General features: G+C 35.2%; 6 protein-coding genes across 8 annotated transcripts in view; 3 read left to right on the plus strand and 3 right to left on the minus strand.

The window, feature by feature from the left end:
* Window positions 1-2,672, minus strand: part of LOC113493823 (cytochrome P450 6k1-like) — a 6,477-nt gene extending 3,805 nt beyond the window's left edge. The window contains exons 1-5 of the mRNA XM_026871849.1: window positions 2,450-2,672; window positions 1,645-1,845; window positions 1,118-1,270; window positions 516-700; window positions 128-285 (exon numbers count right to left, since the gene is read on the minus strand). Of these exons, the coding sequence (XP_026727650.1) occupies window positions 128-285; window positions 516-700; window positions 1,118-1,270; window positions 1,645-1,845; window positions 2,450-2,608 (856 nt within the window). The 5' untranslated portion in view covers window positions 2,609-2,672. The remainder of the gene's footprint in view (window positions 1-127; window positions 286-515; window positions 701-1,117; window positions 1,271-1,644; window positions 1,846-2,449) is intronic.
* A 7,426-nt stretch (window positions 2,673-10,098) lies between these two features.
* On the plus strand, window positions 10,099-13,758 carry LOC113493825 (survival motor neuron protein). Of its 2 annotated transcripts, none has more exons than XM_026871853.1 (7): window positions 10,099-10,266; window positions 10,348-10,489; window positions 10,956-11,183; window positions 11,503-11,682; window positions 12,383-12,510; window positions 13,090-13,241; window positions 13,679-13,758. In XM_026871853.1, the coding sequence occupies exons 1-7, from the start codon at window positions 10,225-10,227 to the stop codon at window positions 13,704-13,706; spliced, it is 900 nt and encodes a 299-aa protein (XP_026727654.1). In that variant the 5' UTR covers window positions 10,099-10,224; the 3' UTR covers window positions 13,707-13,758. The 2 variants fall into 2 exon arrangements, with proteins under 2 accessions (XP_026727654.1, XP_026727655.1); XM_026871854.1 differs by having other exon boundaries at window positions 13,093-13,241.
* Window positions 13,755-55,882, minus strand: LOC113493824. Of its 2 annotated transcripts, XM_026871852.1 has the most exons (5): window positions 55,659-55,882; window positions 51,861-52,547; window positions 17,941-18,026; window positions 16,891-17,218; window positions 13,755-16,244 (listed from the first exon to the last, which is right to left on the minus strand). In XM_026871852.1, exons 2-5 carry the CDS (start codon window positions 52,415-52,417, stop codon window positions 16,139-16,141), a joined length of 1,077 nt encoding a protein of 358 aa, XP_026727653.1. In that variant the 5' UTR covers window positions 52,418-52,547; window positions 55,659-55,882; the 3' UTR covers window positions 13,755-16,138. The 2 variants fall into 2 exon arrangements, with proteins under 2 accessions (XP_026727653.1, XP_026727652.1); XM_026871851.1 differs by lacking the exon at window positions 55,659-55,882 and having other exon boundaries at window positions 51,861-52,837.
* Window positions 55,883-58,914: 3,032 nt separating this feature from the next.
* On the plus strand, window positions 58,915-63,635 carry LOC113493827 (peroxisomal N(1)-acetyl-spermine/spermidine oxidase-like). Its single transcript, XM_026871856.1, has 7 exons — window positions 58,915-59,019; window positions 59,577-59,750; window positions 60,062-60,274; window positions 60,567-60,774; window positions 61,178-61,374; window positions 62,489-62,860; window positions 63,153-63,635. The coding sequence occupies exons 2-7, from the start codon at window positions 59,584-59,586 to the stop codon at window positions 63,448-63,450; spliced, it is 1,455 nt and encodes a 484-aa protein (XP_026727657.1). The 5' UTR covers window positions 58,915-59,019; window positions 59,577-59,583; the 3' UTR covers window positions 63,451-63,635.
* A 98-nt stretch (window positions 63,636-63,733) lies between these two features.
* Window positions 63,734-68,370, minus strand: LOC113493826 (histone H4 transcription factor). The gene is made up of 7 exons (XM_026871855.1): window positions 67,938-68,370; window positions 67,321-67,465; window positions 66,526-66,767; window positions 65,994-66,197; window positions 65,422-65,642; window positions 64,751-65,014; window positions 63,734-64,193 (listed from the first exon to the last, which is right to left on the minus strand). Exons 1-7 carry the CDS (start codon window positions 68,178-68,180, stop codon window positions 63,848-63,850), a joined length of 1,665 nt encoding a protein of 554 aa, XP_026727656.1. The 5' UTR covers window positions 68,181-68,370; the 3' UTR covers window positions 63,734-63,847.
* A 420-nt stretch (window positions 68,371-68,790) lies between these two features.
* Window positions 68,791-71,291, plus strand: LOC113493828 (ribose-phosphate pyrophosphokinase 2). Its single transcript, XM_026871857.1, has one exon. It carries the CDS (start codon window positions 69,113-69,115, stop codon window positions 70,139-70,141), a length of 1,029 nt encoding a protein of 342 aa, XP_026727658.1. The 5' UTR covers window positions 68,791-69,112; the 3' UTR covers window positions 70,142-71,291.
* Window positions 71,292-71,868: the final 577 nt, after the last annotated feature.

Consider the following 71,868-nt stretch of genomic DNA (forward strand, 5'->3'; position numbering starts at 1 on the left):
CTTGTCAGTAACAATTGCAGCTCCCAATATGAAAGAGAATGTTCCTTATAAGGTTTTCGCTTGGTGGCCAAAAACCTTGGTGTCATTATTTCACAGGTTTTTGAATTATGAAAGTTTTGGACATTACCTTCATTGTCTGCAGCTGCCTCTTGCTTTAACTTTAACAGAGCATCAAGGAGGTCTCTACACTCCTTTACCTCTTTTTCGTAACCTCCTCTCTGTTCTATTATCGTACGGAATATATGCCGCAGCACTTCCACTGTGTCTTTGGGAAACAGTGAAAACCTGAAAAAAAAAATACAAATCTTAAAAACAAGGTGGTTCAGAAAGTCTGGACCGCATCGAAAAGATATATTTTTTCCCTGTTTGCCATGAAATTCTCTTGATTTACATGCAATCGAAAAGAATATGTTTCTCTTAAAAGCAAAACAAAAAGAAGGTCGAGTTCTGCTGAAAACAAAACAGCAACTCTCTGATCTAAGGATAAAATCATGATACCTATGTCTCACACTTACCTAAACACATCAACCAACTCAGGGTAAAAGAAAATACTAGACCAACACAAGCCTCTGTGAAGGTCGAAACTAGCGAACTCCTTTGTGATACGCCTCATCAGACTGTCACCAGTTTTCACAGTTTCACTGGTCACACCGAATGCAGCTTCGCCTATCACGTCCGTTGTGAAGTCTGAGCAAAGAGTCTGCGAAGATCATAATAGATGCAGTAACTTTAATGATTTTATGTAACTTAAGTCATTACATAAAAATAAGTAGGTAATAGTTTCTGATTTTATCTTTAAAATGTACAGCATTAAACTTGGATGCTTACAGAAATAATTACGCAAAATATGCGTGATATTATAGTTCGTTAAGTTAAAGATCTCGGTCCATTTGGATAATTCCACCATGTTTCTTGATCTATCTCCTGTCAGAGATCAAGTGCAGGAACCACACTTAATGTGCCTCCCGAAATACGAAATCTCATAGACTTCCATTTCCAAGACTTTTCGTCTGCATTCGTTGTGAAAGCGATTCGTCGCTTTACGAAGTGTGTATTTCAAAAGCAACAATAGGCCGCAAGGTTTAGTAAACAGTAACATCTTCAATTAGATTCGTACCCTTAAATTAATAGTATCTTCATTATACATGTCCTCTTTAATCCTCATGACTAAGTCGTTGCATTTCGTCGTCAGAAGACCGTGTAGACTTCGCAACTTCGCTGCTGTGAATAATGTCGTTAATCGTCGCCTTAAAAATGACCAAAGAGGATCCTAGAAAGAAGAATTTAAATTGTATAGCAATTGGATAAATGTGTCAAACTGTTTAAATATGAAAAGAAAAGATCTAAATCGAACACATAAGTTCACACAAAAGAGTCGAGGATACATATTAACACCCAAAAGTTAATTATAGTAAATTGACTCTTATTTCAACAACGCAAAGAACATATTTCTTTAATATTTCTGATAGAGACATTGTTATCTCTTTATATCCTAAGTACTCATGGTTTCCTTATGGTAATTACACATAGACATCAACTTAAATGCTAATTGAATAACATAAATATTTAACACAAATACTAATCACTAACTCACATGGCTCAACACACATCTGCCTACATTTGTAACTAAACAAACGCACTTACATTTACAGTGAATATATTAAGTGCACCAATAGGATCAGTTTTGCCAGAACTCAGGAATCTGTTCCTGAAGATATCATGGTCCTTCACCAGTACTCTCCTCGCTATGTCCGGACAGTTGATCACGAGAGCTTGTCTCCAGAATACCCACATGCCGACGTAAGGGGACTTGAACTCATTGTACACTTGTTTCATCCAAACTGCCTGGTGAGTAAGAGAGGTAAAGGTTTACGACAAAGTTAAGATTAGGTACTAAGTCTCTTATAATTTGTGAAGTTTATATGTTTAACTTTCTAATCCTTTCATTGACTTTAATAAACTCGTAAAAAAAACGTGTAAAAACCTAATAGATTTGAAAAAATCTTAAGACCCATTTTTTAAACGTCACTCCATTAAAATTTTATCAAAATCGTTCCAGACGTTTTTATAGTTGCAAATTGCATTGTCATCGGGTATGAAACTGCACTGAAAATTATAAGCTTATTGGGAAGTGCCTCAAAATTGAGTTGCAAAAATCCTACCGGCATGACAAACAAAGCAAGAATAGTGAGTGTATAAAAACGTGGGAAAAATTTATCAGCTGATGAGCACAGGTCTCTTCCCGTATAAAAAATGTTTGAGAACTGATCACCACGCTAACTCCCTGCGGGCGTGATGGGATATAATTATTAAAACATACATATAGCTTTGAAAAAGTCACATTGTAACCCTGCCTACGTTTTAATCGAACCTGCACCTCGTTCATACCATTCCATGCAACCGCAAGGCCACAACGTCGTAAAAATAAATATGCAACAAAATTACTTACAGGGTTTTGACGTTGCAAAAACGTGAGACTTCCCATTATAAAATGTGGGGGGTTATGGGGAACTTTCCTGTCCCGCCAAAATTTCCTCACTCGGTTCCATTTCACCAAAAACCAAGACAATAAGAACAAGAACACTACACAAATTAATATGAACAACATTGTTCGAGATCTTCACCTACGAGATGAATTAATATACTGATTGCTTGCGACTGTTGATAAATTATTTATACTGTATTTAATGTTTGAGTATATAATAGTAGGTACGGAGGTAGGAAAATCTCAATTGCAAATACGGTACTAGTAGGAACGGGATTCCGCAACAGACTTTGTAATATAAGAAAACATGTAATAACTATTTGCTTACCTATGTACCACAATAAAGAATTTTGTATTTGTATTTGTAAGTCCGTCTGTCGAATGCCTGTATCTCAAAATCCGTTGCAGCTAGAAAACTGAAATTTTCACGGAATATTATTTCTATTGGTGCTATAACAACAAATAAAAAAAACATAATAGAAGCAACGATGTGTCGACATAAATTTGATTGGTAGCCATTTTCTTTTGAAAACTGTTTTTTTATTATTTTTTGTATATATTCATGCAGACGCATGTTTTGCCTGATTCACCCGACTATATGTTGTTTAAATTCATAGATTAGGCATGTCTGTCTATAATATTTTAACTCGTGGACGGTCCACGGGAACTCGGGGCTAAACTACGACCGCATAAGTTGATCGATCACAGCTATGATTAAAAACGTTTGGTTTTGAGGGCTAATATGGGCGGAAAGCGTGAGACTTTAACTTTCTCACCCAGAGGTGAAAACCACCGGTTAAAGATTGAAAATGACAGTCCATCAGTCATAGGGTACCATCTGTGACAAAACGAGGGCCTCCGTGTTTTAGAAGACACGGTAATTTATGGGTCCTGTCTATTATTTACACATCTTCACAGTCATTATGGGCAGTCAGAAGATAGAAATACTGACAACCATTCTGAGTACGGGGTATCGTGTTGCCCAGGTCATTGGGTGTAGGAGGTCATATAGGCAGTCGCTCCTTGTAAAACACTGGGACTTAACTGCATCTGGTTAGACTAGAAGCCGACCCTAACATAGTTGGGAAATGGCTGAGATGATTATGATGTTTTCAGAGCTCGTTTTTTAATAAGTTACTTTATGTTGGATAAATGTAATATTCCACCAATTTGAGAACTAGTAATGTTTTGGAAATTACATCACAATTTTGATTATTATTTTCATAATATGCACTATCGATAACTTTAGTAATTATCAACAAGTGTCAAGGTTAACATGACTTGTCTTTTTACTTATGATCTGAGTTAAAAATAGTCACAAGCATTTAATCAAACTAAGTTAGGTAAAAAGATAAAACTCATTCTAATTAACCGACTTTCAGGTATCGTGATAGCTAGGAAGATGAAATTTTCACAATCTTTGGCATTACTATAAGATCGATTGTAAAGGTGGATGACAATTTAATTTGTAACCCAACAGAATTGTTCGTCCTTAGCCTATTTTTGAGGAAACCGCAGTTTCTTGAATCCGACTCTCACTTCTTTTATTTTATTTGGAGTACATACTTCGTGTAGTACTTGTTATTTATTACTAGCCTGGAATGTCCCACTGCTGGGCAAAGGCCTCCTCACTCTTCTTTCACTTGTCTCTGTCACGAGCCGCGAGTGACCAGTTCGGAAAGAACGAATCCAGGTCATCCCGCCATCTCCGTCTGGGTCTGCCTCGCTGACGTCGGTTTTGTGTCGGTGTAGTACTTATTGTAGCAAAATCTTCTATCTTTTCTTTTAAGATAATAATCACATTCGCGTAGTTTAATTGAAAAAACGTAACAAAACCACTCACATTTGCATTTAAAATATTCCTTAAGGATCACGCAAGCTAATTTGAAAATGCATTTATTCCTCTACCTCACCTATATCAAAAATATCGTGATATCCCAAAATTATTGAACCCTAATCAAGTTATTAGTTAATTTGTTGAAACCACATACCGAGGCTATCGAATAGCGAGTGTGCTGTGATCAGAAGCCGCATTCCAAATTTAATTAACCGTGTACTACATAATCCAGTTATCTTGGTATATAATGTGTCTGTGTGTGCCGTGTATGTATATCATCCTACTAATATCCCTCCTACTTATAAACGTGAAAGTTTGTATGTGTGCGTGTATGGATATTTGTTCCTCTTCCAAAAACCAGCACGAATTAAGACGAAACTTTCGACACAGATAGTTTCAATAAGGAATAACACATAAAGTTCTATACCGATTTTATGTTCCCTTGGAAATTTAGGATCATTTTCGATTTAATAGGCAGTAGACTGCATCTAGTAGGATCATATTTATGATGTGGTTAACATCTGATTGCGTTTTCTGCCAATGATCCAGCTGTTGCTTAAAGATACACATACAAATATTTTTTTTTCTGATAATAGGGATGATGAAATTTTTGTTTTCAGTGTCTCTCTTGTAGTGTTATGCATATCTAATAATGGATACGTATTTTTCTTTTGTCCCGCAAACAAATTGTGTCTAACATTTTTAATTATCCAACTGAGAGACTTAATTGATTTTAACTTTATGTACTCAGTTCATTCAGGAAATTGCTCAGAGGTTTAACGGAGAGTTCGGGTTGTTTTTCATAAACAGCGTTCCTAATCTGTGCTAATTGTTACCAAGGAAGTGATTTTGGTAAAGTAATCATTTGTCGTGATCGTTATCATCCGTTTAGCCTTTTCCCAATGCGTGCCCCTAAGTACCAGCTTACCTGAACCCTCAACTCAGTTACTACAGACTTTCTGGCATCTAAGTACCCTTAGCGACTGTCAAAGATGTTTTTATTAAATGACAACCGGGACTCACACTCTAACGTGCCTTCCGGAACACAGACTAACTTGTTTTGACATAGATGGTACCCTATCTACGGACCAACCGTATCAAACTTAGCCCAGTAGAAGGAAGAAGTAAAATTCTCACCTTTTCAAACGTTAAATGTTTCCCATACAAAAAGACATAACTCAATACACTACAATCTGATCCAAACTCCTTTCTCGTACTCAACTACCTACATCTAAATTCCAATCTAGATGACCAAGCTCTTGCAATCTAAACTGTTATTACTGGTAATTCAGTGCACAGCTAAACCAATTAGTTCAGCTATTCGCCGTCAATTACAACACTAGTGGCGCTAGTTTCGCGGTACCAATATGCACAAATCAATTTAACGGCTATTGACTTGGTATTCGAGGTGAATATCTTAACATATTATAGTGTTTTTTAGGGATTTTTTTAAACATAATATTAGGTACGTTTATGCTGTTGTCAGCTTGGTGAGTGGAATTAAAAGAGTTGATAGCCCCTGAATTTTCTCCGACGTTTCTTTCCAGGGTACTTAATCAGAAATGTAAAACTGATGACGACTATCTATACTATAATTGCAGATTTTTTTTTTCAATGTCTTTCAGCTGAGATACTACATAACACAATTTAGAATACTGTTTCCTAAATTGTAGTTTTATGTAGAAAAACGTATTTAGCTAAATTCTTAAGCTTAGATGCTAAAATTTAAATACTATATTGTAAAATAGTTGTAAATGAAATGTGACATATATGATATTGTATTTTTTTTTTGTCATATCATACTCGGTAGGAAGCAATAATTTCTAGATGTATTTAATACCAGCTGTTGCCCGTCTGCTACAGATCGAAAATGATCCCACGGGAAATTTAAACCGGGATAAAAACTATCCTATGTGTCTATCCTGGTTTTAAACTATCTGAGTACAAAGTTTCGTCTAAATCAGTCGTTGGTTTTTGCGTTAAAGAGGAACAAACATCCATACATACAAACTATCGCGTGTATAATATTAAATAAGATTATAGTATTAATAAATTCAATTATGATTAGGACCTAATCATTGGCAACATTTGAACCGGCTTCCCTCAAATTACCAACGTCACTCAAATCAAATTGGCGCGAAATTGCTGCGCAAATGCTCCGGCCACCATTAACCTCTTGATTGTTAAGCTTTAATCTAACACAGTACCACTGTTGATACCCACCAATTAGATGAAACTTATTTAATAAATAATTTGGCATGTTAACTTTCGTGATTTTTTCGTGCGTCCGGTAAAGTATAATCTATACTCTATACTAATATATAAAGCTGAAGACTTTGTTTGTTTGTTTGTTTGAACGCGCTAATCTCAGGAACTACTCGTCCAAATTTAAAAATTATTTTTGTGTTGAATAGACCCTTCATCGAGGAAGGCTTTAGGCTATAAACCATCACGCTGCGACTAATAGGAGCGAAGATACAATGGAAAATGTGAAAAAAACAGGGCAGGTATAACTCATAACTTACGAGTATATCTTCTACCACGGGGACGAAGTCGCGGGCAACAGCTAGTTTATTATAAACTGAACACTTTTAAGAAGAACAATACGTCTTCTTAAAAGTGTGTGTGTGTGTGTGCGTGTTTGTTTGTTACCTCTTCATGCCCAAAGAGCTGGATCGCTTTTCATGAAAAACGTAATGGATGTAACTGACAGGCTGAACAAATAGATAGGCTAATTTAATAAGACTTTGTTGGAAGGTGTTTTTGCAGCTATAATTTTCGACTATTTTATTCGTCCTGGAAAAATCAACCACATAATCCAGCTGAGACCTGCCTAGGTAGATGTCTTTCTGTTTTATAAGAATTGCAATTCTGTCAATATTATTCTGAATACTGTACTTGTGTATACTATGTAATACATACGTACGTCGTACCTACATGTAACTGTAATGAAATATCTATTACCGGGTTAAAGGGATGTGATTTACCGAACTCGACTGTTACAAACAACCATTAATCAATCCTTTCAAAAGTATCTTATACATGAAAATGTTAGGTCTTGTATTATTTTCTCCGAGCAACAAAGAGCGCATTGTTTGTCATCCGACAAGTCCTTAGCCACCTAATCTAGACACGCTGACACATAAATAAATTGAAATGTCTGCCTGTGATTTTAAAATAAATCGTTGTACCGGATACGTTTGTGTAATACTTGTTCTCTGGTTGTGTGAAAACCAACGGAACTGAAGAATTAATGTCTGATGACAAAATACTGATCTGATGACTTTTTACACGACTGCATTAATGGTTGTGATGTCATAATTCAGTCATTTATTTCTTAAGAAAAAAAAACCCCGTATTTTGACCACATTGAGTAACATAGACTAAATTTTATAACAATAAATAAACAATTGTAGCCTTTTTCACACATGGTCACAATAAAATTCCAGTGCTTATTTTCTCATTATTTTTGTCCTTTTTTCAATTTGTAGGTAGGAATTGTGAATAACATTATTTATTATACTCAATGAAACTACCAAATATTAAAAGAAGAATGCGGCAAGTGAATATCAAAGGATAATATTTGCATCAAAATGAAGTTCAAAAGTATATTGAAATACAAAACGCTTTCAATAAGGATCACACCTGAGCGAGCCAGAATTTTAATAATGTCGTGTCGACGAAACCGTTGCGACAGTGACATTTTAGACTATACCTAGATATTCAAAATATTCTATCGAAGTAGGTAACTGCGTCTAGATGCATTTGTTAAAGTATAGCTAAATAGGCAATTCATGTAATTGCCTACCCACTTAATTAAGTAAAAAATGTGTCCTCGGGTTATTTGGAATTGTAGCATTGCGTTGTATTTTTCCATCTATCCAGCGGACGATTCTAGTTTCTCATAATTGACCATTTCAATACAAATAATATTTGTATTGACATGGACCAATTACTCACCTTTAAATTTAAAGCAGACCAGCATTCGCAACAACCTACAGGAATTACCATCTCTGATTATAACTACCTTACTTAAGATAAGAGGGTATAGAATAAACGCCCAGACCTTCGTTTAGAAACGAACACACCAAAAAATTTCAGAGCGTCTTCCAACGAGGAAATATGCTGGGACATGATGCGAAGAGCAGTTTTCGCCTCTATCTATGACCATGGCCAAATTTACAAGACTGCAAAAATGAGAAGACGACAAAAATCTATGTTACTTTCTCGTATATCGATCACAAAAAAACTGTGTATGTATGCGATTCCCTTACAAATAAACAGACTAAATCTGTAAGATAGTTTGTTAACATTCATGTCAAGACACTAAAGGCTTAGCATAAGCTGATTATTTTTCCCGCATTCTTCCCAAGAAAATTCTAATTCTATAAAATGAAAAGCTGGAGTCATTACTTATGCAACGTCGCAATATTTCATTCTTTATTTTAGCTGCTTTTTATTTATGTCATGAAGAAAGCTGATTTTCTTGAGTTTACTGCGTTTTTTTTTATCTTGAAGTGAATAAATAATTTATTTTCTTAGAATATTTATTCTACACGTCTCTGAAAGGTGTTGAATATGTTAGTTTACTTTAGCTACACATTTTTATAAGTATATACCCCTACACACTAACACATTAACATTTTTAAGTTACCTATCCAAAGGGTAAAAAGTGAACCTTATTATAGTCAATTTAAATTTAAGTTAGAGTACCTACCTAAATATATTTTTTATCCTATTCGAAGAAAAATCCTAAACAAGAACAAAACTCTTTCATTATAAAGGTTTGATAAAACTCCAAATCCAAAGAGTTAAATTATATTTTGTCGTGATCTGTCTCTCAGGAAATTAATTTCCTTTGTAACAGACAAAGCGCAATATTGTAACGCACACCCAGTGTTTCAATTTTGGATTAAATTGTATAATGTTGAGTGAAGGTTCTTTTCTTATTATTTTTTAAACCTTTGGCGAATGTACCTACTGTTTGATTGATTTATTTGGCAATCTCAGCAAAGGCTAAAACCATTTAACTGTGATTTTTTTATTAATGAATTGAAATAGCAATCTAGCGTCTTCTTTTTTATATTATGCCCAGAAGTTCGGTAGGCACTACTAATATTCAATACTTTTTTGAAAAAGACAAATAAATTGTATTCATATAAAAACTTCAACAATACCAATACGAAATGTCTGTCGTACAATGGTAATAATATACTCCCAAAAATAATTTTGATAAAAGCTTCCGCACTATTCAAAGTTTGGCGTTATTTCATATCATTATGACCCAAATTGGACAAGCGAATGTCGTAAATACATAGTTCTTCTTCATATTAATATATACTATGTTATCTATTATATATGTCAGATTTTGCACAATACATTTAACATCAATGTCGTCAATAACCAATTATAATTATTATATTTATACGAAAATAAACATATTTAATGTATTATTATGGTAGGTAGATGAAAGCTAAATAATTAAACATAATAGGGAATTATAATTTGCAATGAGGTAGATTAATTTATTTAAGTGTACTAGTTATGCAAACACGTTTTTATTACATTCCACAAGTGGGCACTCACGTGGTAAAACTCATAAATAACGTAAACAAATGTGAACTTGGCCAGCCTGGGCCTGAGGGCTTGGTCTACTATTATTTATTAACTTTATTGAATACTTTTCCTAATTGAATTTACTTCTTAAGTGATTTTTGGTAAGATCAATCAGCATGTCCACCAACACAGATTAAAAATCACGTGAAAAGAAACGTCAAAAACGAAACTGTCAAATAAAAACAAAATTTGCTTTGTTTGAGTTGTTACAAATTGTTTGAATAAAAAATTTAAAGTGTTACAAAAACATAACCAATAAATAAAAACAAGGGAACACAAGTTTGCCATGTCCAAAAGTGAAATCCTCTACGTGAAGGGGATGAATATTGTGGGTGGTTGAATAAAACCTTCGTGGTTAAAACTGAAAGAGATTTCGCTAGTTATTTTATAGCTTTTTTTATTGTTTTAGTCTGAATCTGAGGGGGATGATGATGATCCATGGGACGACAAGAAGCTTAACGATGCGTATGACAAAGCTGTGAGGATCGCTAATGTCGAAGTAGCCAAACGCGTGGCTATGTCCACAAATACCCCTAGTACGACTACTGAACGTGAGTTGAAAAAATGCTCTGAAATTACCTATTTTCCCTTATGTTTACAATAATCCAGGTTCAAAACCAAGCTTAATTTGAAGTCTGATTTACGAAGTGACAAGATTTTTTGTTCCTGAAAATCATTCAACATAATTTATTTTCTTTCTGGGACTAATCAGGTGTTACCCTTACATAATAAACTTACTTAGATGGTAGGCTGCTATGAGTTCATTTTCTTATATCTATATATTTTAATGGCTACATGTAGGTACACATTTACATAAACTTGTTTTCAATTTATGATTATATAAACCATAAATATAATAACAAATCTCTATTTCAAGTCATATCCTACACGAACACATCACAATTTTCCATGGTTTGGGTCCTGGGAACATCCCACGTCATAGGCAATAGTCAGGAAATCCCCATACCCTATCAATGTTACACACAATTCTAACTGCCGACTATGAACTCTCCACAGCTGTGTTTTTTTCCAAAAAAGACAAATCCTCTACCAAATCGTATTCTGCAAAGAAGAAGGAATCAGCTCAAAACATGAACCACAACGTGAAAACAAATGAAACTCTGAAGGAAATAAAATGGAAGCCTGGCATGCCTTGCCGATTGGTGTACATGGAGGATGGAATGGAGTATGAAGCAGTATTCATAAGAAGTATTGAAAATGACGAGTGCATAGTCAAATATCTAGGTGAGGTCTTTTTTGTAACATTTCCTGTTAAGTAAAGATAGAATTTACAGAATTTTTTCTGTGTATAGATTCAGTAGTAACTAAGATACACTATGAGTAAAATTTGCATTGTTGATGTTTCCTTGTAACTTGATGTTCCTTTTTGATTATTAAATAGATGCACACTGACTTTGACACATACAACATCATAATGCTTAATTACTTCCATTTTATTCTATAACTTACTCAGCTCTCTTTCTCTTCATTAATCTCCAATATAATTAACTTTTAATGATATTTGCCAATACAGAATTACAACCTATGTATTTCCTAATTTCAGGTTATGAAACCCAAGAGATAGTCCAAATTGATGTTTTAAAGCCTTCAATGGGCAAGGAAGCCAGGACTCGCCAGATTAAGGAAGCAAGACGTGAACAGACTGAAGATAGCTTTGACAGTCAGTCACCTAACTTGGAAGCGATGGAGACCAGTGATAGAGTCATGAGTCCTGATAGCGTGGGTAGGTAATTTTATAACTAAGATAGATATAGTATTGTATAACCAGCCTTGCCCCAATGTTGGGCAGTACTTTCTTCAGTAATTCAAAGGTTAGAGGCATAGTACACCATGCTAGTACACTTTGGTACAAGGGCTGTGCTTGTACCATCTAGTATCTGGGGTTCTTTTAGATTCTAGGTTTCCTTCTGACCCTGCCTGGGTAGTGGGATTGTTTGGATGGGTTACCATGGCCCCGGTACACAAAGGGCAAATGAAGGCACATGGTCAGGTTTTAGCCAACAGAAATCTGATATACCTCAACTCAAGCTCGGCCCAAAGCAGGTGTCATTTGGTGATTTCTCATAAAAAAAAAGGTTTCCTTCCAATGTTTTTCTGCATGATTTGTCAATTATTTGAATAATATTTAGTATTTGAATAAAGGAAATCTTATAAATGGTACATTGTGGCACTTTTTGCAATGATTCAAGACAGAAATAGACTAAATTATTGGAAACTTGTAAGTGAGTCATTAAGACAAATATTACAGTTATTTTGTAATTTTTATATTTGGTAAGTTTTTTATGAAGCAAAAAAAGTTGATTGTGACAAGTTGTGACAAGAAGTGACGAAATCCCTTCATAACATGGTGACTTCGACTATAAGTGAATACATAATTAATGTACAATTTAATAGATGTTAATTACCAATGTTACTAATTACAGATAGATCATCGCAGAGACGAAAGAAATCGTCAAAGAAGAAGAAGAATCAGTCGCGACATTTCCATGTGACTGGCGGTTTTGATCTGCCAGAGATGCCTCCAATGCCGAATTTATCGATGTTGAGAAATGTATGTACTTTATTTATTTTACTGCCCTCTCAAGCTTTAAATTCCACTAGATGATGTAAGTATTAGTCGTACAGAGTTCCACACTAATATGTTAATTATGTTATTCTAATTTATTGTGGTTATAGCAGTAACAGAGCAGAGGACTTTCTGGCTAAGCTGTAAATGGGTTGAGGTCAGATAGGCAGTTGGTCCTTGTATAAAACTGGTACTTAGCTGAATCCAGCTAGACTGGGAGACGACCCCAACATAGTTGGGAAAAGTCTAGGATGATGTTGAGCATTATCTTCTATATTTATATAAAAATGAATTGCTATTCGTTAGTCTCGCTATAACTTGAAAACGGCTGAACCTATTTGGCTTATTTTAGACTTGAAATATTCTTGGAAGTTCAGGGAAGGTTAAAATTAAACTATGATAAAATACGGATAGTTTAGACCGCTCCATATTATCGACTGTTAGGCGGTATATAGTTCGCCGGGACAGCCAGTACCCTATAAAAGTTCTAACAAAAGTCTTTTCTTGAGAGCATGTCGAAAATAATATTCATTACGATTTCTGACATCTTTCTTAACATTCCAGCAGCTAGGCACCGGGGAGATGCCGATGCCGCCTCCCCCGATGAACTTCTCGTCTCTCGACAGATCGGACTCTGAGGAGCAAGCGATCTCCTCCATGCTGCTCAGCTGGTACATGAGCGGGTATTATACTGGACTCTATCAAGGACTTAAAAGGTAACTCTTAAGTGAGATATTTCCCTCCTACTAATTTGATTTTTGGTTGTTGGCACATCTTCATGTAAGTCAACCTAATGAAAACTGATCACTTTTATAATTACTTTCTCGAGCAAGATTCATATAGAAAAGATGCATCGGTAACTCTTGATCCGTTGCATGCTTGTTAGCGCATGTTTTCGGGCTAACCGGAGCCCGGCTACGAAACTAGTAGGTAATCATTGAGGAAACCATTTCATCTCTTAAGACTGATCACGATTGCTTATATGGTCACTATATTTAACAATTACACATTTAATTGGTTGTAGTTTCACCTCTGTCCCCTTGTCTGCCTGTTTGTTGGTGTGTAATTAACCTTGCAAGTTGAAATTAGTAGACTTCACGATTTTCGAGTGAGTGAATATTAACACTCATTTTTCTTACTCTTTCTGTTCCAGGGCTAAAGAAAGTCGCAGGAACATCTAGTAACATAAGTGTGAGTTGATGAATGAGATATTAAATAAAAAGGTTACATTTATTTTATTTTATTTTTATTTTTTAGTCTCACATAAAATGAACTACAGTAAAAATAGCAAATGTTACCAGTTAAAAGAAAAGATAATAAATAAATTTATGCCTCCTGATTTATATGTAAACACTATGTACAAATATACATTTTGTTACGCTTTTTATTTTCGGTTTGTTTTTTTTTATTTATTTTAGTACTAATATCAGATTGGTGGGTTTAATTTTAACTTAACTTACTCATTTGTAATCCAATTGTATGTTTCGTATGTGCGAGTTTTTTATTTATATCGGATTTTGTCGAAAAATTAAAGAAAAATAATTTATAAATAACAATTATAAAAAATACAGATCTTTTAGACTTTTCACGTTAAATATTTCGAAAATGTATACAGTAGAGCTTTAATAAAATTTGAAGTTGTTTAATAAAGGCGATGTAGCGAAGTTATAATCTCTTTTAATATATTTGACTGCAGAAAAAGAAGATATCTCGTCAAAAAAAATTCGTCGTCAATTCTTGACTTTATAATCGATTTTTCTTTTCTATACCTAATCGATTATTCGTGTATCTCTTATGTAACCTTGCGAGTGATTTTCAATCAATTTAATATTTCTGTTCAGTGAGTATTTTAAATATTTATTATGTTGACAAACCACTTGCAATTTTGATAGTTTAAACTGCTAATTTACGTCTCCACAGCTTAGTAATTATTCTAATTAACGCTTGAGAAACAAGCAACTTTTAGAGCTCATGAAAATAAAAACTTTTTGACTAAGTATTTTAGTAAAATCTAATTGGGATTGTTTTATCATTTTTGAATAACAAATCGCTTCTTACAATCAAAATAACATATTAACTGATTTAATACGATTTTAAGATAATGCCGATAGTAACTACAAGTCACATACTGATAATAATCGATTCATAACAACACTAGAATCGACTAATTAAACACTTACTAAGCAATGGAAACGTAAATTAATACATTCTATTTCACCCGCGAAAAAAAGGCAAGAAAAATTTCTAGATCTCTTAAATAAACTAATTAAAATAAAAACATGGCAATTTAAACATAAACTAAAGAAACAATATTTACAGTTACCACAATATACAAAAAGAACAAGTATGTTATAGGCTTATTATGGCCTTTGAGTTAAAGATAACAGCGTAAGCTGAATGCCGGCGATGTCTTCGTCTTGAGACGAAAAAACAAAAACAAATCTTGATAAAATTATTTAAATGTCGAAATATGGTCGTAAGCTGAAATGTACCTTATTTCAGACGGTATAAAGTTGATTGTCGCTGTTAGTTGTTGCATTGGTACAAATGTTTGACAAACTAAGGTTAGGCTTACGAATTCCAAATTCCTCAGTATCTCAAGACGAATACATCGCTACTATAAATTAATTCATAAATCTCATACGTTTCAATCACTCACACAAACTCCCACCCTTTGGGACAAACATTTGCGATAACATTCGTGTTACAATGACGTCACAATTTGACATCTTACTGTGTAATATTTGTACGTCACGTACATGTTACGTCATAGAAGAAAAACTATAAAGCAAGGAATATACTTAAGATTTTTTTCATTCATATGAAAACGAGTCCACTGAATTCTCTGCGTGTGATCAATGAATTTTTAGTTTTACTACTGAGTGGCAATCATAATCGTCTAAACTATGGTATAAAATTTGTAACTCTTCTCATCTATGTTGCGATTTTTCATTCGATGTAGCTAGGTGACAGCTCCAACCATTCTTTTAATGTTGTAAGGGGTTAACTAAACTTTTTAGTTGCGAAATTATATTTTAGTCTATCTGTAAAAAATCACAGTACCGAAAAAAGGCCTCATCCAAAAGCAGGTTTTATCTCGGTTAATAAAATGCCTTTTGGTTATATTAGACCGCGTTTAAACCAAACGTATGTCACGTACGGCAGTGAGCTGGGAGTTACCCATAACGCAGTTTACACATATTCACTTTTTCTTTCACACCTAACCGATACGCCATACTTAGTCTTTACGCCACACGTAATGACTAGATCAAAGCTGATGAGCGATTTTTAATATCATAACTGTTTTAAACGTCATGACTAAGAGACTCAGTCTAGTACAAGCCTGTCCCCTTGAAATTATACCTCTGTAATAAAAAAAACTCATGATTTAGAGCCTCGGTCGTTCAAATACAAAACTTGTCTCGCATAATTTCCATTCAACTCAATTTTAAAAAGCCCCTAATACTTAGCTCTGTATCATTCAAAGCCTAACCCCAAGCTGACTGCTTAGATCTATATAGACATAAACCGTCTTTTCTTGTATAGGTATATATATCCCTTGTTTTATAGTTCCTTCTATAATTTCTTGACTCGAGATCCTAGCACGGTGTGTTCACACAAGCGTGCTGAGTTCGTGTGTATCGTGACTCAGGTCGATGGTGGCGGGCGGCACGCCCGGCGTGGCCGCGCCCTCACCCGGCGGCGTGCTCGTAGGCGGCCTGAAGACAATACAACATAGATTTAAATTAAAGTATAAAAGTAATATCGTCCACATCTTGTGGATAGTTTCCAGCAACTGGTAGATTTTCGTTATTATTTGGGGACGAAGGAGTTACGAACCGTGGTCAGCATATTCATGTGTTTTTAAAGACTCCCGCAGTAAGGTAATTTAATGCTTGTGTCGCGGGGTGTTTCACGAACATTCGAGTCACATGCACGATGACACCCAGAGTCTGGACATGGATTCGTTGATCACACAAACTCTAGTCCTACTCGGGGATCGAACGCGAGAATTTCCGCGCATCGGATTTGGTTTAGTAACCTCCATCACTCAGCTATCTGTCTCTGGCTCTCTCATCTCTGGCTTTTTACTGAATAGTCTGACGATCCCGAGTAATAAACGTGGATCTTCTTTTTGTATCCACGTTTGATCTATCTGATCTAGCCGAGAAACGGGAAACTAGTCAAATTGTTTGCACTTTGAACCTAAAAAAATGTCGTCCTCAATAATATTAGGATACCCAGAGTATGGGACATCCTAATACTATTATTAAGACTGGCACAGGACCGTAGAAATTGGCAAGAGAAAGGGGACTGCTTTGCCCAGCAATGGGAGGACAAAGAATGTGGATGATGATACCTTACCTTATAATATAAGGCCCTCCTTGCTGCAACAACGTAATAGGATGAGTATAAGGGGCTCCAGCCTGCATGCTATGAAAACTCAAGTTTCCCATCCCCGTATTATTTAAATGGCCGTTCCCCATTATGACTCCGTTCGAAGTATTTAAGTTCGGCGTTGCGGCCACTTCTTGGGTTCGAAATGCCTTGACGAGGTTCGTTTTTTCTTTTTGCCATACGAAGACGTTATGGACCATAGCGCAGCCGCAGAAGATGATGCCGACGCCGATGAATACTGACGTCACTATTGCTGGCGTTGAGTGGAACTGGATGAAGGTATAGAGTATTATGCCTGGAAATAGAAATGCTTTGTGTTATAAATTACTTTTATTGTTGTCGTCAATTGGTTGCAGTCTATACTACATATACGGCGTGACGCTACAATGGTGACGTTAATGATGTCTAATTATTATTGAAAACGTATCTTTTGAGTGACTAAGGGCCGATTTTTCAATCGCCAGATAACTTTTATCTGACGAATAAATATGGCCGTTTGACACATTTTCTATACAAAAACTGACAAAACGACAAACATATTCGCCAGATAAAAGTTATCTGACGATTGACAAATCGGCCCTAAATAAAATATATGTTGGTTTTCAATTCACCCTTTTTCGTAAGTATCAGATGACTTGGGGAGATTTTCTCCAGCTGAGGAACAGTATGAGCACTATGAGCTAATATAGCTATGTACCCTGTAGTTTTTAGTTTCTTACTAGTGAATAACATTTTTTTTCTAGATATGAAAATGAAACACCATTGCCAAAAAAAGGAATAAGCAAAAGCTGAAGTCTAGATGTTTTGAATGAAACGTAGTAAATTTATTTTACTCTAAATAAAACATGGCAATTTCACATAGAAATAAAACTAACTAGAAAATTAATCAAACACATACCTATCGATACTAAACTAATACGATTTAATTCGCTCTGACACCGTGGGAAATACTGTCCTTCTTTTTCAAGAGCGCCCTACACACGGTTTAATTAAATGAACATAATGGTTTGTACTAACCTGTTAAAAATACCGGTATTGATATAAAGAACCCGCCGACAGCGCATACCCTTGTGATGGCCGACTTCTGCAGGTATTTATTTGATCTGAAATCAAAGGATGTGGTGTTTAGAATGGAAAATTATATTAATAATATTGTTCTGGAGATATGTCAGTAGAATTGTGAATGGTTGCCAAAGTCCTGAGGAAAAACATGAAAATCTCCTTTTCAAAATCGGTTGTAAAACGTGATTATTCAAACTGATTATTTTCCTATATTTGAACGTTTAGTAATAGACAGACTAACAATACGTTAACAATGTGCGATGTTACGTAGGATCAATTTGTCCCCACCTAAATTCGATAGATTTCAGTTTTGGTACGTAAACGTGCAGAAAAAAGGAACCTGTGGCCAACGCTGGACCTTGAAGGATTATGTTCAATATGATTGCAAAAGTTGCAGTACAATTTGCTCTTAAGCAAACTGACGAAATTGTTTCTCAAAGTAAAGCAGTCCTCACCTTTTAAGGACTACCCTACTTTCCCGACCCATGTCAATCAAGTAGGAAAAGACGACGAAATAATTTCATTTAAATCCAAAACAAAATCATTATGTTAAAACAAAAATAATTTTAATCGATTCTATATTGAAACAACTCGATATTAATCGGAACTCGTTTAAAAGCGAACGACGTAACGGGCCAGCACCTGCCGATTGACTATAACCTTGCTGAATTAAGAAGGTACAACATGCACACGAAGTGTAAAGTCTTGTAATACCTTTGTATTTGGTCGTCTTATAATATTTGCCACATGCCAGTGACACTGGCATATTCTGATGGATATTATGATCATTGATTACAACATCGGTGTGTTATCGAGAGACTTAGAACTTGTTTCGTATCGAATAATTTCTCGAGTGCATTTCGTTTAAAATGGAATGTGTAGTTTTTATGAGAGCAATCTTCATTTAAATGAACATACCTATATGTATTATTTTATTCTCACCTGCTTACCTATATTAAAGAAGCTATTGCCTTGGTCTTCAATAATCTTTCTTTAAGTGTTGAGTAAGTTGTGAGTAATGAAATTAATTATGATTGAAATTATTGGCAATTTGTGTTGTCTACGAATTCCAATCAGTTAATAAGAAACTTTTTTGACAAATCGTTGCTTTGATGATCAACGTTATTCATATCCAAGATCATGAAGCGGTGTTTTAAAACACAGGTCCATTCAAACACGTTATATGGCATAAAGAGCACTTGTATTGATATAATACAGTTGTCAGGTTGACCCACAGTTACAAGTTGGCGGTTATTTTATCAATGACAGATGGGAAGCAACGGTTTTGCATCGCAACGACAACGGTGCGTTTCGCTCTACTGATTCTGGGGTAGTTACAAACAGGGTTCTTGTGTCGTTGCTATGGTAACTGCTTAAAGGGTGCTTACAAATAGTGAGGTTTTGTTTACCCTTATAAATTGATGTATCATGTTATGATGATTGATTATATTGTATTACAGAGTTTTTATACAAAAAGTTACATCTGGTGTTTTCTATTTTGTTGGTCTGTAAGTTTCGTATTAATATTGGAGACTTGAATACGGGTAAAAGCAATGATGGTCATCCCATATGTATAAGAATTTAAAGAGGAAACGCTGTAATAATGCTCTAAAGGCTAAATGAGCCAAATACATTCGTTGAATAATAAAGAGACCATTTTCAAAAACTTTTCGCTCATATACACTTACGGCCGCTTTCTATATTCGATCTCAATCCCTAATTTACGGATCGAGATTGACATTTGAATCCATTTCCAACTTTTAGTGTTTCTATAACCGATCCATAGATCGTTTTCTCGATCTTTATCTTCAATCTATCTTTGGAAGGGTGGATCGAGATTTTAGATTGGTATTTGAATGAAAGTGACAGTTATGCGTTTTCTATAACCGATCTCTGGTTTTGACCAATCGATTTTTGACGTTTTTGATCTATAATTGCGATCCCCAATTTTTTACGGATTGTACTGAGAAATCTGTGAAAATGGAAATATTTTCAAGTGATAGTGATAGCGATCTTGAAGTATTAGCTCATTCGGACTACTATCGGACTAGGATAGTAGTGACAGCGACGAAGAACAAACTCTGTCCTCAAAATTTGTAATTGTGATTGTGATGTATCGAGTGGCTGTTTTTTTTTTTCTGTACTTTACTTGTAAACGGGGGTCAAGGATTTAAGCTGAAGACCAGCGCAAATTCTTTTGGATTGCTAAGCATAAGCTGACGCTTAAAATATTTTGCTTTCGGTATTATAGTTTTTGTGTACTAAGTACACTTTTACCAATATCTGTAATACTGGAATCAATAGATAACGATTATAATATTCTCGTTTTGATTTATTTATTTAAAACCATGAAGTATCATCACAGGGTTTACCCTAATGCGACAGCTAAGAACTTAAACTAAACAAAAATTGCAACACATTACTTTATTAAAAACACATAAACACGTCAGTCTGATTTTGAAAAAGTTGGTGGTGTGGAGAGCTCTTGTAACAGGTGCTTTGGCGAGCAAATTTGTTCTCGCTGTAGGTACCAGCAGTAGGGTCGGGGTTCGCCGCCGCCACACGTAGCGGTCCGGTACACACACTCAAGCGCTGCAATACTTCCGGGTGATTCTCCACTCCACGAAGCACCTTCACCAAGTAGACGACCAGTGCAAACTCCCGTCTCATATACAGTTGATTATTGCCAACCATGCCCAGAACAAACAGAGTGGGATCAGAGTGGGAGTAGGTAGAACGGATACACCCCATAAAGTTCCTTGTACAGATGGCGCGTGAACTTATTCTGAACGCGCTCGAATATTACCGCTGTATTCTATTCTATAACTGAGACGATGGATTTCGAGACGAGATCGATTAATGAAATGCAGATTCAAGCTCAATCGAGGGATTGAGTAAAATCTGGATTGATCGGAATCTTAGATTCGGGATCGAATATAGAAAGCGGCCGTTAGTCGCCTGCGCAGATTGCCAATTTTCCGCCCCCTGAGAAAATAATCCGCACTGTATGTCAGTGCAGACAAGTTCTTTAGTAAATTATTTTTTGTTATTGCTTAAGTTAAATATTCGTTTCCAAAATTAGGCCACACTGTTAAATGAATGATGTAACTGCATTTTAACTGTCATATCATAACCTAACCTAGAAAAAAACATGAAATCCTCAAATGATTTATTACCAAAATATTTACGTTACCTACATTCTTACCGCTTTACCGCCATTACAGTTTGTTTACATTACCTAATGCTTCCGTCTCGGTAACGGTAAAAAGTAATGAAAAGATTGTCAGAAAGCATTTTACATTCTAATTTGTGAGATAAGATTGGATTTACTGTGACTATATTCATTAGAATAAACGTCAATATTGATAGGTAAGTAAGTAGTCAGTCTAGAAAATTCTTTCCAAATTGGTTTTGATACTTATCTGCTAGAGTGAATAGATGTCTTTTAATTTCCTAATAAACACAAATTCAAACTCTACTAAGGTGATTCAGAATCGAACCCATACTTGCCAAAGTGCCACAAACTGTTAGCAAAAGGAATTTAAATAAAGGTACCGTCAAACAAGCCAACTTTGCCAATCAAGGTATTTTTGCCCCAAAAGCAATTTATAAACAAATCCTCTTACATAAGAATCCATTTTAGTTTTATGGTAACATTTATAATCAACTTTCCACCCAAATAATAAATATTGCCATAAAACTAAAATTGTTTCTTACATTAGAGGATTTGCTTATACATTGCTTTTGGGGCAAAGATACCTTGATTGGCAAAATTGGCTTGTTTGACCGGTATTTTGAAAATTCAGCAATGCATTTGAAGCAGATGTAATTGATTAGAACATATATAATATTTGAGTAATCATTAGATGTAAATGAGTTCTTTACTTCGTCCTACATTTTTTGAAAAATAACGTCTGCGTAAAAAGGAATAGCATCCTTGTGCCGCTCTTTCACCAGCATTCAATAAGCATTCACTTAAATGCTTATTCTAAGGATCGAATTCGCGACACATTACTTCAGAGGGTTTAAGCATCATCATCACTGCATCATGTCCTGGGAGAAGACTGATGCACTCTGACACTATCCACTTCCTGTAATAAGGAGGCGGGTGTACATGAGGTTTCCCCGAAATTAACAAAAAGATTGTGCTAGACCTCTTCCCTAAAAGTTTAAAGCAAATGGCCGCACCTTTAGACCTTGTTAGCTATCAGCGCAAGTCCAAAAAAAAACTAACACGGCTGCTGTTTCAACCATATGCCATAGATGTTGGAGGCCACTGGTTATGATAGCAAATGAGAAAAAACGCAGCAAGCTCTTAGCACCAACAAAATTTGTCACATAGGAACACAACAGCGTTATGTAAGTCGCAATTCTTGGCATATAGGCCACTACCTTATAAGTTAATGTGGGTAGACACATAAAGTAGTATGGGCAGATTTAGAAATGCATAAAAAATAGATTATCATATGTGTCTCAGTCATTCAACTAGAAGTATTTCTAATTTTGGACTGCTAAAGATACAAGGTTGTATTTTAATTTGTTTTTTATCATTCTGTGTTTTTTTTTAAATGCGTGTCTTATATCTATTGGGATGATAACTATAAAACTTTATTGGTCGACTTGTTGAGGCTTTAGACAAACGGACCGCAATTCAACTGCAATCCAACAGCATTTCAATTACCTAATCAAAATCTTACCAGATATAAATTACCAAAGAAAACTTTTATCAGACATGGAACCTAAAATCGATAGACAGGTGGGACAAGCCGCGAGCAACAGCTTGTTCATGTATAAAAATGTTTGAAACCATATAAACATTCTAACTTTGGGGGATGCTAAAAATTTACGATAACTTATCTTTTAACCCACCCTTAACGCATTTTTGGTAGTATCGTGAACAGTTTACTCTGACTAATCTGTTATGTGCTAAACTATGCAACGGATACCCCATTTAACTCGTTATCTAATTAGCTACTGCATGTCTGTCTGTCTGCATCCGTTTTCGATGCGTGTCTACATTTTTCCTTCCCTTTTTTGTAACGCGAACCTTTTTAAGATAACTGTATGCCGAATTTGTGTGAGGAGTTTGTGTATCATTTTAACAGAATATTTGTTATGTATCTGTTAAGGCTCATGCAAACAACGTTGTGATTGGTCTTAAATCTTTTGGAGACTTAATCGTAGATGGGAGTACTAAGTAGTAAGTAGAAGTGAATAATTTGATTATGCTTTACAATAACTATCATTTGTTTTGCAGTTCGCAGTAAGTGATATGTCTTATTTAGGCTGTCGGACAGACGCACTGCATTTCATCCTCAATCCAACCGCTAATTGCAGTTTGAATGGAGTTCTGCAGTAGACTGCAGATCTATGCAGTCGTATCAACTGTATTTGAGGTATTTATTGCAGTGAAATAGTGAACGTAAGGTAACTAACAAATTAAACATCTTTTTTTATTTAATGGTACTTTTATTACACCAATTATATACTATAGTTTAGGGCTAAAAACAAATTAAATTTCTCATTAAAACTGTACGTTTGCTATGAAATATCTGTAACAGACATAAGATGAACGATTGAATGGGTTGTGCTAAATTTTTGAACTCACAAGAGGCCAATTTTGTGTAATTTGAGCCGAACCTTTAAAAATAATGTGAGTTTTATTGCAGAGATAGAAGTATACTTTTTAGGGTACCGTTTCCGTATCCAAGGGTAAAAACGAAATCAAAGCTTTGCTATCCGTCTGTCCGTCACTAGGCTGTATCTCCTGAATTATAATAACAAGTCAGTTTAAATTTTCCCAGATCATGTATTTTATTCATATTTTTAAACTAAAAATAATGAAAATAAAAATCATCTTCGGAACCCCTTATTGTCACGAGTCCAACTTGCCATTGATTTTTCGAAAAATTTGAACAAAATGGAGCTTAATATATTTGAGCATAATGGAGATTAAATTATGGCAGTAAATTCATTGACATTTATCATAATAACAGTGTTTGTCTGAGCAATGTAATGTTCACTTGTTTACCTCGTATTTTACTTTTGAACTTCGTTTCGCAGCTTTTTCTTTCAAAGACGAAGTCGATTTTGGAATTTGCTGCATTGGTAGGTAATCGATGAGTATGTACACGTCTAGGTCTTAAATTTATGCCAACCTTTTCTGTAATTCCTAACTCAAATTGCAGTAAAAGTAAAAATAAAACAATAAAATAAGAATTAAAAGAGTTACACTGCGTGACCCTATATCAGGATCGCGTGACTTCCCTAATTGCTTCTGTCTGGGAACATGATCTGGCAATCTGTGATGGAATGCATATCTCTTTGATCATTCTCCAAGATGCAAATGGCCTCCTGGAAGGCCTACATCCAAGTTTTATAGTAACGGCCCATTTAGACGTAGTAATACATTGCTTGCGATCATTTATGATGTTAGATGTTCGAGCTACACGGCTGCACAATGTATTGCTACTTGAGTGGGATCTTTCGCATCGTCTAAATGGGCCCTAAGACTCTCGGTTGTAGGAGCAAGATGGCGCTCTACGTCATGAAGTGCGCTGTCTTGCTTCAACAACTGTACCAGTCTGACTGTTGAACACTCATTATGCTACGCTTTTGTTATTATCCTACTAATATTATAAATCGAAAGTTTGTAAGGATGGATGGAGGTTTGTTGCTTTAAAAAAAAACTATTACCGCAGAACGCAATTTAACCCTTGTGTCGCGGGGGGACTCGCACCCAGTGGGTTTGGCGTGGTAACCTATACCACTCACCTATTAGGGTAGGCTCTCAATTGCTTTTCAGTATATATGATAATGTTATTATTAGAAAGAAATAGATTGCTATGACGATAAAACTGATTAAATATCAAGCAAAAAAAAACAATATATAATAAAGGATATAATAACTTCTGTTCATAAATAAAACTTAGTTAATAGATCCTTTCTCTTGGCTATGAGCTTTTTTATTACTCGATATTGTGAACCATAAATAGAAGTAATAAAAAATATAATTCAACCACAAAAGCAACATATACCTAATTAAAAAAGCTAAAGAAAGTTTACGTCCATTAAAAGACGAATAAGGCGCGAATTGGTTTTGTTGTTGGATTTAACACCGTATTTAAGAGGCAATAACGATTATTGTTAGTTATTAACGCCAAGAGTCAAGTATGTAATTGATTCGAAAAAGGTTTTAGAAATAAAACTTTAATCGGTTTTATTAATTATTTTTTATCTGTGCAATTTGTTGTGACGTTGCTTTTTCACAACTTAGGAACAGGACTTAGGAAGCGGTGAAAAGTGATAGAATCGAAGCTTTCGCGTTGTCCGTTTAATTCGGATGTTTAAAAAACGGTACTAGTAGCAGTTAAATTGGAATAATTATGTGTTGAATTTGAATTGAATTCCTGAATAATTGGTAGTTAATAGTTTGTTTTTATAATTTGTGTCTTAGCTTAAGCCTAGCTTAATTTATAGAATGTTTTTGTTGCCCCACGACAAAAAGAGTAATTTTTTTACAAAAAAAAACATCATACAAAATACTACAACTGAAAACGACAATTTTTTGATATTTTTTTGAAATTTGAAATGAAATTAGATTCATCCAGACTGAAGTTCTGTGGTAACACAAAAAAATACAGACGAAATGAGAACCTCATTTTTGAAGTCGTTAGAAAAGCGGTCTGATCACTGAAAACTGAGTAGATATACAGGCATTGGTATAAATGACAAATGTGTAATGTTTCATACTAATCTATACTAAAAGCTGAAGAGTTTGTTTGTTTGAACGCGCTAATCTCAGGAACTACTGGTCCAAATCGAAAAATTCTTTTTGTGTTGAATAGATCATTCATGGAGGAAAACCATCACGCTGCGACTAATAGGAGCGAAGGTACAATGGAAAATGTGAAAAAAACAGGGCAGGTATAAATCATAACTTATATCTTCTACCCACGGGGACGAAGTCGCGGGCAACAGCTAGTTTTTGATAAAATGTTAACAAGTTGTCCTAACAGCGATATATTACTAAAGCCCCCCGCTAAGAAGTTATTAGGTGTTTGTAGTTATATTCATTTATGTATTTATAAATGGCAACTAACGGTTGAACGTGTGAGGTAGTATTTGCTATTAAATTTAATGACACGTTTGTTTCAAACTTCGTAAGTTTTATCATTCTGCGCTATAATAAATGGATAGTTTTAGTTTAAGCATAAGAAATACTGTGCTGTAAGTACTACTACGCTTCTAATTACTAAAATAAAAACGAAAACTATAGAAATATCGGAAAACTAAAAAGCTCATAAAATAACTTTACCCATTAAGGACTACAATAAAATAAACATCACACAACAATTATATCGATTAAATAATCGATATCAAATCGCATGTGAATCGATTACAAACTGGATAAGATTAGGTTATCAATCTTCGTTCGCTTGCCGCCATTTTCTCGCGTCAGCTGACGAAACCGGTATACTGTCTACAACGAAATTCCAAGCAACAGGTAAGTACAACCCGCTTTAAACGTTCGCTTGGACCAATCATTGGGCCAACACTCAAGCTTTGACTAAGGCACGACAAATTTATTTATGCCGGTGACGAAAATCGGAACTAAAATGAGACTGAACAAATTTGGCAGCTTTTGATGTAATGACAGCGCTGCTAGCGCCATTGACGTCGGTAATAATAAGTTTGTAGTAACTGATTTGATAATCTGTTTATTTGACAAGTTGAAAAGAAGAATCATTCATTCAGGTCATTCATGGGTTTATTCATTTCTTTTTATTTGTTTTTTATTCACACTGAGTCGATAACAATTCCCTATTCTGCCGCAACTAGAGATGGTAAAAAACTGTTATACAAAGAAATATCAACGTCGAATTAGATTGCTATACGCCGTTTGAATTACTTAATTCTTTAACATTAACACTATCAGTGCCAAATACCTATGTACGTTTTGGAGAAGAGCAGAATTTTGAAACTTTTATACTTCTATTTTTCATTTACTTACCTTCCTTAAACATTATTTCATCCGATATATCAAGGTTTGGTATCAACAACACCAATCCGTCATACCATTTTGTTGGTCCACATGTCAAGGCAAATGTTTGCCCAACATTGGCACCAACAGCCAAGCCGTACAGTATGCAGTATTACTAGCATTCGTGAACATTCCCCGAGTGTTTCGTGAAAGTTTACTTTGTTTTATTTACCGCAATAAAGCCTACAGACGCCTTATATTTGGCACCAAAGTCGATGACAACTTGACTAACTGAACTATAAAATACTTAATTTATAGTTAACAGTCTCGAGTAGAATATTAATAGGTACTGGTATTGATTAATTAACTTTTGAAAAACGTTTTCTTCTTTGACGTATTAGCGAATTTGGCATAAATGAAACGTAAATAACCGTTATTATTTTTGTTAAGGTCTTGCAATCACTTAGCTGAATATCCACTATTTCCCACGACTTCGCAAAGGCCTCACCAAACTGAAAGGTGTAAGTCTCTAAGTCACTTACCCTCCGGTCTCTCAACAAGTACAAAATTGCTTAAGTATGTGTTAAGGACTTCGATTGTTTCTGATACTAAATGCTGACATTGATATATTAAACAATGCAGGAGTCTTACCTTAAAGTAACAGAATAGCAACTGTGTAAGCAAGACAGGGCACTACACGGGTAAAGCAGCATCCCTTTCCCACAACTGTATGAGAAGTGGTGGTACACCCTCTGACTGAGGTTTTATTTCTCTTTATATGATTGTATGTCATACGAGTACATAATTATGTCATGTTATCAAACAATACAGTTCCTTATCTCTGTCCTTGTTCTAGATTCATGTCAATAAATCTAGATTTTACGGTGTTTATAACACAATGAAGCACATTTGCATACGCTGTAGTTTCGGTCGACTTTAGTACTGACTTAGGTAGGTACTTGAAACGTAAGTAATTGAAAATAATACAAGCAGAGACTTTTTTGAGTAAACTAGTACAGCTAGAAGAAATAACAGTTTTCATTACACGTAAAAACCCTACATCCAAAAAAATAAGACTTCTAAAATAATAAAGAGAAAAATAACCTTTATTTTCACAAGTAAAAAACGTGAAGAGAAAAAATCTTTTTTTTTAAATACGTAGAGTGTGGAGACCCACTTATGTTAGTTCCTTCATATAGTACCTGATTTAAAGGAACGAATCGTTCACATCACAATTATCGAATGCACGTGCCATACATACTAATCGATTTTCCCGTATGAAATTATCGATACAATCGATTCTTCACGGGACTAAACGCATATAGTTCTGTCTACGAGCACAGGAAATACCTGTATGGTATTTCGATTTTACAGTTATATTAATTTGTAATCGATTATTCCGAATATTTTTTCGGAAACACGGCTTTTATTTTTTTGGAACACATCTAGTGTCGCTTTGCTTAGTATTGACATGCAACGACACCAAAACGCGGTTGACGTTGCATTTTCAGAAAGAGTCAGCTGTCTGACACTAGGTACCCGTTTACTCCCCCAAGGAATGAGGCCATAAGGACTACAAACTTTTTTATCAGTTAGTAGTTTGGTAGTACTATTCCAGAAGAGAACTTGAGAAGATCAAACGTGTTTAATTGTAATTGTTAGCTTTTAGTTTGATTCAAACATGCTTATATCGTATATGCAGCTAATTTTAAAGTTTTGTCAATAAATCACTTGTTAAAAACTCTTCTTGCACTCTTGCGAAGATAATTTCAGTAAATAGTGAATTATTGAAGATCCTTCAAACGAGTCCAAAACGCACGTAACCTTTTAAAAAAATATATCATTACTTTGACCCAAGTACGTACTTTAAATGTAAATATAAAAAAAAACCGTTACAAATTGAGGCGTCGCAGCACTAGTGCCTACCTGCCCCTTTCATTCAAGGTCAGCTCAGGTAAACGCTTTAGTTAAACCTCGTTATTTTTAATGTTGATTTAACTTGTTATGTAGTTATTGCACTTGTTGAGTTGAAGAGGAAGTTGCTTTTTTTTGTATATTATTATTGTCGTATTTAATATTTTTTTTTGCTGTTACGAGATTTGCTTTTGGAATATTTTTTTTTATGGTTTGTCTCTCGGTGGGTTTCCCTGATAGTAAATATGGTTTTCTGTTCTAGGAATTTAAATTTATACGCATATTTTTTTGTAGATTTCTTCATTAATATTTTTTTCTGTTACATATTAATGAAGATATATTTTTTCTCAATAAATATTATAGTAGGTATGTAGCTTACACTTAACATATTAAGGACTATTTCTAGTTGGTTACAGGTTGTTATTAGATTAGGAAATAAAAGGTCACATAAAAATATATTTATTTTATATTTAGTTTTTAAGTCAAGTTCCCTTTTTTCAGTGTTAAGTGGAGATTTTAGTGTTTATTTAGTCACTAGACGTCAAGTACTATCACTTTCAAAAGCCAGGTAAAAAGTTTAGCAACAACATGGCACTTACACCTGCAATAACATCTTAATAGCGTCTAGTTTGAAAAGACATAAAAAATTACTTTTTTTGTGTATAAAAATGTTCAGACGTGTTTAGTGTTTCAATTATAATAAGTAAAATCACTCGCAAAGCAATATTAACCAGAAAACCAATGTAAAGAAGACAGTATCAATTAGGTACTAACTATTTAATCCAGTAAACAAGATAATAATAAACCAATGATACGCATTCAAAGGCTGCACTTGAGCAATGGAAAAATGAATAAAATGATAAAGAAACCAGCAATTGAAATATTTATGTAATATCCAGTACTTTATTCTCAATATAATAAATATCTTAATGACAAGTGAACAAGTCTGTTGAGTGCAGTTGAAATGATCGCTAAGTACTTAATAATGTAATTGTGTTAAGTATGGTATTACTTCGAAGCTTGCTTTTATGTAATAAGCCGTACATGGACAACAAACTTTTAAAGATCATGTTTTGCAGTTTTAAAAAGCAAGTATTATAGAAAAATGTAGGTTTAAAAGATTTTTATGATGTGAATTGTGTAACTGATTCTTTTGATTTGATTTTCACTTTTTATTTAGTCTGATAGGGGCGGGTGATAGGGATAAGACTCCTACAATTAAAAAAGAAAAGCACTTAGGTATGACTATGAAATTTATTTTAACAGCCTATAACCATACTCAAATCTTACTTGAAGTCAAATACATACTTGATATCAAGAAAGCAATCATAAAACAAGGACATAAATATATTAAATCGGTATCGCCTCAGGCTGGTATGTGACTTTGAACTTTAAATAGTAGTGGACCATAAACTCATTCATGTTTGTAATTAAAATACCTCTGATTAAAAACCCATTTAAGGTGAGAACTAGCTTGAGGGGCTAACCATTTCTAAGTCTATGGAATTGTAAAATAAAACACTATGTAAAGGATAACCTAGAACAATATAACATACCTAGTGAATTAAACAGGTGTGAATCAGAATCAGAATCAGATATTTATTTGTATTTGTGTTCATGACTTGTCAAATGTTATGGCCCCCGACGAGAAAATTTAAAGAAGGTGAATTATTTTCCTTTCCTAAATAATTTAGTGCCCTTATTTACATTTGAAATATAACTAGGTTTTCCATAATTGCGATTAAAAACCCAGTTAAAAATTTTTTTACACGGCATCTAATTACAGAACCAGATGACTGTGAAATAATAAAGAAAGATGCGAAGTGAATCAAAAGAAAGTCGTAAAGAACGTAAAGTTATGAAATAGCTTTAAAAGAGTTTTGTACAAACAGTTGAATTCAAATGTAACATACAATAAACTATGTCAGAGTAAAAAAAGAGAATATCGACCTTATATCATTGAAGTTAAGTTGCACATTCTAATGCAATTAACATTAGACCATATCGGAGGAAGAAAAGGGAAAATCTTCTTTATCACATTAAAGTAAAGACTCAAAATTGATTGTGCCACTGATGTAACTATGTTTTGTGTAAGACTAAGTATAATATAAGAAAATTAAGTGCAGTACTAAAGTATATGTAAAAAAATATGCAAAAATCGACCTTCTCTAAAGACGATAAGGTGCAGAATTAATTGTAACTCTGAAGCCAGTGTTGTAATATTTGAAGGAAGAAAATGTTGAAATCTGTTAAAGAGGACAGTGATAAGAAACGATCTATTTAGGTAATTGCCTTTGTGTACGTTAAGCTTTAGGGTGTTAAGATTAAAAGTTAAGTAATGGTCCATTTTCTTAATGACCTAAGCTGATAAAACGAAATACATCCTGTTAAAAAATATCGCTAAGAGCTACTTAAAAACACATTGCCTGTAAGTAGTGGATTCCATTTGTTTAGGGTTTAAAAAAAGGTTACAATCTTGGTCTCATCTCTTGGTTGTCTCTTACACCAATACGTATTAAATAAATAAATACTGATCTTAAATGTATTTAGTGGTAAATTTCATGTGGTAATCTTTATCGTTGTTGAAATTGGTTTTTAACCGCGTTTTATTTATACACTGATTTTTTACACAAAAATTCAAGTCACATTTAAGTCTCATAGCGTCATACAAATATTAATGACATCATTCGTCGTGCTCTTGTCACTGCTGGTGTACCTGCCGTTTTAGAACCCAATGGTTTGGTACGCAACGATGGTAAGAGACCTGACGGAATGTCATTGCTGCCTTGGAAATTGGGTCGGCCTTTGGTGTGGGACGCGACATGCGTCGACACCCTCGCGCCATCCCATGTTCTAAGTTCAGCGGTCTCGCCGGGCGCTGCTGCTGGAGCCGCGGAAGCCCTAAAACGGCGGAAATATAATAACCTTGTTGGTAATTATATTTTTGAGCCGTTTGGGGTCGAAACGTTCGGGACATGGGGACCAGGTGCACGAGTTCTTTATAAAGAACTCGCAAAGCGTTTGGTCGACTCTACACGTGATCAGAAGGCTGGTCTATATTTTGCCCAAAGAATTAGCATTGCCATACAACGTGGCAATGCAGCCAGCCTTCTGGGCACGTTTCCCAACTTTGGCAGGGATGAGGATATCTTTTTTGACGCTTTGTAAATAAAGCATATTTTTCTTTTTATATTATATAGCTTTCAAAATGTAAATATAAGTTTAGTTTAGTTCCTAGATATTACCATCCTTAATTAGACAGATTATTATATAAGACAATTTATTGAAGTCTCATAACCGAATATTAAACGGTTTTAAATCTTATTCGGTTTCTAATCTATCGTATTTTAAAAACCGCCTGAAAATTAATTAATTACTTCATATTAACTATTTCGTAAAGCCTTCCAAGATATGTTTAAAAACGTATAACGAAATCGAAGTTCATTTAATGTGCATTTATATTTGATTCTCTAACATTAGACAATAAAGAGCCGCCAACTTTAAAATAATAATTTTAATATTCCCTAAACAGTACACCTCACACGTTTATTGCCCAAATAGTGAAATAAACCCAGCAAGCATCCATCTCTTTCGTTCACTCCCAAATGAAAAGGACGAAAGACTTCCATTTTTAAATAGTCCTCATTTATTCGGAATGCTACACTGGTTTTGTATAAGTGCAAAAAAGCATTGGAATGCTATTGTAGGTGACGTAAAAGAATTTTTGCAATGCATTTTATCTTGTAAATAAACGGATTGGGTTTCAGTGTGATCGGAATTTAAAATAGATTTGAAGATTACGGTATTTCTTCTTTTGGTATCTTAGTGAAGATGTCAAATGTATGCATTTTAATAACTCCTTAGTCGTTAACCTCTTTTTTTAGATAGTATTATACGCTAGAGAGATTGTTATACGGCAATACTTGGACCTTTTTAAAGATCCATATTATGGGTAACAGACAAAAAAAACAGTATTTCCTCAATAATCTAATTAGGCACTCTAGATTAGCGGAGTTTTGTTTTATAAAAAAACCCGGATGATACAACAATTTGGAGGAGAAGTAGAAGAGAAAACGTAGTCAGTAGAAATAGTGGTAAAGAAACGATGGATGGATTGTGTGAAAGACGATATGGCTGTAAAGAGTGTTTCTTGTGAGATGACGGCCGATAGGAAGGTATGGAAGAAGATGACATGTTGCGCCGACCCCAAATAAAATAATTGGGATAAGGGCAGGGGAATGATGATGATGATGATAGAAATAGTGGTAAAGCAAACCTCTTTTTGGGTTCTATAAGCCTTTAATAAGATAATAACTCTTCCTATAAGTGAGTTTCGTTTTTCAGTTTTTAAAAGAGATACGTCGTAGCTTTAAAGAGGCTATATATGTATAGCCTAAGCTTGAATTACAAAATCGAAACACTTACACGCAAATTAGAGTTTCTAGAATTATTTACCTGAACTAGTTTTATACAATTTTGTATTTCAATTAAATTCCTTGCTTTCGACACATGCTATACAATTTTGTCGGGTACCTTAGTCTGTCACTTGCAAAACACAGCATTCTAAGAAACTAAGTTTGATTGCAAAATTTTCTTGGTAAAACTAGTGAATAGTAGAAAATTGGTATTAATTAGGTATATTAGGAAATGCTAGTGACTGGATATTCACACATATCTAATGAATCTCTGTCTATACATATCTTAATGGTAAAAAATGCTAATGAAATGTTTTTTTTTTATCTAATCCTTACAACTTGGTCTGCAAGGCAAAACGAAGCCAAATTTAAGACATTTGTCTATTTCTCACCCTTAAGCGTTTCCGTACGCTAATATATAACTAAAAATACGAAATCCTTCAATATTTGGCTACAGATAATGAATTAATGGAAATTAGATTTATTCATTGGCCATTGTAAATAGCAGAATTGGGACCCAGGAACGTTTCGAAAGCTGAATATGTAGAATATCCTCAAATCATCAGCCTAGTACTATACGCCCAGAACTGCACTATCCCAGGCAATAAAGACAGGTTTATCAACGTCTTAGTTAGCTCAAACGGTACTCAGGTAGCTAGAAAACTGTTGACATACCATCATTTATGACGCTAAGTAGCGGTAATGTAACAAGGTTGTTTGCTAGACGTAATTATACTTAGGTTAACTTGGTAATCCTACTTATAAACGCAAGTTTCTTTGGATTTATGGATGGTTCCTTTTCCACGCAAAGTAAGGAAGAAATTTGTTATAGAAATAGTTTAAATAATCTAGATTAGCACTATAAGAGAAGTTTTTATGTTGATCATCTGTTCCTGTAGGATCATTTTCGTTTTTAGCGGGTGGGGCCGCTGGAAAAAGCTCATACGATGTTAGTCTGCAAGGTATATGTCGCTGTGAAAATGTTAAGCGGAGCTGGAAAAATGCGCATTAATTTGCGCTGCGAGGGTGAGTTGCCTCCGTCTGCGTCGCAAACCTCGCAACACATCCTTCCCAGACTTTTCCTCATGTCGCGAGGGTTTTTATAAACTTTCAAGTCACATGCACATCCAAATTTCAAACTAGCATTCGTGGATCACGCGAATACTTGTCCGTGACACATCAAGCAAAGTCAGTTTGGCATGGTGAGCAGTATAGACTGCTCGGCTATCCGTGCAGTGTCTGTAGTCAAGTTTTTTACAAAATCAAAATATATAACCGCCCTTTTAACTTCTCAACGATTGCAATATTTTTTAACGTGTTTCGTTTACGATTCAAATCTGGATTCGATGTTCGTTTAATATTTTTAAAGCTCATTAAAACCTCATTTTAACGTCAATGCCCTTCTCCTTTAATAGACTTGAAATAGTTTTACAATTTACTTCGGATGTGTTTTTCATCGTTTTACTATCCTTGGAAAGGCCGACCATGGTTTTGGATCAAATATTTTTTTTAGGTCAACCTAGCCTAATAAGTAAATGGCTGCCCGTCAATCTTATGACTTGGTCCTTTCATGAGATACATGGTGGAAGAGGGACTGACAGACAGCAGAGCCTTAGTAATATAGGTCCTTTGTATCCTTTGGATAAGGATCGTTAAAATTACTCGAAAAGCACAATAAAAAAACAATATCTGCCAAATACTCCAAAATGTTGAAGCTTGCTAAGAGCACATAAGTAACACGACAATTACTTTTGAAGATGCGGCATGCAACACATAAAATCAAAACATGCATTACGAAAATCCATGACCAACACTTTAGCACCTTTCAAGGCATAAATAAAACCAACTTACTTTTACCGGTGGCGAAAATTGGAACTAACGGCGAACGGTACGCAATAAACTGTTGTGTTGACAGTTTCATATACAAAGTTTGCTACACAAGCGCCGCCAACAACGGCATTAACAAGTTTGTAACGTGCATTTTATTATGTACTTCAACAACCATTTACCTACTTAGCGATAGTCAGTTATTTTACTTTGTAACCAAGGTCATGATTTACACATTTTATTCGCTTGAAGCCTCTATTAATAGCTTTTTTTAATACTGATTTATCATCCATACGAGATCTTTTTTCTCTTAAAGTAACAAGTCCCGTTCTAAGGGATTTAATACTTGTATCGCGGTGTTCACAAGCATTCATGTCACCTGCATAAGAGTTCCAGACTCAGAGCATTGAAGCAAAAATTTGGGATTGCATGAAATCACGAATTGGGGGTCTTTATTCATGTATTTTTTAAATGTGATTGTGAGTAATTACTGAAATGTATCTAAATAGTCTGACAAAACCAAGCTTAATACGATTGCTCTAAATAGCTTTCAGTGTGATAAAAGGCAGCTGCAAATTTTTCAAGGCACCAATATCTATTCGACTGTGTCACAGAATTGATGGTTTACGAAATGGCTCATTCCAAATTAATATGATAAAATTAAAACTTTAATTAAATCCCCCCACGAAAATCTTTCACTGCCCACAACTTTTAAATGGACCGTATTATACCAAACATATCTAAGAACACTTTTTCACAGTTAACCTTTAATACCTCATAAACTAAATTGAAACCCTCGATACGTCCCTGAACTATGATGCTACATACAGACAGACAGATAGGTAAAACCTATAAAACCCCCAAGGGGGTCATCATAATCTTCTTGTCCCGGGACAAATGTCCTCTGCCCGTCTTCTGGCCCTTAGAAAAATAGCAAGGGGTAAAATGACCATAGTCCCTTTACGAAGACCAAGAAAAGACTCAATTTAACATCAGAAAAAGTCATGCTCTGGAACCTTCATTAAAACTTTAATTACCTTAATGGCGATGCCTTTATATTAGTATTTATCCAACTCATTTATATTCTAGTACCGCTATTTCTTTGTGTATGCACCGAGGTCGGAATCCATAGCAATGTAAACCTGTTACCTCATTCTATACGTGATTACTGCACGGAATTCAACTGTCAATGTAAAAACAAAGCGCTCTCAATATATAAAGCTGATTTGCGATCTGGCTTCTGTGGAGTCTAGCTAAGGAGAATTTAATAAAATAGATTAAGAGTGAGTTGGATTCACGATGCTGAAGGTTCTATAATAAAAAGGTGAAAAAAAACAAAATTTCATGATTCGGATTCGCGATGCTGATGCCTGAAGGCTAACTTAAAGACTGAAAAAACAATTTTGCAAAATAAATAATCAACCATCAAACTCATGATGGCAGGCAGGAACAAAGCGTTGCTTAACTTCGTTTTTTTAATTATTTTGCCGTTAAGTTTAGGTAATACATGATTTTATATCCGAAAGTAACTTCTTCTTTTTACAAAAAGCTCGATGATGAATTCAATAATGTAGATATTTTAAGAATTAAAGAATTTCTGACTCTTCTGGAAATAAAATAAAACACGTGCCCACGGACTAAACACTTCTAACAACCCGAAAAACACACCTGAAAAGTTAAATACTTCACCAATTAACACGATTTAATTAAAATACTTTTATATCAACCTACGTCTAACTTAATATCAGTCACACCGGACTTCCGAGGTGTCGGGTTGCTTCTTCGGAACGTGTCAAAGATACATTTACACGGCTTCGTCAAAATGTATCGTATCAAATAGCTTTGGAGTAAAACAGCAAGCTTGCTGTTCAGAACTATTAGAAGGTTGTGTTGTTTACGCAAATTCTTTATATGGAATGTATTTTAAATGTTTCGAAAAAGGAAATTGAATTACGTAAATAAGTATATACCGATGATCAGAAAGTATTATGTATGTGTTCGGACAAAAACCAGAACGACTTAATTCACTAACAGTGATGAGATAATAGGTAATCATGACACAAATAATGAAGCAACAAAATTAATTAAGTTAAGTATACTAAAAGGAAAAAATCATATTAATTGTATGACATACAGCATACAGGCATGTTTTCTGGGTACATCTTTAAATATAAAGATATGAGATTAAGAATAATCTCTCGCTACGAGTGACTATGGGTCTACTTTTTTTGTAAAGGGGGACTTTAGGTGCTGCTGCATAGATCACCACGAAAACCTCTCTGTGTAGTCGCGGGTTAGAACCTCGTGTAGGACATGAATTTGTATGATCCACGAACTCTCAATCTGGGTATCTTTGAGCATGTGTTCTAAATGTTTGAGTATTCGTAAGAATTAAAATACCTTACAGCGGAACTCGTATTGCAAAAAAAAAACAAAATTCTAGCATTGCCATTGAAACGCATGCATACGAATAAAACCACAACTTTATATTTGTAAATAAGTTTATGTTTAAATCATAAAGATTCTTTGTTATTTGACATTGAGCGTCGTATTGTGTAATATTTGTTTATTTTAGTACGATCAAGGTTTTAACTGACCGATCATATGCCTATTTTCGATTACAAAATATTTAATAACTTCAAATTAATTGCTTTAAGTGGGATATTAAGCTGCCGACTGAGGTATCTGTAAATGTGGGATTTGGCAAGAGAAAAGGTTTTTTTTATGTTATTTAAACGAAAATAACATTTCGTTTACTGGAACCACGGATTACAAGACAAAATAAATGACACAGTGCGGTACAGAGAGTTCTGAGGCTCGACGAAAATAAATCGCTGCTTAACCTTGATTTTCATTATACAATCATTTGTTTCATTTCAAAAATTTTGAACTGCCTAGCTTTTTTTTCGCTTTTGTTTAAGTATCTAACATGGTGGCACCAGATAGACCGAAAAGCAGATAGAGCAGCCTTAGTAAGAAACCTTGATAGGAAGGAGGGAATTCTTAAACTTGATGAAGAAAATCAAGAAAAACCTATACAAATGCTTAGTTTTTTCTTTTTTTGTTTATGCGGGTGAATACTCATGGACACCCGTGAGTACTCCTCGGGGGAGGAAGTGGGTAGTGTCAGACTCTTACTGTCTAAGTAAAGTATACGTAAATCGTGCATCTCCCGCGTTTTTTCCGATGCGTAGCAATGTATAGCAATTAATCACCCACCGGCCGCATTCGCAAAAATACTTTAAAAATGGAACTAGAAACAAAAAAAAAACAATCGTATAAATACCGGCTACTAGTAAAACCTCCATATATAGTCACAAATATAGCATTATGAGGATCTCGAAGTAATCAGCGCGTGGGCAAAACGGGGCTGCCCACGCGCTGTGACCTAGCGAACTTGTAAGCGAAGAGTCCACTTCATGCTACATTTTGTGCTTAAATATTTGTATCGCAATTTAAAAATGCCTTGATGTTCTTTAGTAAGATATTATTATTCTGATTGAATTCATGTGCAGAAAGGGGAAAGGGGTTTAGGGATCGAATGGCGAGAAATGCCATAAAGGGAAAAATTAAGGTTAATTTCATTTTTTATAAAATTTATTTTTCTAGACTTAAAAAAGAAAAAAAGGAGGATGCCGCATTCAGCCGGTGTCTTTTTGTGTGCATGATTGATCAGACATTAAAGTGGTGGAGGTCACTACGCCAAACCACTATCCCGAGTAGGACAAATATTTGTGTAATCTGCAAATGCTTGTGTCGAGTCTGGTTGTCTTCATGCGTGTGACTTGAATATTTGTGAAACCCCCCACCACACAAGGATGCCTTGATGCGGGAGTTGTTGACGTATTCGATCTGACTGTCGAACTTAATAAATATCTTATGCTATACGAAATTTAATACCGTAATGTTAATATCGCTTCGCTTTAAATACAAAAAAGCCTCAATGACTGACGGACCACCCACGATAAACTACGTCAATATTTTTATTGAAATAAGCTTTTTTAGAACACTACCAGTTCAAATTTTATTAGAATTTCATTCATAAGACAGAAGAAATAATTTCTGCGAAGCATTTGGGGTTAATAAGTTATCCCCAATTCTGCTATTTACAAAGGCCGATGTATGAATGAAAATTGTATTAAATTTTTCGTATTTATTTTTTTACACAGTAATTTGTAATTTACGGAGTGGAACACTCACGGTCAATATAATTAATTTCCAATTATTGTGTTGGCAAAATACTTCAGAGAATAGGAGTAGTTTAAAATTTAATGCAACTGCCATTCATCATCGGTCATAGTAAATAGCAGAATAGCCCTGATCTCGATGATAACTGATGATTTTTCCCGATTTTATGTTCCCGAGCGGTCATATTCGATTTGTAACGGGCAGATCCGCGGGCAACAGCTAGTATAGACATAAGTAACTATAAGGCTCTGTCTCAAACATACACAAGCTATTATTTTCAATTGTAGAGAAAGTGTTCATCAAATAATATTACTTTAAGTACCATTTACGAGTTTCTTACTTTCTGCAATCACTCGTAATTGTAAACATTTAAATTTGTAAATTGATACTCTGTGCAATAATAGAAAATATCTAATATTTTATATGTTATTACAACGTACGAAATGACTTGCTTTCGCTGTTGCATAGTCAGTGCAATCACAATCGTTGGAAATTTAAAAAAAAACTAAAGTCTCTTGGTGATCTTTTTTAGTTTTCTGAACGGTTACACCAAGATCAATGGTTCCTTAAAATATATTTTATCGACTTTAAAAATCGGTTTCCAAAATGTTTTACCAATGTATTAAAAACTTGAGAGAAACTGATTTAAACTGCACGGATAGCCGAGAGGTTGAGGTCACCACGCCAAAACCACTGAACGCGACGTGTTGGTTCGATCTCCGCATAGGACAAGCATTTGTGTGATCCTCGCTTGTACTGAGCCTGGGTGTCTGTGTACATGTGACTAGAATGTATATGAATCCCCCGTGACACAAGGATTATATTCATAATAGAGGAAATCGATTTTTTTTTATTTAACTGAATTCCTCCTTACATTACTCAGACACTACTGAAACTAAATCTATATTACATGTCATTGATCAAGGAATTAAAATATATTAAGCTAACGTCACGTCGTCAGATAAAACCGCTAATGTTCCGGTCATTACAAACCAGTCGTCATCAAGGTGAACGTAGGTCGAATATGTTTTATAACCCGACTAATTTATAGGCGCCTCTAACGTTTTTGTAGATTTTTTGTTTGGGACATGTTACTGGCTGTATATTGCTAGGTGTGTGACAAATGAAAGGTCACTTCTAACAGCAGGAATTTAACTAAAGTACTCGTAATAGTAGGCCTAAGCAGACAATTGAAGCGACTAAAACCGAGGGGATATTAGACGCTTGATTTTTGTCTAGAATATACAATGTTTTCCTCAAGAAATGGCTTATAAAACTCAAAAAGACTATCAAACCGGCTCTTAGTTTTGGAGATAGAGCTTTACTGAGTTGATACTTATTACCTTGATACCTTTAGATTTCAACGAACTATATTTTTATGTGTTTGACTTTATTTTATCGTTACCATAAATGTCACAAATATTTATCTTCAGCCAGGTGCGTCCGGTTTTGTGTTTAGTGCAAAACGCGTTAGGACAAGTATAAACGGGTTCGCAACTATGTAAGGATGGGTGGATAAACTGTAATTCAAACCATTTCGAAAGGTAATTTGTATAATAGAAAATTATGCTTAGATTTTAACAAGTTTCTTTGTAATTATAGGTGTTTCAAATATTTAACACGTCTGTAATTAATACCACAGTGTGCTAAACTAAAATCTAATTTCCTCTCTTTTACTATACTGCATACCCCTAAGACTACCGTAATATCATAATTTTAATTAATATAGCATTCAACAGAACTATTCAAAATAGCAAATAAATTCGATGAAGTAAAACTTAACAAAGAATCTGCACAAAAAAAAACAAAATGCAGACGAATTGAAAACCTCATCAAATTCTAAAGTCAGTTGAAATACAAAAAATCTCTAAAAGAAAAACAAAACAAGTTTTACCGTACACATCATCTCATAGTTCACGCAGGTCAAAAGCCAGCTATAACACCGTCACACAAGAAGCGGCGCACCGTGACACAAGCTGCGGAAGATTCATTCCGCACACCTCTTACAATATAAGTAGAGCGGAACCTTACAATGGAGTCGTCGGGTTATATCCGTCACGGTGTCAAATGTCAAAATGTTTTTTTTTTGGCAAAGGCAGTGAGTGAAAAAACAACAATGAAATTTAAAGTAATCAAAGTTGAGAACTATTACTGTCAAATATAATAAATGAACTTAGTTTTTTTTAAATATTTTTCAATCGATTAAGTAATAAAGTCAATACAGAGCTTTTTTCGTTCAAAGCTCGTTTTTTTTTTTAATTGTGCACAGTACTTGGTCAGCTAAAGACAAACTACCATAAATAAATTAATGGGCAGTATTTTCTCACTTATCGGTCACGTTACAGAAACATTAAGTTAAACAAATATGCTCATTAACAATAGAGAAGGCGGCAAGAACTCGTGTTAGTCATGTATTTATAAACTCAAGTGTTAATGAATCATAATCCATGAGTAACTGCGCTCAGGACAACGTAAAAACTTGTTCATTCTTTAGTAAAGAGAGAATTCTGAATTGAAATAAAACCTAGAATTTTTCTTGAGATTCTTTACAATTCGACGTGAAATCCTAAAAATATATAATTATTGCATAAGAAACTTTAAAAAATATATTTTGATACACAACTGACAAACTTCACTCAAAACAAAGATTCTCGATCGTAATTTTCTTGCCGTCTCGAGAAAACATACGAGTCAAAAAGACGTTTTATAATATCGCAGAGAAAAAATGTCATTTATAAATATCTATTGTCGAAAAGGGAAGTCCTGTGTACAATTAGGTAAGAACATTGCCTTTTACCCAGTGCTTACAGATTAACTTTTTACTATAATCAAGCTAACACTACAAACAGCTGTCGCAGTCTTCAACCACAGCAACCACAAATTCAATATGGCTGTCAAATCAATTTACTTAAATCTATTTTAAGTTAAGGCCTCAAGAAACAAGGAAAGATATAACTCGGATAAGTGGATTTTGGTTTATTGTAAAAGTGCTTTATTATGTACAGTACTGGTTTGAAATTTTTGCCAAATATGTACGTGTAAATGTGTAAATAATCGTTTTGCCTAAGATTTCGCAGTTTGGTTTGAACCTTGAGTATCTTCAAAAAGTTCCAACAAACGTGTTTATTAAACATAATGTTTCATCATAGCGTAAACCTACAGTCCCACATATTTTTATAGCATTAGTCATTTAAATACATATCTAATGATCGACCAAACATTCGAATTATATCTAGGAATTTCCAAAGAGAGTTAACCACAGATACAAAAAAAAGAATTCGGCTGTAGGTGGCCGGAAATAATTGGGATAGCCACGACGGCCTTGCCAAGGACTGGGTTCTTTTTTTCTTTTGAATTTAGAATACATTCTGATTGGTGTGGTTTTGGAGAGAGTTTTAACTTAAATTCTTTTTAATCATTTATGTTAGAGGTTTCGAAAAAAAAATAGTAAATAGAAAAATCTTTTTTGATGAAAAAAATATTGAAGGATTTGTGGCGACGTTTACAGGTTTTACAGTTCTTATAAATCCATTCTGGACAATCTGAATATCCTCAAAATCGTCGTTTACAAATGTCACCAAGGACCAACTCATTAGTTACCTAAATAAAGATTCTTCGCTAGGCAACCAATAACAAAATGAACATGTACAAGAAAATACACACAGACAAACATATTGTAAACCAAACCCATCAATATTTTTAACCCGAGCTAGCCCCTAGGAGGCTATGACGTCAAGTCTAGAAAGACCAGAACGAATCTTTAAGAATGTATAACAGTAACCTTAGATTTTCCTTATATAATCGACGTGGGACCGTTAGGCGGTACTATGCTCAGGTACCGCTAGTGCCATGAACACGTGTCGCGTATGAGGTGAAAGGTTGATCTGATCAATAATGTAATTGGAAAAATTCAGAAGATCTACGGTTTAAGCCTAAGATGTTCATGATTATGTTTATAATGATATAGATGAATTGTAATAATACATGGTGTTAAGTAATGAAATCGAGATAAATATAGTTTTCACTCAACTGATAAATCATTTACTTTTTTCCCACTTTAATATTATTTTTAAATACAGAGTTAGATTGACACGTGAAGTTAATTAAACACGATTATACATAGCCTCTCGCTGTCGAAAGTCATTTTGATCTTTTTGGTTAAGAGAAAAACTGTATGTCATTAAAAGTAAAAGATATTTTTTTTTTCAACATTTCTTTCACACTTTTTTTACATTAGGTACATACATTTAGTTAATATGTTTCATGTGGTTTGATTCATATATCATAAAAAGTTTACCACATAAGAGTATTGCGTAGAATAAATTATTCAAAAACAAAATGGAAAATATACTGACTAAAGACTTTTTAAACTCTATCTAGTTGATTTATAACATTAGTCCAAGTTTATTTAAGAGCTAACACAACTCAAAATAAAGACCTAAGTGAGGGTCAAAGAATGGTACGAGAAAGAATTCCAATGACTTGACATTTTGGTAACTGAATTCCAATCGCAGTACCCACGTATTCTCACCTATTTGAATACTACCCTGATTTAATTACACCACTTAATTTAACAAATATATCAATCAGAGATAAATGCAAATGTAAGACACATTGAAATTAAAACTTAAAACAAAAGATATAAAGTCCAGTTTTGTTTAAAGAAGATTTTATGAAAGAACCGGTATTGGATGACCTCGCGTAGCACATATGGATAGTATAACGACTTCGAATTCCAGACAAGGTTTCGTTCACCAGATTTGATGTGTGTATCATCACGGATTTCCGTTGCAAGGTGAACAGGTGAGTTTAGATTTGGTCTTTTTTTAAATGGTCCTTAGAGCCGCACCTCATATTAGAAAGACTTAGCAAGACATTTTGAAAAAGGAGGGTTTTAGTTTTCATGGTTTTCTTTGCAATCATGTTTTTTTTTCTAACACGAATACCATGAAGATTCATATTGATAACGTATGTAGTATTTAGGGTCCTCACTGCAAGTCGCTGCCAATCTTTCCTATAAAGGTAGGTAAAACTATGGTAAATCTAAATATGATAAAATCAGAGACAACTTTAAATGTTTTCTGAAAATATTACCACATTTCTTTTCGATATTTAATTAGTATTCGCGACACCCAAATAAACTTTCTGAAACAACAAACCCAATTTTAATATAGAACCAAAAAAATCGCATTAACAAAAGTAATTGCAAAATAAATTACATCAGTTTTAAAATCAAGTGAAGGTCGTTTGGTTCCTAGCAAGGACCACGCAAGCGCAGGAGCAGACACAAATAAAAGTAGTTCCCTTCACACGATTCAGATGCAATAACAAAAGCCATGGTTTAAAGCGGGTTCCCATGAGGTTCAATCAAAAGATTTTTTTCTCTTCGAGCCCATTTCTTTAATAGAAATTAAAATGTTTTAAAGATTTTTGTGGACTAAACTGAATGTGGTAAGAAAGATATTCAAGGGTGTTTTATGTGATAAGTAAAGAATTAAAATGGAAGTGTATTCGACACAATAACAGTTCTTTTATTAATTTTCACACATCGTCGTCTAGTCTCAAACTATGCAAAGCATGTATTATGAGTACTAGACAACTGATAAACATACTTAAATATTTCTAAGTACGTACACAGAACTAATGTGCTCATCACGAACACATTTGTTATGGGTGGGAATCGAAACCACGACCTCCGGTGTAGCAGTCAGGACCACTAACCACTCAACTCACAGGCCAGTCGTTTATTGTGAACATTTACGTAACACACAAAACTATGCTCTTGCTTGTTTATGCTTTATCATGGACTGTCGACTGTTCATGAACTGACGACGCGCCGTGAACATATCGTCGGCGGTTCAGGTTCAGTCAGTAAGTCTGACACTACATTAAAGAGGCGAGTTCCTATAAGAATTCCCCTTATTACCGAAAGGATGTCTGACTGTTATTCCTTCGTACTCTGTTCTAAATAAAAGATTTGGGGTCAGTGCAATAAGCATTCTTATATCTACCCATCACAATCATCATCTCCAAATTTTCTCACCTCATTACCTACTCATCATCATGCAATCCATTACTTTCTTCTTCCATTTTCTACAACATCTACTTTCGTTGGTTAATCATATACAATCTTCATAACTGAAAACCTCAAATCGAAATAATTCTACAAAAAATATTTCAATAACCTCACTAACTGTAAGTCTTATCGCCAGCGTTCTACATTCCCAAGTAAATACTTATAAAGTAAAAGTAAGTTAAAAAGTTACCAGACCTTATCATACGTTCAATCTGCAAGGTCGAGGTAGGGAACCAACGAGCCGTTGCTAATGTGCTACGAAGTGCAATACAGCGGCCTAAACACTGACACTAAGGACCAAAATTATCTTTTGAAAACCAATAAATTGGCAAGGACTTGTGGCAAGAATGCAAACCAATAAATTGGTAAGGACATTTGTAATGCAAAAAAAAAAACTAGGATGGATCTTAGATTAGATAATGCATGATGAGATTTTAAATGTCCACGTGAATAAACATTTCAAGGAAAATGTGCTATTAGACGACACTAAAAACCAATAATTCCAAAAAGTTTTTTTAAGTAATTTTACAAAACTATAAAATTGGACTATTCAGGTATTGTCTGAAGCTAATTGCTAAGTATATACGAATTAGTGATATAAGTGAACTTAATCAGACAAAAGACGTGACAAATTTTAATGCCGAATTTATTATAAAAGTGACCAAGCCATATACCGATAAGGGCAATAAGAATAAGATGACAGTGTATAAAAACAGATCGTCTAACGTAACTGATCCTACACTTTTCCCATTCGAGTCAAACAAGTAGTACTATCACATAAAAACTCAAATACACATTCCCATTTACATGACTTTATAAACACTTAAACGTAGCCTACAAAAAGTGATTCGAAGAATCTGGTATAATGTATGTAAAACAAAAATAAACGTGTTTATATGATGCTATCGTACTCGCATGCTTGGTGGGTACAAGCCTTTTACTAAAGCTTACTGTAGATTATTAATTAATCGAAGCATAGGTTGTGTTTGAGAATTTTCAAATGCGTACTGAAGGACACGAAGGAAACTTAATGGCACCCATCGTGTAGGTACAATGTCGGAAATTGATTTTAAACTATAATAAGTAAAACAAAGATGCAGACTATTGGTAGACCAGATTGCAGACCAAAAAAATTATCCTCCTTCTAGTCCTCATTTTAAAGGGAATGTTAGCTATCCACATTTCTGTTCAGTTAATTTAAAATGCCAATCCAAACATTAAAGCAGCAAGGAAAGAACATAAGAAGAAAAATTAAAAAGACGACTAGTATACGACACGTTTGCTATAATTTTGATGTACCGTGGTTCTGTACACCAGGAATTCAACGTATGCCAAGACACAATGTTTACAAACAATAAATCCACTACATTTAACACTTACTTACGGTAGTTTAAATCAATTACCTCCTGAGTACCTTATTGTAATTCTCTGTATGATTTCACTACTAGACTTGCATGAAACTAAATTACCAGCACGTATTAAATTTGAACGTGAGAAGAATGATGAGAGAATGGTAATATTAACGTTTTGTTAGTCTTTCCTGAAATGTGGATTAAAGGTAGATGTTATGAGCGCAATTACTGAGCTCTTTCAGCAATTTTCCTTGCTTTAATGATTGCACTTTTCCTACGCAGCTTTTGATTTTCGTTCAAGCGCAACTACTAGAGTTTTACTTTCCTTTAACGTTTTAAAGTGCCCGGGAAATAGCCTATTTGAAATGAAAACTTTAGGATTTTGATTTTTTCATACATTTCTCCTATCATCATTTTTTTTATATTAATGCAACGTATGCCAACTGAGAAAGAAAGGGAATGAATATCGCTCCGCAACTTTTTAGTTTTATATTACAATGCGTTATATTATGGTCTTATGGACAAATTTAATTCAGTCAGCATGTAAAAGACCGACCGACCCCAACATAGTTGGGAAAAGGCTAGGCTAATGAATGATGTAAAAGACCAAATGAGCTTCAAACCAAATCCAAGACTTGCGCCATTATTAAATCATTTAATTTTATTTTACCACTTCAAAGCAAGGACGATTTATTTGCGAAATCATATGGATTAAAGAAACCTGAATTAAATGAGACTTACATTCACATACTTAGCATACAGATGACAATCTCTTTCCGAAACAAAATTAGAGCTGCCCGGATCGAAGGACCAAACTATAAGTCTTGATAAATTTACGTTTTGGGCAATTAAGTTTCGTCTAATTAGGCTCCAAACTTAGCATTTAAACGAAGATAAAACAAATTTATGTTAACAGTATTAATTGTTGGAATTTTTAAGGTGATTGAAAAATGTTGATTACGAAGGCGTGTTACTGTATTATTGACAATGATACTTAAAAGAAACACTAACATAAACAAATATATTCCTACTAGTTTGTTTCACAATTTTACGTACTAGGTATTAACCACCTCAATGCTTTGTGACTAATCCATTGCAGATTTCCTTTACATTTCTATCAAACCGACAGCAGTACAATCGCAATGTATTCAGTACATCTCGTTGTTGTTTAGAAATGTTGTTTCAATACCCGTTTTATAGTAGAAGCTTGCACCTGCCTCCTGATTTTGCCATAAATTATGAACACCACTCGATTCTTGCTTAGAAAACAAGTTTGTACGCAATTATACTGCGATGGCTCTCGGGAAATATGTTATTTGAATTATTTTTCTCATGTGTCTATGAGAACGACTGAAATAGAATTCTTGTATTCTCGAAGACCAGATTCCTGTTTACGCGACTCATTTACAAGATCAATCAATGTTATTATCATTTATTATACTATAAGGAAAAATATTAGTTTTAATTTGTTTAAGAAGATTAAAAGACAAAAAAGGGGTCATGTTTAGCTCCGTGCATAGAGCTTTTTAACATAAGAAACTGAATTGATATGGTAAGAGTCACAATAAGAGTAGATTTAAGAACTTATAAAGATAATGATACTTTGTAATTTTTTGGATCGATTCAAAAAAGTCCTATAGAAGGTCTATAGGACTTTTTCGTTTACGTAGTATGCGTATACGTATTATGTTGACCTTACCAAAACATATAAAAAAACTAGAGATGCGCCGAATAACTATTCGGTATTCGGTATTCGGCGTATTCGGCAATTTTTTCACTATTCGTATTCGGCCGAATTATTCGGTTTCGTGCCGAATATATTCGGTTCTTTTTTTCTCCGCCACATTACCCGATGTAGAACTAATAGATATAACTTACTCTGTTATAAGTCTACGAAATACTATGAGCAAATAAACTTTAACTCACTGTTTATTTTTAACCAAAAATTAACATATTTATTTCTTAAACAACCACATTTTACTTACAACTTTATAGTCAATATTTATTTTAATTTCAAAAACGCTTTAATCAGTTTTTAATCATAAATTATACTTTTAGACCTCCAAGCAAAATATTTCAACCATAGAATAGAATAGAATAGAATATTCTTTATTGTACACCATGGAATTACAGCAGTGATTCTTAATACATACAATGTTAGGGTACAATGGCGGTCTTATCGCTAAAAGGCAGACAACCTTTGGATAGAACAAGATAATAATCCCTACAATTCCCTACTAATTTTATAAATGCGAAAGTAACTCTGTCTGTCTGCCTGTTATGCTTTCACGTCTAAACCACTGAACTGATTTTAATGAAATTTGGTACAGAGATAGAGTTGACCTTGAGAAAGAACATAGGATAGTTTTTATCCCGGACTTTTGAAGAGTTCTCTTGGAAACGCGATATAACCGACCTTGACGCGGGTGAAAAGCTAGTAATATTTATTTCTGAAACTAACAGTTAAAACTTAAAAAATATCATTTTTTTAAATGTTTAATCTTGCGGGTGGCAAGTAAGGACATGTTGAAACCTGTATACGCGAGGTTTAGGCGTTTAGGCGAGGCAATTTTGAACCGAATAGTTCGGCCGAATATTCGGTTCGGTAAACTTTAAACCGAATAGTATTCGGCATTCGGTTATTCGGTGAAACCACTATTCGGCGCATCTCTAAAAAAAACAATCAAATTCAACACACAAATATTCAAAGGAAATCGAATTTTTAACTGCTATTATTAACTTATTATCTTTTTGCATGCGTCTATTGAAACAGTGTCGAAGTAATTTGCAAAAATACAATGATAATGATTTACATTGTCCGAGACAACAATTGAATAGCATTACACCTATTAGTTTTTGCCGTCGCGACAAGAATAGCTGTTATTTATTTAAAGAACTCGAATGTCTATTAATGTCTTTGAACTATTTTCTACTAACTACAGTAACTAAGTACTACTACTAACATTTTAATTTAGGATTTTCTGCCCTCATGCAACTTACTTAATATGCTTAAAACAGATCCGGGAAGCATTTTAAATACAATGACATTAAAAAGGATAATTTACTTACTCAATTTATAAGAACTAAACGATTAAAAAAATGGTAGAAAAATTAATCAAATAAAAATATTCGAGATGGTCCTACAACACTAAGGGTTCCTTACAAATAGGCTTAAGAAAAAACGATTTGAAAAAAATGGTCTTCCATTAAATTTTTTACCGTAAGAACTCATGCTTCACCCCGATTGTCTACTGTCTAGGTATAATTTTTTATGAGATGCAGTCTGGTGGCAGACGGTCGGATCCGAAAACGCGGTCAGACAGCACAACCTTAGTAATAAGATTCCGTTATTACCATGTAGTTACACTAAAAAGGTGAAATTCTCACAAAAAATGGCCATCAGTTGATATTTTGTATAGGACTGGAAGGACCATCATTTCCATGCCTATCTCTCAAAATCCATTTCACGACGAATGTTGAATATTCTTTTTACTCTAGTTGTCATAACCTTGACCATGATTCTCAAAACAAACTACCCGTTGTTTTGTAAACATGTACTATCAATTAAAAATTTGATCGCCGTCTTTTGGTGCTTGATAAATGTTTGGTCCTTTACCACATACTAGATGTTCCGTTTATTTTCGAGTTAACTGTTAGCATAGCTTATGACACCCACAAAAAATGTCTTTCTTACCTTAAAAGGGTAACTTTACAACGCAACTTTCAAACAAGCTTTACCTCTTCTTAATATTATTATAGATAACGTTGATCTTAATTCTCTAAAACAATCCTATTTATTTGTCAACATGGTATGACTTATATCTAAATGATGATCTCGATTTCTTGGTCCTTTGCAAATTTCTGGTCCTTCATCACAAATGACGTTTGCACCGTTTGTTGTCGTCCTTCTAAAATTAATTTCTGCGTACATTAAGCGTTTAATGGCGTTACAGTGTACTAGTGCTCCTTCAACTATGCGGTCACGGTATAAATACTGGCAACCCGGAAAGTAATACCGGTTGTATGTGTCGTGGGGTCGCGGTTGTCCTACATGCAAACTATTCCAAAATACTAGAAAGATAAAGAACTTAATTTATTAGACTATCTATTATTTTTACTACTTGGTCTCTTTATTATTAGACGATTTTTTTTAATGAAATGAAAATTTGTTTGAAATCAGGGAATATTTACTGTTATTGTCAATAATTGTTATCTACACTCAAAATTGACCTATATTTACTAGTGCATAATCTTCACAAGATAAATTCAGTCTAACTCCGAATACATTTAGACAGCTGATTTTGAAGCATTCATACATCGTTTGAGTTTGAAAGGCTTTTAAGTGAAACAGGTTATTCCATCACCGATAACTTGTCGTAAGTAAATGATATGTGACATTTACTCTCTGTACCATAGAATATGACGGTAACACATAAATTACAATTGTAGAGTCGGCAGAGATAATGATGACAAGATGCGTAAAGAAATCAACAACTACCGCCAGTAAAAACTATAACAGTAGCTAACGATCGCAGGAAATTAACACAACTGTACACCTCAATGATTCCTTGGTAACGGATCAGTAAGATCAGTTCTCACGAAACAGAAAACAATTTATTCTAGCTATGTTTGTACTAGGATTCGATAAAGAACGCATTAGGCGCGTGCGAGTAAACACCAACCGTCGAACAGTGAGCATTTTTTATCGAAACCATTCACGAATAACCGCCACTTCGGACCGTTAGCACCTGCTCGCCTACCTCACACAAACACGACGCTGATAAACATAAATATATCGGAATAAAACCGCGGAATTCCAAAATGAACCTTAGAAGTCTCTGCCATCAACAGTTATAGCATTAATTATACGAAAAATACTTAAAAACCCGATAGTCGAGTTGGAAACTTGAAGTTTTCTTACAGTTACACCGTTGTGTAAGAGATAACCTGAATTGAGATAAGTCTGTTCGGAACTGAGCCAGCGAGGCATGCCGCAAGTAATAACCTCCCAGATTATAATATTTGTGTTGGTAATCTTCGGATTCCTATCACCAGACGAAATTTTTGGACCCGAAAAAAAAAACTACCACTATAAGTAACAAAATATTTAAATCACTTACCGTCCATTAGGTGCTGAAGGAGAGTGCACTAATTTAACAGCAAAAAGGAACTGTATTGCACACACGAGCAGACAGCAAAGATTCAATGATAGCGTCAATGCACACAACGCTAATGTCACTTCATACACCACTGCAAACTCCTCGGGAGCACTGGTCGCAGGCGCCGAGATCTTCAGCAAGAACAGCAGCGCTAGCAGAGCGAGCAGCAAGCTGACGAGGCAGAGCAGCGCCAGCGACGTGAGCGCCTCCTCCGTGGCGGCGCGCGTGCTGCGGTTCCGGTGCGAGCTGGGCCGCGGCGGCGGGACCCCCGGCGCGGAGCCATTCGCGAGCTTCGGCGGAGAGGACACCGGCAGCGGGGCCACGACGGACACGGGAGCCGTCGACGTCGGCGGCTGCGCTCCGGGGCTGACGCTCGCCGAAGTCCCTCCAACAGAGTGCTTCGACGAGTCCAGGGTGGACACGTTAAGGGGCAGGTGGTGGTGCGGCCGCCGCGGCATGTTCTGGTAGCGGTGGTCGGCATCGTTCGCCGCCGGCGGCCGCTGCGTATGTTTCAACATGGCGCTACTAGCACGCCGAGACTCGCCATCCCGCCGACTGGTTCTCCGGCATTCGGGCCGGTTTTGTTACACGACGCAGCGACGCGGGCGCTCGGTCGACGGGCGCGGGACGACTGACGGCGGCTCGTACCTGCGCGCGCGCGTATGTGTGTCAATCAAACTCGAGGGCTGCAGGACTGCGTGCAAAGCTTAAACATATCACCTAACTAATCTACCCTAACAATAGAATAATGGCAGTAAAACAATTGCTTGGATAAACAAGTTGCTCATTGATTACAATAAATTGTTTTGAAAACATAATGTTTTGTATGTTTGGTGTTTGGCCGCTGTTACTGGTGCACTATTTTAAACTGTCTAGTTTGATAAACAAATGTCTTCACTTGTATTGTTTTGAAGCATTCACTAAATAGTTGTTTAGTTCTTGACGAAAAGCCGGTTGAGAGCTATTTTGTAACAGAAACAAGTACTAAAGACAATTAATTCAAAGAATAATCTACAGTTCAATGAAACCCACTGCGAATGGAACCTCCTTCCTTAGACAGAACGTACATCCTGCCTATGATTGGGAGGCATTACGAGAGAGGCAAAAAGCTGTACCCAGCAGGCATCAGGTGTACAGTTATCAAGACGCGTACATCTTCTAATGTCGCAACTTTACTGCGACAAGATTGTGTTGCAATAACACTTAGTTCAGGCATATTATAATGCTAACTATTGTACTGAAAATTATGATCAAACGAGTTTTAACCGTTCTTCGTTAACTTATGTACCGCGTACCGTAGGACCAAAATATTTTTAGAGAAATTAGTAGAATTGACGACTTGCCTGACCTTTGGCCTAAAACTTAATTTCAATTATCTATTATTATTTCCTCAAGCAAATTGAATGCACGGATGTATTCAATAAAAACAATGCATGAATATTATAATCACTGCTAACATCCCATTTGTCCATTGACTGAAAGACAAAACACAAACAGCCCTTTCTTCCTGTCATAATAATATATAAAAATACCATTACCATGACATCTCCCTTCTGTACCAATCTGTATAGAAAACCAATGCATAATGGGATGACGCCATGATAACATTAACTTGAGTCAATGAACTTTAACAAATTGAAAGCTTTTAGCAAATTATCTGGCTGATGAAAGCTGTATTAGGGGGCCAGCTTACACCATCGGGTTGGTTGTGGGAAAGAGATGCCGCTCTATGGAGTATATTGTGTTGTCTCGTTTCATCAACTGCAATATACTTTCTTCGATCTGTGGTGATAGGAATGTGAGTAATCTCAGGTGAAAAAATTAACACAGGAAATTTGGGTCCACCTTAAGGATTCAAGTTCAAGGTTGAGTGTAAGTCTTTTGAGACGGCTACTGAAATGTGTACCTTAGGACCAAGTGGAGAATGATTAAGATTTAATTTAAATAAAATTGATTTCATTGAAGTATTAAATTTACTTTTATTTGCCTGTAAATTTATTATGATTAGTCATATTTAAAAAGAATTTTGATCTTTCTGATATAAGCAAGTAGGAAATGATCTTATTCTAAGAACTGTTTTAAGAGAAAAATGGAAAAACAAATACAATATTTATCATAGAGAAAAGGAAAACTCTGTGTCATGCTCCCTCCCCTACAAATTTACCCAAAAAAAACATATGTATTTGTAAAAAAGTAAATTTATTGCAAATTTATTTTAAGCAATTTATTTTTGAAAGATAATGAGAAAAATATAGCTTCTCCAAAGGAAATCGAAATTACTCTAAGCGAGAAACATCAATTAAACTTGTCGATGATATTTGCTGTGACCTTTAATTAATTGACCTTTACCATCGAAACTAGACTTCAATAGTGACATTAAAGCATTCAGATGTAGCAATTATTTTATCTATAATGATCTATGTTTAATGTGGTTAGATTGGTGTGTAATAAAATTAGCTCTCCTTTTTTTTCATTTTCCTTTTATTTTTTGGGCTTGGGAATGGCAGTGGAGTATAACATCTTAGTGGTTAAAAGCAACAAGAATTTGCCCTCCTTTGCCTATGATGAAATCTTTTTTACACTTTAACTGTCTGCTTTTTCAGGGCGACCAGTCCAATATACTAATTTTGAATTAAATTACTTGGGTGATGGTTGGTTGGAGGCTCCTTTCAGTAGGTATAGCCAAGTAGCTGAGGTCACCGCACCAAACTCACTGTGGGCAACGTGTCGCGGGCTCCATCTCCGCGAAGAACAAACTTGTGTGATCTACCAATGCATGTCCGAAATCTGGGTGCTTTTGTGGCTTGAATGTTTCTGTGTGTGTGTGTTTTGTTTAATACCTTAGTACAGAAGTCGATTGTATAAAAAAACTACTAAAAATATTTTTTTTCTATCACCCACACATAACAATGTTCGTATAATGTAGCGTTACTTTTCCAAAAACAAATCTGGCTTTGTTTATCCTCATTTTTGTAAACATAATACATTTTCAAGTGTCAATAAACATATTTCATTTTGGTCTTTCTTCTATTCTTTGTTTTCAATTTGATCTATTTTCGTCGCTCCTTTATGAAGCCTAAGGAATAGGGCAGCTTCTAAAACAGCCCGTTACCAGAACCTTTGTAGCCCATCCGGGCACGTGCGCACCTGTCGTGCAGGTGTCTTCGTATCAAGTTATTAAATTGATATAAAAAATCTAGCGCCTGCAATGTGTAGACCGAAGAAAAAACGACCATTCGACTAGCATGTGGAGATCCATTTGAGCAATTGAATGAAAAAAGTATAACTTAAACTGTCCACTGCAAGGATATAATATAGAGGCCGTTATCCAGACTCTTTAAAGTAACAGTAAGCAATAGTCACTCCTGTAATGTTAAACGTTCCTTATAACTTGTGATCGGTGTCAATGGTGATCACACAAGTGCTTGTCCCATGCGGAGACTATTTTAGCAATATGTCATACAGTCGTAATATAGTAACCAGAAGGCCGTTAAGAGTATTGCCGATTTTGTGGAAGAGACACTTCGCACACCTTGTTGTGCTCCGTCATGCTAACACAAACAACTGTAAGTCTTACTACAGTGTTATTACAATCTATTTTTTATTTTTTATTGATATTCCAATTCATTTGTTTCCAATACAATGACGTACCAAACATTGCTTGATTCATCGATTTACAACATTTAGCACTGTGAGAAAGACGCGCTGAAGAAACCACAGCAAGAATGGTTGTAACGGGATATAAAATATTATATTTACCTGTCTGCCATCGCCAACCACTACCTCCTAAACTAAGAGTGTTGCAGGTGTAAAAGGGACAGCGCACTACAAGATGTAGAATGGCGTCTTGTTTCCACAACCTCTTCCACTTGAAAGAGTCTTCTCCTTTGATATATTGGTTCGCCCGCAGACATGAATCCTTACCGCAAAGATATAAAGTTACCAACGGTCTTTTAGTCCTTGATAACTGGTGTTAATATGTATTGTTTGCTTAATATAGTCGAGCAATATTGATCGAATTGTTTGAATTTATATCTAGGACTAACTCTTAATGGCATAGTAATAATTAGGGTCGAAATACTGTCAAAAGCCAAAGGCTTTTAGTCAGAGTAAGCTCTACAAATAGATTGATTATTTCTTTTCATTGAAAGGAGAAAGAATTTGCCACGGTTCTCAAACGAAATACGAATTAAGAAAACGCGCGCACTAACTACGTAATTAATTCGTTACTGACACCCCACAAAAGGATTAAACTCTTTAGGATATTTAAACAAAAACAATGCAACACAAACCAAAAGACAGCTGTCTGAACGCGAAATAGCAAATATTACGTACAAAAGTATCACTTTGCTATTGCAATAAGTAATGTTTACACTTTTACAGTAGTACCAGTTGTAACGTCTTATGTAAGCCGCAGAGAGCGATGTCCGACCGTCAAGCAAAAACTTGCATCTTTTGTGGGGGACCCATAAATAAAGCGTGTTTGGAGACCCGTTATTCTTCGTACCTAAACATTTTATTCGAAAAGAAATAAAAGTGTTGCTGCTAAGCTGCTACTGTTATTATGTAATGGTTATTTCATTTCCTGGACAAAAAATGACCCGTGTATATTTTCAATTTGATAATTGAGAGATTCAATTTGATAAGCGAGATGTCAGAGATAAATTTCCTTTAGCGCGGCGCTACGCAGCGAGATGCGCGGCCGCTGACGTCAGTTCGACTCGCGATCCCGCCGCGTCTGCTCATGATTAAGGACTCCGGTTGGGTCCGAAACTAGTCGGGCTACCCCGATAAATACGCGTGAGTAAACCGTTACATCATTTAATAATAAATTTCCTTTCCTTCTATAATTAGAATCCCGGTAGCCTGACGGAGAAAAGTCTCCTAGCTTACTGATATGGCAAAATAAAGTCTTTATCCTGTAAACCAATAACATTACCCTGAGCGCTGACTGTATCGAATCACTTCAATTCACTGACCGATCATATCAAAGCAACGCTCTTCCAACATCGTAGTCATTTTGACAATGAATCCTGCTGATAACACAAATAATGGTCACAGTACCCGTCGGTCGCGTGTCACCGCGTTGGATAAGAATGCAGCTGATCCTGTTGGGCTCTATCAGCCTCTATGTACTTAGCGTATTAAGATACAGACTAGTGCAATACTAGTCTACACAACCCTATCTGGTAAGACAGAAAAAGTTGTTAAAAGCTTTAAAACTGCTACTTTCGAATTTTGCTCTCCTGTCAAGAAGGTAGATAAATGATGTCATATTTGTTAATGAAAAACGACTCCCGCATTAAGGAATTCAATCCTTGTGTCGCTGGGGTTTCCAGTCAGGTCGGGACAATTATTTGAGGATTACACAAATGCTTGTACTACGTGGGGATCAAACCCGCACCATTTTGCGCTCAGTGTGTTTGGAGTGGTAACCTCTACCACTCAGCTATTCGTGTAACAGTTGCACAAGCTGAAGGGCCAATCGTATTGAACATTATAGTATAGAAGAAGAAACCCCTTAACCTTTTTACTTGTTGGTGAATAAGTACTAGTAGTAATAAATACTATTCCGGGATCCAGGGTCCAGGTTGACCCTGTACTGCCATGGCTGCGCGGTTAGTACACCAAGGGTGAAGGAAGGAACTTTAGTGGCATTCAGTCAGTAGAAGTCCGACACTCCTCTCTACCCAAAAGGAAAGAGTCATTTGATCATTTACCATCCGAAAAAAAAGGTTTGTCCAATTGTACGTCGAGTGGTTTCTTGAGAAGGCCTGTCGAGCCATCCCCATCGAAGATAGTCATTTTCATAGGAAGATCCATAGCAGAGTTTATTTCGTTTCTCAACTGTTTGCGCTTAACTCAGTTTGTTATACAAGAGCGAAGCCATTCACGATTATTAGTATTTCAATAATACAGAAGTGTCCTTTGACCAGAGATAAGATTATTTTAATAACAAGATTCTATTATAATGTTCGTTACGTAATTTACTCATTATAATGGTGAATTAGGTATTAATCATTGACTAGTCAAGGCCCGTGTTTTACACGTATTCTTCCTTCTTAAGATGGGATGGTAATTTTATAACTACATTGCCTCTACATTTTTTACTGGTATTAAAACTGACATTCCAAATAAGTTTTCAATAAAATCCGACTGACATCCGACGAAGTGGGAATCGGACTTGAGACTATAAGGGTCCATACAAATTTGGAAAAAAGTTGGTCATCACATTGATGACCGTACCAACAATGCTTAGCGAAATTTGTATTTTTTTTATAAACGCATCAGATACAAGTGTATAAAAATTCTACTGTTTAGCTATTACAGTTGATGAGTTACAGCCAAGAAGGATTGACACGATTGACAGAAAACGGACAGAAAGCCCTAAAAAATAAGATGGACATAAAATTGTAAAATAACTCTACATTTATAATTTAAAGACATCATTATATTTGTTTCTTCACGATTTTGCTATGAGCATTTAACTCTTATTGATTTCATGGTTACAAAGATGTACAGACAATTTGTAGATATTATTTCAATTATATTAGTATTAAGTAGTTATGTAATTAATGTTTACTTGATTTGGTAGGTAATATCAAATGGCTACCTAAGCATAATTTTTCTAGCTTATCGGTATACGTATGGGTTAATGCATAATATGATAATATTTGAAGACCTTGACTTTTTCTTTAACATGGCCTGTACCTAAATTTCGTCCATAACCAAATGAAAATTACATTATATCAACTACTTTCGCTGTACATTGCGCGTTTACACTATTACCAATTTTAGTTTTGATGCAGAGCAAGCAATGAAACCGCAAAATTCAATTAAAGAAATACAATCACGCAATCGAAATGGTCACTGCTGCACGCTGAATGATGTGAAGTTAGTATACAAACGGAGTCAATAGAAAATCAAGTCTATGTGCTTGTATTGAGACTCAGATTACCTTGTAAATTAATTTGCCCAATATTATAGGTTATCATTGGCAGTTACTATACGATGATTATGCTTCATAACGATAAAGAAGATAATGGAGTGTTTAACATAGAATAGATTTAAGCGGTTGTTTTTGCATTTAATAGTTTATTGTGGTGTAAAGTGCTATAACGTAAGTACACAGTTTCGTTTATATTTTTAAATATCTACGTACTTATACTTATATTTTTCGCAGTAGATATTAGTTGTAGAGTTTATAATCTTGAATGCAAATCCCTGAAGTTAATTATTTTTTGTGCGAAACATTCGTCTCTTGTTTAGAGGTGCTGGTTCGATAATATATTGAGGAGGGCTATGGGTTACTATAATAATACTATCGAGTCGTGTCCCCGCCGCGTCAGCTCATGAAGTTTTGCGCTTGGGTCCGAAATTAATCTTTGCATAATTTAATATCATCGGCCTAGCCTTTTCCAACTATGTTGGAGTCGGCTTCCAGTCTAACCGGATTCAGAAAAGTACCAGTGTTTTACAAGGACCTCCTCAACCCAGTTACCTGGGCAACACGATACCACTTAGTTAGACAGTTTGTTAGACTTCCTACCTTCTTCAATTCGTAACGACTGTCAAGGATGTATGAATAACAGCCGGGACTTACAATTTAACGTGCCTTCCGGAACATTAATTCATTTAATAACAGATACCTACTATAAAAAGGATATTACTTTTCAGATTCTAAATGACGGATGTCATAGTGATAGGATGTGGCGCCGCAGGGCTGGCGGCGTTGAGGAAGCTGCACGACGCTGGTCTCCGAGTCCTGGGCCTCGAAGCATCTAACAGGATCGGTGGTAGAGTCTGCACTGTCAACTTCGGAGACAAGGCTATCGATATTGGAGCTGCATGGTAAATGTTCAGGTTTCTACTAAAATGAAAATGCATACTAAAACTATCCGGTGTGAGACTTTTAAAATTAGTTTTCTATTGATAGATAAATTCAACTAGAGTACCGTTAGCACCGATTTTTCCCCTCATTTGTTTGGCATAGAGTATATTTTCACTTCCCAAACTAATTATTACGACACATAATCAGGATAGAAAATATCTAAAATTTCATCAAATTCCGCTCAGTGGTTTTTGCGTACAAGAGTTACAAAAATTCATCCATACTTTATTCTTGAAAAAGGATACACTTACATGTTCGCGAATGATTCTAGGTGTCATGGCGAAAAAGACAACAAAGTCTTCGAGCTGGCTAACCCACTTGGTCTTCTTGGAAGACCAGAGCCAGATACCAATTGGTTCCTGCTTTCTAACGGGGACCAGGTTCCAGAAGAAAATGCTCTAGGTATCCTAAAGGCCTTGGATACAGAAATAGAAAAAGCGGACAAGTACGGCAAGCAATCAATTTCTGAGTGTATAAGGAATGCGTAAGTTCTTCTATATCTTCACTCAATGTAATCATTAAGTGCAAGTGGATGATTGTTAAGTGTTGTTAAGATCTCAAGTCTCAACCACACTTATAATTATTGTTCACCAAAAGCAGAGTGTCGAGGATTCGATCCCAACAAATGCTTGCCTTGAGTCTGTGTGTCGTTATGCATGTGACTTGAATGTTTGCGAAACCGGGACCACAAGGATAAAATTCGTTAGTGCGAGAGAGAGTGTTTATTTTTAAAGAGAAGTGACGTTTGACCTCTATCTTAATTTTATAAATTCCAGAGCCAAAACAAACGAAGCGCTAACGAAAGATTCCAAACTATCGGAGTCTTTTATCGAATGGTTTGAAAGGAACAACCATTTGGGAGGTCAAGATGATCCCAAGAAAGGCAAGTCACTGCGAGGACTGGTAGAGCATAAGCCTTGTGAGGGCGAACCACTTTTGCATTGGAAGGGAAGGGGGTACAAAAGTATATTGGATATCCTGTTGGTGAGTTTTAGAGGAGGCAAAATATATTGACCATCTCCCAGGGTGTCCTAATGTATTAACTTATGGAATGTGATAAATAATTGAGGATTGAGTAACGCTGATCAAGGCAAAGTTTGTAAATCTTTAGTTGATATTTTAAATTGATTGAATTTAAAATTAACTCAATCTCTGTGATTGGTGCTAATACTAATCACATTAGAAAATTCTAGAAACTAAGAATGCTTGGTTTGGAATTTCGGTAAAGTTGAGTCTAATCATGTCACATTTTTCTTGGAGCCTGGATGCAGAAGAATCTTTCGGAAAAATTGGGGCTATAATCTTTTTTTGCACATTACTGGAGTACCGTTTTAAAGCAGTACGAGATAGAAAAAACACGAAGGTTCAAAATTTTCATATTTTACAGAATAGATACCCAGACCCGTCCAAAGCAATAAATGTACAAATAGAACTCAACAAAGAAGTTGAACACATACAATGGGGTTCAACCGAACCAGGGTACAATATTGACAACCCGCCGGTGCAAATTACCTGCACTGACGGTACCAAGTATGCTGCGGCCAGTTGTATCGTGACTCTTTCAGTGGGAGTTCTAAAGGAAAGGTGAGAAAAATATAGGTAACAGCAGCAAAACAGAACGACTTTGTCAGGGCCGCAAGTTATGTAGAAACAAGTAGTCAGGTTAGAACGTCACTTTCTATGGACAGTCTATTTATTTCTTTCTTTCAAAGTTCAGTCATAGTGATATCCCACTAGATGTTCTTAATTTTTTACCCTATTACTTGGTATGATGACCATGATCCTTGTAAATGACTAGCTGTTGCCCGCGACTTCGTCCACGTGGTAAGAAGATCATGAACCGTTTTCGCAGCGCACGCAACGGGAGCCCTCAAAGATGAATAATTCTCCTTGTTTTTTTCCACATTTTCCATTGTATCTTCCCTCCTATTAGTGGCGAGATGTTATATAGCCTATAGCGTTCCTTGACAAGTAGTCTATTCAACACAAAAAAAAAATTTTAATTCGAACAGCTAGTTCCTGAGACGAGCGCGTCCAAACAAACAAACAAACTCTTCAGCTTTATAATATTAGTATATTAGGATTAAAACTAAATGAAAACAATAGTACTATAGTTTTCAACAACAAATTCATTTTCTTGAAGTAAAATATAAATTTCGCGCACTTAGTAGATTACCTACAGGTAAAAGACATACCTAATGTCAACTTATTAGACGTGTTAAACAATTAATTGGGGCACACTCATGAACAAACTTCCAAGTGCTAGACATTTCCGTTACATCTATAAATAAGGCGGTTTTAAATAGGCCAGGTCTGGGATTCGTAAACAAGGAAGGAAAGCTCAAAATTGCTTTAGAATCATAAATGCTTTTGTAAACAGCATATTTTATTGTTAACTGACTCACAGAACTATGAGCTCTGGAACAAGTACATAGCATTACTGTAGACGCGTCTCGTACGCTTCAAATGTATGGAATAGATTTCTCTATAAATGTCTGAACTTTGTCTAGTCAGTTCTTAACACTTTGAGCGACTCGAATGCGCTCGGAGACATGTAATTTGTCTACTGGTCCAGGATTTCTTTGATGTGAGATGCACGCGTTGTTACGCTCCATCAAGCTCCCACAGATTAAAACGTCTTTCCTTAAGAGCTGATTATTATGGCAGGAGACTGATGTTATTTTTTTTATATTTCCAGACACGAGAAACTATTTTTCCCCCCACTCCCAGCGGAGAAGATAAAAACCATTGAAAACCTTCAAATGTGTGGTCTTGATAAAATCTACATTGAGTTCGAAAAGCCGTGGTGGCCGAAAACTCCTGGTAAATTCACTATCCTTTGGCGAGATGAAGACAAAGCGCTATTCTCTGGCGAAGATGCTTGGGTATCTGAAATTTTTGGTCTTTGGACCGTTGATTGCCAGCCGAATGTCTTACTAGCATGGATCTATGGGAAAGGAGCTGAAGCTATGGAGAAACAGAGCTTGGAAAACGTAAAAACCGGAGTGCAGAAACTTTTTGCAAACGTTTTAAAGAACTTCGAAGTTTCGCCAATTAAAAATCTTATAAGGTAAGGCAAAGTAGGCTTTGTTGACTTTAACAAACATTTCTTTGCATATTTTGTAAATAGTTTCCACTTAAACCAGGACATAGATGAAGGTTTAGAGGATATATCTAGAATCTATAAGGAAACGAACCCGTAGTAACCTCAATGACATTTTCAAATCATAACCTGATCAAAATAACTGATGCATTTAGTCAGGAGTCGAAACTGAAGAGCTGATAAAAATAATATGCATATGCGTATTTCTCAGAACAGAAATACTAGTTTTCCCTCAAATCAATACCGTTATCATTTTCAGATCACAATGGCTCTCAAATCCATTAACACGTGGATCCTACGCATACCGATCCGTCGCCACAGAAGAGGACGGAGGCAGTGCAGCCATACTATCAGAGCCTTTGGATCGCGGTGACAGGTTCCCAACTATATGCTTCGCGGGAGAGGCCACCTCTCATGAACAGCATAACGCTGTACATGGAGCAGTTGAGTCAGGGTTCAGAGAGGCCGAAAGGCTAATAAAAAACTTTAAAATGTACCAAAATTATTTTTATCAAAGCTTCACGAGCCAAAGTCCTAGTTTTCAAATAAAAAAATAAGTTTAAAAAGTTAATATCGCTGTCAAAAATGGAATGGCGCGAAAATTTTGCACGAAATCTTTTCTTCGGTAAATATAAACTGTAATAAAACAATTTATTACACAATTTCATATAATTTGTAATAATAATATTATTATTGATTATAATCCTTACAAGTTTTTGTCACATAAAACCCATCTAAAACTTTGATTTACACTGAATAATTCTTCTTTATAAAATTATAATATATCTTGCAAAGACAGCCATACATTGCATATAATATAATAGAAGTAATACACAACTAGACGGCGTAGAAAGACGTGTCTTTCAAAGCTGCATTTATTTATTTCAAAAGGTAGTAGTAGGCCCCTGGCCAGAATAAAATGTCATTACATAATCGAAATCGTAAAAATAAAAACTACAAATTCCCTAAAACATCAGACTTAACAATGACTTCAGTACTAATAATATTCCCCTCTTCATCCACATCACACATCATGATTTCGACATCTTTTTTTATATTTTTGAGATCAGGTTTTATGTCTCTATCACTTTCATCGTTTTCTTTGTCTCCATTCTTCAGAGTAACTACAAACTGTGTGGGTGTGGACTCTGTAGCGTCTGCTACCTGTCTGACTTTAAAATCTGCGTCAGACAAGGATTCTGGCGGTCCGCTGTAGCCGTCCATTATCTTTGTTGACACTTCCAATGATTCGTAGCGGGTCGTTGTCAGTCTGTACATACCGTCTTCGCTAAGTTGGTACCTGAAAGATTTGTTAGAAAATATTTTTTCTGGACTGGTTTAACGAAGTTTGTTTTTTGGGTTCATAATAATTAGTATTTGGTATGGTTCCGAAAACAGTAACATTATAACAATTTCAATAAAACTGCATCGATAGCCAAATGGTTGAGGTCATCAAGCCTAATCCTGGGTGCGCGACGTGTCGAGAGGTAATTCCCCGCGTAGGTAAGAGTTTGTGTGATCCACATATGTCTTTGTGCTAATGACTTGAATGTCTGTGATACCCCCCACGATATAACGATCAAATTACAGATTGCGAGATCGTTTTTAAATTTGGTAGAAAATTCAAGTTTCTTATGTAAATAAGTAAGTTTGTAAACCTTATTTTCTCGAGACCATATCAACATATTAAAATTATTACCTTGGCAACATTTTCTATAAGGCAGTAAGCCTCTATTTTAATGTCATTATTACCACCAGCCCTCGTATACTAACGACATTTGGGCGAATCTTCAGCTCTACAATTGGAGAGTTTAGGTAGTAGACTTAACAAAAGGTTATCAAAGAGATATTACTCACCTAAATCTACTATGCCCCGCAGACCATTGAGCTCCGTGTACTTTAACCAAATGTGTTGTCAGTCTATTGCCCCTACTAAATATCTTCATGTTTTTCTCCGGACACATATGACAGGCATATTTCTTCAATGATTTCTTCCTTTTACTTTTCTGACTGACGCTGTCATCGTCTGAAAGATCATCGTCACTTTCATCTTTAACTTCTTTATCTTTTTTCCTTTTGTGTGTTTCTATGTGTTTTCTGACGTCCCATCTTGTAACGGCTCTGTAAAATGTTACGATTTGAATTAATTATATTTGATAGAATATAATAATAATATTCCACAACGCCATCTAGTCTCAAACTAAGCGAAGCTTATATTATGGGCACTAAAATACAAACATAATATAGATAAATAGTCAGGCTGATTGTTATTTGTTCAGTTTCTAGGTGTAAAACTGAACAAATAATAACCAGCCTGACTAAGGGATAAAGTTCGCCCAGGGTTGACCGGTAACTGGGTTGAGGCGGTCAGAGAAGCAGTCGCTCATTGTAAAACACTGGTACTTAGATGCAGCCGGTTAGACTGGAAGCCAACCACAACATAGTTTGGTAAAGGCTAGGATGATGATGAGTTTAGGCGTAATTCGACACGTGCTGCCTAGTAGTCCAGTAACTTAAGTTAAACTTACCTGTAAGGGCAATGTGGACACGCGTACGGTCTGGTACCAGTCCCTGTAAGATGCCTGTACCGCACGTGCTTGGCCAATGCGTTCGGCGATGGGACCGACATATCGCACATCGTGCACGCGTAAGTTGACACGTGTTGCCTAGTGTGCTCGTTTAGTAAGTACTCAGTCGCGCAGCGGGTTCCACATAATTCGCACACGAATGGTGAATTCTGGTATACATTCTGGAAGTAGAAAAATAGTTTTTACATAACGGTACAGTTTGACGCACAAAACATCTTTAAAAAAAAACATTTTACATACGTAACAGAATAGCTTAATTATTGAGTGATGCAGCGATTTACTTACGCGTGATTGCCCGACTAGTTTCAGACACAACCGGAGCCCTTTATCATGGTAGCGAGTCCGTTGCATAATTTAATAATGAATCATTCTCACGATAGTTACTATTAACAGTATTAACGGAAAAAGTTTCATCAATAGAAACCTTTGTAAGGCAAGAAAATGAAGATTCTACAGGTTATAAATCATTTCTCGTGATTTTTCAGCATTTTCAGCTTCAAACAAACACATACCTGCCTTCTGAGATGATCAGACAGTTTTCTATTATTAGCGAAGTGTTGCCCGCAGTGGTAGCAAGCGATCAGTCTCTCGCCAGTGTGGCTTCGCACATGGACTACAAGCATCTCTTTACGAGGGAACACGGCTCCACAGCCGGCCCAGGAACAGAGATAGTTCTCTGAATAGTTCGTATGTACTTTGACGTGGTCTAGGAAATGCTGGAATATGAAAATGGTATAAGGTTACTAATTTTCTTCGAAACATAATGAGCTTCTGCCATATAAGTGTGAAAGTAGACGAAACCTGTCTCTCGTTGCTTTCCTGTTAGCTACTCGGCAAGGACAAACATTCAAACTTGCTTTCCTAAAGATAACACAAGATAGAAGTGCCTTGGGGGAAGGTGCAATGACGGTATCTCATGCTCTGTAATAAGTAATGTTATGACTAAAAGAAAGTCTCATTTTTCTTTTGCATCAGTAAAAGTCTTACTTCAAGATTCTGTTAAATAGCAATTCATTTTAAACATTTCATTCAAACAGTATGTACCTGCATAGAATTATATTTCTGATCACAATTAATCCACATGCAGACGTAATCCCCAGTCTGTTTTGGAAGATGGTTTCTCTTGCTTGAATCCTTCTTGCACCTCGCTAGTTTCAGTGTGGCCCTGCCATTGAAGCCAATAGCAAGCAACTTCCCATGGTAAGCATGGTAGTTTATATGGCGGATCATCTCATTAAAGTCATTAGTTTTGTGGCCACAAACGTCCCAAAGGCAGACATACTCAACTGGAAAATAAGTGTTATTTATTAATAACTTGACTTGCTGTTTATTGTGGCTTGGCCAACCTGGATATCCATTGCAGATGCAAAATCATTACCCTTCTTTGATTAAACTGGATTAAATAGCCAATATATTAGTGTGATGTTAGTTTGATTACATATATTATATTTTGGTTAAGAATAATTTGACATAGAAGGAGACTATTCACTATTTCTTTTTGTTGCAAATTTTGAATGGATTACTCAGGCATGGCATAAGCAGTCAAAATACAAATTAGGCACTGGCTAACTTCATTAACTATTTAACTGAAATAAAATTCACAAAAGGAAAAATATATAAAATAATTTGCAATTCGCTGCAATAATTTGTGAAAATATTTTCTATTCAGAATTAGCATTTTGGTTATCAATTGCCTCCTATAATGTCTTAACATAAGATAGCTTATGAGGTTTGGAATGATGGGTTCATTTCTTTTAAGTTTACCATCCCTAATAAGATCAATTTACTGTCTGTCTAACTGTGTCATTGCTTCTTGTTTAATTTAAAAAAAAAACTTACCACCTGCCTCCCTCTCTATAGCATGTGCATCTGATGCATGCTTGACAACATGTTTCTGATACTCATTGTAATCTTCAAATGTGGACTCACAAGATTGCCATTCACATGTCATAAACAGATTGTCAACCCGTAACTTGTGTAAAGACTGAAAATAAATAAGTAGTTCAAAATTAATAACTAGACACTTTTTAAGATATTTTTATCAAATAAATCACTTTTTAATTCAGGAATTGGTGTGAAGTTAAACCCAGTAGGATTATCTAGTCATTGGAGTGTTTGTTAGTTTCACTTTGCAGCATAATTACTTCTAAAACAATGGCCCATTTATAATGCAGTTTTTCTCTATGAAAGCTGACCTTCACACTGTTTGTAGCCTGTTAATTGCAGTAATGTAGAATTTATCACATAGTTCCTGTAGTTATTTTCTCAAAGGACATATATATAAAATGATATTATATCTGCATTTAATAAAGAATGGCATAAAATTGGACTTGTAGTTTCAAAAAAAGAACATTACAACAAACCCCTCACAAACTTTTTTTATTTATTGCATGGGCTATAGCAGGCCAGTCTATTAGATAAAAACTATTAATTTATTTTATATCGTTGTTACTTACAACAGCTTTTGGTTCGTTTGAAGGCTCGTGAATACCATTTGGCACAGTAGCGTCGTCTTCGGCCACTGCCAATAAAAAGTTCTTTCTAGCAGCATGAGTTTGTATTATAAACTGAATGTCATTTTTATTTTGTAACGATAATTTCATTGGATCCTCATCATTCTGTTTTTGTAACCAATCCATACATCGTGACAGTTTCGTTTTCGATACACTTTTTGACTTAGATTTAACTTCGTTTGCCATGATTATCAGTTAACTAAACGATTAAATTACTTAATTTCACTCTGTAATCCCTTCACATATTGAACTGTCGAACTTCACTCAACTCAAATTATCTTTAAAAGTTTCAAATTAAGAATAGAATCCACAATTCCACAGTTGTATACAAAATCCAGCCGCGTTTTTTGACATTAGCTAATAAACAGCTGCCAGCTAACGTAAACTGTCAAAGCGACAGCTTATTTTTTAATTTTTAAAATTTGGTTTACGTGTTTTCTAGATTCAGTATTTAAAGCGGGATTCCATATTCATTTTATTATTTTGTTTTTCGCACTATATAATAGTTTAAACGTACTCATTATAAAATAAGGTTGAAACTATTTTCCTTATCATACTACCTATGTTTATTAATGTAAACAAAACATTGACCGGAAATCTTGTACTTTTTGTCCCAACCAACAAGCACCCAAACAAAAACTTGCAGGATTTTTCCATTCGGCATGTTAGTATTATAGTTCGAAAATTAGAAACTCATTTTACTGAAAAGTTCATATAGGAAAAATAACATTAAATGTAGAAACCAAACTATAAAATATGCAGTTAATGTTATTACTGCATAAATGAAACACAATTTAGTCATATGACGAATGGACGGTAATATTAAATTCAAATATTTTGGCATGTAGATGCTAACATAAACAGATTATTGTTCTTGACATTCTTGACAGGTCAAATCAATTTTATTTTAATAAAAAAACGTGCGAGTTCGGAGTTAAGACAAGACGAACGCGTGAAGTGTGGTCAAGTGCGGTGCGTATTAACAGCAAGGCGCGCGGGTCCCCACGTTGCCGTTGGTGTCTCTTATCGGTAATTAGACACACATAAATAGTTCATCTTGTTATTCTCGCCGCATATATCGCGAGTGACGGTCGAGAGGTCGTTTCGGTGCTACGCTGATGAAATCAACCGTAACTCTAGAAGAAGTAGTAAATAAATTAGATCACATTTCCTTACCACTAACTACCAGAATGCCGAACATCAAAGTCTTCAGCGGGAGCTCCCACCCAGACCTGGCGCAGAAAATCGTGGATCGTTTAGGCATCGATCTCGGTAAAGTTGTAACCAAGAAGTTTAGCAACATGGAAACATGTGTGGAAATCGGTGAATCTGTTCGTGGAGAGGATGTTTACATTGTTCAGAGCGGCAGCGGAGAGATTAATGACAATCTGATGGAGCTACTTATCATGATTAACGCGTGTAAAATAGCCTCCGCGTCCCGAGTGACGGCGGTCATTCCGTGCTTCCCGTACGCGCGGCAAGACAAGAAAGACAAGAGCAGAGCGCCGATCACCGCCAAGCTCGTCGCCAACATTCTGTCGGTGTCCGGCGCCGACCACATCATCACAATGGACCTTCATGCGTCTCAAATTCAAGGCTTCTTTGACATTCCCGTGGATAACCTCTTTGCAGAACCTGCTGTATTGAAATGGATCAAAGAAAATATTCCTGACTGGAAGACCAGTATTGTAGTGTCTCCGGATGCTGGAGGTGCGAAGAGGGTCACATCTATTGCTGACCGTTTGAATGTTGAGTTTGCTTTGATCCACAAAGAAAGAAAAAAGGCTAATGAAGTAGCTTCAATGGTGCTTGTTGGTGATGTGAAGGACCGGACGGCAATCCTGGTGGATGACATGGCAGATACTTGTGGTACCATCTGTCATGCTGCAGAGAAACTGATAGAAGCAGGAGCTACAAATGTGTATGCTATTCTAACACATGGTATTTTCTCTGGGCCAGCAATCTCAAGGATCAACAATGCTTGTTTAGAAGCTGTTGTTGTCACAAACACAATACCTCAGGAGAGGCATATGCAGGAGTGCCCCAAGATCCAGTGTATTGACGTGTCTATGATGTTGGCAGAGGCTGTCAGACGTACACACAATGGTGAATCCGTCTCCTACCTATTTTCTAATGTTCCATACTAGTTTAGTTTCATTATTTTACATTATATTTTACTTAAATATAGGTGAGTGTTATGATTCTTATCATAAAAGTGGCGCATAGCTGATAACTGTTAATGGCTTCAGTAAATCTTAGAGTTACATATTATATTTGTTATGAAAAAAAAAATAGTTTAATATTGAGATGCAGAAAGAAATTTTGTTGGAGCTTGGTCTCCTGTCTCTTAGAGAACTGGCATGCAAGCAAAAAGGTATAAATATGTTAAGGAAATAAATGTATTATTTAGTAGCAACCTTAATCTGCAAACAAAGTATACAAAGCAATGTTTCAAGGTATGATTGTTAAAATAAAATTTAGTCTACCCTCAGTTAAACTTACAATATAATGCTATATTCTCATAAAATTACTAGCAACCTCTTTTCTGCAAAATATCAGTTCATTCCATTTATTTCATTTGACATTTGGAAAATTAGGTCTGCATTTGTATTTTAGCTAATAACTTCCATATTTGCCTCTATGAAACTCACCAAAACAGGTTTATTGATATCAATTCTTAGTTTAAAATAAAAGACATTTTAGTTTTTAAACTTATAATCTATGTATTTCTTTAAGTTCAGTTGGGTTGTTGAAGCAGAGCCATAATTTCAATTTTGAATTTCCAAAATATGAAATTAGTTTATTACAAACTTTTAATTGAATGGAATACTAGCACTTCCACAAGACAATAAATATAATGACAGTGCCTTATCATCAAATTAACACAGTCATGTTCTTACACAAAGTTTTAATATTAATTTGAAACAGGAATGCAATTGACAGAATGTTTAGTGCCTAGATAAATAAATTAAAACTCACTTTTATATTCATATCAAATTTTTTTTTTTTACTGTTTTTATTGTTGATGATAAACAAATCAATTGTTCACAATGAACTAATTAGACTCTAAATGGGTGATTATGAAAATATTTGATGTGATGTAATGAGTTAGTTACTTGAACTTCTTTCAATTGTGTGGTCTAATTTTAAATAAGTGAGGATATTGTAGATGGCCAGCTTCAAACAATCCACTGTGATTTTTTTTATTAATTTTGTCTTTTTTTCTGTTTAGATTAGTTGTTTGTGTTACAACTAGCAATAAAAATGTATTAAGTTTTATCTTTCTTTTTATGAAAATGCTACATGATAAATGGAATAAAAACCCATTAATTACAAAAATGCTGTGCAAAATTCTAAATCGTTACAATTATTCGCAATTATTGGCTAATTTTCTAATGCGACGCGTAATCGAAGGCTATCGTTTTAATTGGCCAATAATGTTAAATTAGAAAAAAGTGATGTATAAACAAATTGCCTCATATTGTATATTTTTTTCTAAATTTATATAAAAAGAATTACATAAATATGTATATTTGGTTCTAATACCTATAATTAAGATAATAAAAAATTAAAAAGATTTGACTAAGCGACAATTTTATTATCCAAATCTCTTTAGATATTTAGAAATGGAAAACGCGCGAGGAGATAGTTTGATAATTTCGTAATGACGTCACTATGTTTAATGGCGCTAGAATTGTCTAGCGGGTTGAGTGTTTCATCCGGCCGAGAGGCCTGCCGATGGCAACAGACGGTCGTTGAGCTTTAGTAAAATAAATAGAACTCAAAAAAACATTCAATATTTTCTGCTGATTGCATAAAGGATGCAAGATTCAAGCCGCATTTAAACAAAACGATGGTTAGGTACGCTAAGACC

The sequence above is a fragment of the Trichoplusia ni genome, chromosome 5 (genome assembly GCF_003590095.1).
Source record: "Trichoplusia ni isolate ovarian cell line Hi5 chromosome 5, tn1, whole genome shotgun sequence".
Taxonomy (NCBI): Eukaryota; Metazoa; Arthropoda; class Insecta; order Lepidoptera; family Noctuidae; genus Trichoplusia; species Trichoplusia ni.

What these genes read in the sequence shown, in the direction of transcription:
- LOC113493826 (XM_026871855.1), bottom strand. Translation starts at nt 68,180, where the DNA reads ATGGCAAACGAAGTTAAATCTAAGTCAAAAAGTGTATCGAAAACGAAA. An exon ending in AGAAATATAATTCTATGCAG is followed by an intron (nt 66,198 to 66,525) that starts GTACATACTGTT and finishes TTCATATTCCAG; the next exon opens with CATTTCCTAGACCACGTCAA. An exon ending in CTGATCATCTCAGAAGGCAG is followed by an intron (nt 65,643 to 65,993) that starts GTATGTGTTTGT and finishes TTCTACTTCCAG; the next exon opens with AATGTATACCAGAATTCACC.
- LOC113493828 (XM_026871857.1), top strand. Translation starts at nt 69,113, where the DNA reads ATGAAATCAACCGTAACTCTAGAAGAAGTAGTAAATAAATTAGATCAC.
- LOC113493824 (XM_026871852.1), bottom strand. Translation starts at nt 52,417, where the DNA reads ATGTTGAAACATACGCAGCGGCCGCCGGCGGCGAACGATGCCGACCAC. An exon ending in AATACCGGTATTTTTAACAG is followed by an intron (nt 17,219 to 17,940) that starts GTTAGTACAAAC and finishes TTCTATTTCCAG; the next exon opens with GCATAATACTCTATACCTTC. An exon ending in GGAGGGCCTTATATTATAAG is followed by an intron (nt 16,245 to 16,890) that starts GTAAGGTATCAT and finishes TATTGTCTTCAG; the next exon opens with GCCGCCTACGAGCACGCCGC.
- LOC113493827 (XM_026871856.1), top strand. Translation starts at nt 59,584, where the DNA reads ATGACGGATGTCATAGTGATAGGATGTGGCGCCGCAGGGCTGGCGGCG. An exon ending in GTGGGAGTTCTAAAGGAAAG is followed by an intron (nt 61,375 to 62,488) that starts GTGAGAAAAATA and finishes TTATATTTCCAG; the next exon opens with ACACGAGAAACTATTTTTCC. An exon ending in CCAATTAAAAATCTTATAAG is followed by an intron (nt 62,861 to 63,152) that starts GTAAGGCAAAGT and finishes TATCATTTTCAG; the next exon opens with ATCACAATGGCTCTCAAATC.
- LOC113493825 (XM_026871853.1), top strand. Translation starts at nt 10,225, where the DNA reads ATGTCCAAAAGTGAAATCCTCTACGTGAAGGGGATGAATATT. An exon ending in GTGCATAGTCAAATATCTAG is followed by an intron (nt 11,184 to 11,502) that starts GTGAGGTCTTTT and finishes TCCTAATTTCAG; the next exon opens with GTTATGAAACCCAAGAGATA. An exon ending in CATGAGTCCTGATAGCGTGG is followed by an intron (nt 11,683 to 12,382) that starts GTAGGTAATTTT and finishes TACTAATTACAG; the next exon opens with ATAGATCATCGCAGAGACGA.